The sequence below is a fragment of the Brachycentrus maculatus genome, unplaced genomic scaffold, assembly GCF_059751285.1.
Source record: "Brachycentrus maculatus isolate JH-2025_06_01 unplaced genomic scaffold, ASM5975128v1 h1tg000543l, whole genome shotgun sequence".
Lineage (NCBI taxonomy): Eukaryota > Metazoa > Arthropoda > Insecta > Trichoptera > Brachycentridae > Brachycentrus > Brachycentrus maculatus.
This window is the reverse complement of record NW_028281287.1, coordinates 886,397-958,485: the sequence shown is the minus strand read 5'-3', so window position 1 is coordinate 958,485 and position 72,089 is coordinate 886,397. Positions and strand designations below refer to the sequence as shown.

General features: G+C 30.7%; 1 protein-coding gene across 1 annotated transcript; it reads right to left on the bottom strand.

Moving 5' to 3' along the window:
• Positions 1-29,492: 29,492 nt before the first annotated feature.
• On the bottom strand, positions 29,493-48,446 carry slou (homeodomain transcription factor slouch). Its single transcript, XM_088273082.1, has 3 exons — positions 47,129-48,446; positions 31,519-31,853; positions 29,493-30,735 (listed from the first exon to the last, which is right to left on the bottom strand). The coding sequence occupies exons 1-3, from the start codon at positions 48,144-48,146 to the stop codon at positions 30,481-30,483; spliced, it is 1,608 nt and encodes a 535-aa protein (XP_088129208.1). The 5' UTR covers positions 48,147-48,446; the 3' UTR covers positions 29,493-30,480.
• Between the last annotated feature and the right edge of the window lie 23,643 nt (positions 48,447-72,089).

The following is a 72,089-nucleotide window of genomic DNA, read 5'->3' as shown; positions in this document are numbered from 1 at the left end:
TCTTTTTTCCACTTACATTCCCCTCATAAATTTTTTTACCGTTCTTTCCTCACTCATTCGTTCTACACGTCCAAACCATCTCAACACACCTTTCTTAATTTTATCGATAATGCTTATTTCAGCTTTGCATTCCTTCCTTATTTCACTATTCGCACATCTATCATACATCGTTTTGTCGCACATTCTTCTGAGAGATCGCATTTCGACTGCATTCAGTTTACTTTCATCCTTCTTTTGCCAACTCCATTTATTAAATTATTATTCAAATTTAAGTTTTTTAGGATATCTAAATATTCAACATAATTCATAATTTGGCATGTATGGTACTAGGTGTAATCATTTTACTTTATGAGAGTGAAATGAGTGATTTGCAAGTTCCAAAAAATAATTACTAATAAGACCGCTACGATTTTCTTTCATTCTTATCTTTAAATTTCTCGCGGTTTGCCCTATATATTTTCTACCGCAATCCTAACTTGATATTTCTTACAATACGGAGGCGGACAAATAAAATGTACGTTACATAAATTGAATAAATATATTCACAACATTCTGGGTGTGTTCAAATACTCTTAGTTCGCAAATCTGGATAATCTCCAATTAGGAGTTATTTTTTACGTCTCAATACAGATAAAGAAGAATTTATTTTACATCTATCGTTGAGATGTCAAAAAATTAGGTAAAAATTAACTCCTTATGGGAAATTTTCTAGATTTGTGAACAAGCATTTGGACATATTAAAATAAAACGGGAATGTTACGCGTCGGGTAGTTGCATCTAGTTATAAATAATGTCGTGACGAATCGCTCAGAAAAGATGGGAGTCAGTGTAGCGAAAATGAATAATACGTTATTTTAATTTTCAAATGTTAATGTGTGGCGAATCGGCCCAACTTCCCCTATTAGGAGAGAAAGTGTTCGCATTAGGAACAGTTAGGAATATAATAAAATCCCGGTCGTTAAGGAATAGGGGAGGTCCGGGTCACACTGCGCTGACGGACAATTACGCGTTTTTGTTTGAAATTTATTATTTTGTTTCGTTTGCTATTGTGTGCTCAAATGACAGGCGTGTTAAATGAGGATGTGTGAATGCACAATTGGATTTTTTGGTAGCGTTGTAAAGTTCGAATATATTACGTAATACGAAGAGAGAGAGAATTGTTTTTTACTAGGTGAATATTGTTTGTAATAAAATCTGAAGAAGGCCGAAAGCTTGGCATGGTTAAGTATTTCAAACACTTGAAAATGGTCTCGTAAGGAGTTGGAAGAAAATGAAAAAAATGGAAAAAGCTAAACTGGCAGAACATAATGGAGTTCTGGTGCCAACCCTTACATTAGTAAGGAAGTGAGGAGTTGGCAAAAGAAGGATGAAATTAGACTGAATGTAGTCGAAATGTGTTCGCACATATCAACGGCTACTACGTGAAGTACTCTATCTGCAAATCTGTTACTTTACAGGAGAGAGCTTAGAAGATTTTTTCAACGTATTTTTTTTTATTGATTAACGGTTTTATCTGAAATTCTAAACTAGTATTATATGTACATTGAAAAACGCATTAAAATAATGTATTAAATCGTTTTAAAATTTAATGGCTTGTCAAAATTAAGAAATTGGAGTTTTAGGAGTTCAGTTCATTTCGATCAACTATTTTCATTACAACTCAAGCTAAACTGTTGTTAGAAAAAGGAATTACAACAACTATGAAAAAAACTTTTTTCAGTTCGCCCAATGCGTTTCAATTACATCATCTGCTTACATCCACATTCATTGAGTGTTTATCTCGACTTTGAGAACAAACTCTTAACCACGTTCAAAACAACTTTTCTGATTAATATTTTCTTGTTTAAATATTTTCAAATTAACAAACTGCACACCGTCTAAAATATTTTTCCTTGCAAGCATATTAGGGGGTAGTTTAGTTGGCGAATAATTAGAGGGTAGTTTCGACAATGGGACACGCGCACAATGCAAACACCCTACCAACTTGTATGGAATTAATGCGATACAAATGTATTAATATTATGAATAATAGGGGTCGTAGCATCCCTTAATACAAGTATGGCGGGTGGCCGTGGTTCTATTACGCACAAGTCAATAAAATTGTGTACCAACAACTTCCTATTGTTAAATTTGTATTTCAATTGATTAATTTTTCCCGGATATTATTTAATACATAAAAATATTATACAAAGTTTATTGTTGTGTATATTTAAGGCGAAACATCTATTTTATACTAAAGATAATGTCTAAGAATTCCAGAGATTACGACCTGGCATTTGGCTGGCTTAAGTGATCGTTTTATACACATGTGTAACGTTAACATTATAAACATTTACATTGTATTGATTTTGAAATATGTAGTGTTTATCTACTGATATTATTCAAAAGTATTAAAGTGAAAAAAAAACAATTTTGATCCCCTTGAAAATCGATCTTGAGACCTCCCGCATGGTAACCAAATGTACTAACCACTAAACTATGGAGTCAAACAATATGTTGTAGATTAAAATATTTATTCAATGAGAAATTTATTTTCTTTCTTCGAAACATTTGGAAGAACAGTGGTATAATGAAAATTTGTATATATGTATTTTTATCTATAAATTATATTTTATGAAAAAAAAAAATTTTTCTTCAAAATATAAAAATATGTTCTGACTTTACCTAAAATAACCACTTAACTATGAAATCCGATACATAAGATTAAAATATTTCGTATATCTTAATAAGAAATTTAATTTTTATGCTCTAAACTTATGAAAGGACATTTTTTTGTAAATTTGTATAAATATTTTAATAAATAAATTTAAATTAATAAAAAAAAACTTATGGAAGAACATCAACGGCATTACAAAAATTTGTGTACATTTTTTTTAAACAAATTAATTTATTACGAAAAATATGTGTTAACAAAAACACAAAATATTTTTTTCTAAAAATATATAAATATATTTCATATTTACAAAAAATGTTGGTATTTTTTAATCGAATTTGGGCTGTAATAATTGATAGCTTCCCCTCTTGTCACCCTTATCAGGAGGGATGATTGTATTATAATATCATTCGTATCGAATCACTGACGTGCTGGAATAGAAAGCCCCTTGCACCAAAAGTTTTATTATTAGTTTCGCGGCTTCCGAACTACCCTCTAAAGATCCGTTTACAAAATTATAAGGGTGTTTTCAACAGTAATGTAATATGATTCTAGCAATCAAAGGTATCTTACATGAGTATATGAATAAAATTTATCATAATACTTATTTCAAATAGCTAAACAAAATAATAAAACTAAGTAAAATAATAATAAAAAACAGACACACATATAAAATAAATAATGATAAAAAACATATTTTTTTTTGCATTTCACAATATAAGTACAAGTACAAATAAAATATTAATACAAAAAAGATCCTACAAAGGCCTGTCTGTGGACAAACATTTTATTTAAGGTTACAATAAATGGCTCTGGATAGAATACAATAAAAATCAGAAATATAAATAGATTTAAAGTGTTAATATATACGATCAGGTATGCCAAATACTTGAAAGTGGTCAGGTTAGGAGTCGTAACAATCGGCGGGTATGTATGAAGAGATGCATGAACGTGGAAGAGGCGAAGAATGTTTGCAAAGACAGAGTGGTGTGGCGTTCTATTCTCTCTGCCTACCCCTGCGGGGTATATATATATATATATATATATATATATATATATATATATATATATATATATATATATATATATATATATATGTAAATATATATATATATATATATATATATATATATATATATATATATATATATATATATATATATATATATATATATATATATATATATATATATATATTTATATATATATAGTGTTTGAACTATTTTTATCAAAATGTTCTTGTTTTCACTTTATTTCTTAGACGCATGTAAATTATACTCAGTTACGTATCTTTGTTTTACCTTTTTATATAGAATATCTCAAAACACACCTTTGTTGTATGGTTAATGCGTTTAATCATAATATAGGTTGCGAAATATTCGTATAAAACTCGAGTGCTCGCGGGGAGACAGATATATTATTACAAACAAAAAATCAGAGGAGATTAATTTTCCCTTACTAGCTTATGATTATAATACAAACAAACGAACGAATAACATCAAAGAGGGAAAATACCTACCTTTAACAAAAGGGTCAGTTTTACAATGAGAAGTTTCAAATGTATGTAAAATATGAATAGTTAAAAATTTAATATTTTATGGTCTCAATCTTGTACATAGGTTTGCAGCAGCAAATGACACCTCTTTCGGCATTTCGGTCTATCATGTGTCACTCTCTTCAAATCCTCATACGTTGAACAGCCCATATCCTAGTATAAAGATTTTAAACTATGGAAGTCTGAGAATGGAGTTACCCGTAAAAAAAATAATGTATGCTCGTTTGAATAATTAAATATTGTGAAATGTGCACTAAGTATGGGAAAACTCAGTGAGCGTATATTACCGTAATTTGTAATTTGTTTATTTAAAAAAATCATAAAATTTTTTGGCTGTGTTCAAATCCTGTTCACAAATCTAAGTTCCTCCGCTTTTTTTTTATATATATTGCCATATCAACAAAGGCCCAGAAGAATATGAAGGTCTAAGTATTTACATACCATAGGCTGGTTGAGTGATCTTTCAACACACGTGTAACATTAAACAAAGTAACGTGGTTGTCAATTATGGGTAAAATGATGAATGTTACACGTATGTAAAGTGATCACTCAACTTATCTTTAAAATATTATTTTTCGACATCTCATCAAGGATGAAGAAGATTATGGAAGTCTGAGTCATAGGCTAGATTATGTGATCACTTTACACACATGTAACATTCACCAATTCTAGCCATTATTGACAACTACACAATTGGAAGTTCTATATACTTATATGAAACAATTTAAAAACATTGTTCTTGAATCACTAGAACTTGAATACTAGAGACATCTATTGGTGAGATGAAAAGAAGCTTTTCATCAAGTAAAAACTCTCATATTAGTATGTTAGGTCCGAATCCTGGATTATAATCACACACATGAGAAACGCCAGAAAATAACAATTATATTTTTAATTATTTTAGCTTATAATTTGACCAATTAATTTATTAACAAGATTTTGAGTGTGTCCAAATACTTGTTCATAAATGTTAATTATCATAAATTAAAATTAAATGTCTATTATTGGAGATAATCCAGATTTGTGAACAAGTATTTGGACACACACAAAATGTTATCTTTGAAATGTTTTTTCCTGTCACAAGTAAAAAACATCTGATTTATGTGATACATAAAAACAACTTTGTCAAAATTTCAAAACAACGGATCCATACTAGAGAGATATAAGATTTTTTTTTAATTATGTATCTTTATATTTTTTAAATTCTAGCCCCATCTGCACCTAAGTGGACATTTTATTTCGACGCTAATAAAAACAAAATAATTTGAAAATCAAGCGTTATTTATCGATTCCAACAATAAACCATATTCTTCCATATTTTCTTGATCTATGTTGAGATGTCAAAGTGAAAAAAAATATATAAATAAACTACAATCAACAAACTGGGCAGCGCTCAGAATGGCAAGGGTAGATTTCAGGGGTTGGTGACGCCACCAAGATCCTATCTCCCAATTTCCACTCGAGACGTTATCTCGTCCAACAATGGTGGGAGCGGAAGGGTGGCCGCCGCCGAAGGGAGGAGGTAGCTGTCAAAATAGGGGATGATTTGATATCATAATTGGTGCGGTTATCTGCCCAAAAGGCAGGAAAAAGCCGCAAAAATGACTGAAATTTGTTCGAGCTACAGACCTCAAGGGTGCGAATTGATTAAATTTGTTTTTTTGCCGTATATAATTGATGTATATATTTTCTAAAATTTTAGATAGAGACCTTCGGAAAATCAAAGAGGCGTCGGAACACCTCAAAAAAGATTATCCAATGACATAGTTGCTGTGGAAGGTATAAACTGTCTGTAAACAGCAACATTCATTCATTCAAACCCTTATCCGCATCCCAATGGTGCATAGGGCTCTGCATCATACAAACGCAATGTTATCTTGATCGTTAACACATGAAGAAAAGGTGATCAGCCTTCCGTTTCAAGTACCAGTCCAGGGTAATATGGAATAAATATTAGAGAGAAAAAATGACTTATATTTATTTGATTTAGTGAAGAATGGCATTAGTAGAAAAAAGATGAACGTAAAATTATTGCAGTTGAAATGTGATATATTAGACGAGTGTGCGACGAAAGTGATGTATGATACATGTTCGAATAGTATATCATATAAGGAGGCAATGCAAGGCTGAGATAAGCATAATCGATAAAATTAAGAATGATGTGTTGAGATGCTTTGGGTATGTGAATCGAATGAGTGAGGAAAGAATAGTAAAAAAAATTTACTAAGCGAATGTAGTTGGAAACTGGAGTGGAGAAAAACCGAAAAAAACTCGAAATTTTAAAGTTTTGCAAAAATTTTAATGTAATCGGGTCATGAGTTGGATGAGGAAATGCATAAATATGGGGCGAAGATTGTTACGGCATTCTATTCTCTGTGCTTATGAAAGGGTCTTTACATTTTATCATGCATAATTATCTGCATATAACATAATTATAAAATACAATATTGTGTCATTAATTGATTCGGCAGTCACTTTTTGTTAAAATCTATCTATTTTTAATTAATGTTTTACTTAGTAAATACCACTATTTCTTCAAATCTACTGTGACTCGTGTTGCATCGAAACACGTGTCACAGTAGATTTTAATAAATAGTGGAAATTACTAAGTAAAACATTAATTAAAAATACAATATTGTGCTCTGACTTAGTTTTCCAGTACCGAGGTCACATTTTACAACACTTCTTTACAAAACTATACAAAAGAAAATTATTTATGACAAACAATCAAATACGACATGCTAGAATGATGCTTATAATGTCAGTCGCTTATTAGTTTCCGCTTTATTTTACAATATTTTCCATAAACCTGAAAATACCATATGTTTTTTAAAGACAAAAAAAACATTGACTGTAAAAAACATTAAAACGTATAAAGGTCAACCCCCTCGGGCCCACTTGCCTCCGCGCAGGGTAGCATCCAATTTAAATCTGTCACATGACCGAGCGGGCCTTTTGTATCGGCTAATGCCCGATCCGCCCCTTGCAAGACGGTTAGGGTGGTACGATCGGCGGCCGTTATAACGAGCCGTACTATGATATGACAATTATTATTATACTCGTAACTGCAGATCGAAAATATGTCTGTTTTTATTGTGTGTTGTATTTCAGTTTTCAGGATTCTTTGAATTCTGAGAGAGTAAACGATAGTTGGATAGGGATGGGCATTCCAGTTTTTTTTAATATAGACCAAAGAAAGCTCTTTTTAAATTGCTCAACCACTTTAACTAGACGCTTTTACAAAAAATATGTTTATTTTGAAAAAATATTCTGGTAATTTTTTTATCGAGATAAATATAAATTAATACAGGGTGTCCCATAGTCCAACGTATTCCTTTTAAGGGTGTTAGGCCAGCTTATGGCTCACCAATTAAAGAAAATATGACCTCAGTAAAAGTACCTTAGTTTTCAGTCAGATCAGTTTTTTGAGTGCCACATCTTCAAATTTTCATATTTTAGGATTCTAATTTGTGCTTCACAATAAAACATAAAAATTATTTAATTTTACATAAACATTTTTCACTTTACTAAACCAGAGCAATTGTTTACATCGTTATTCATAATACTGTAAATCGCATTAATTGAATACGTGTATAATACATAAAAATAAAAATATATTTATAGTAAAAATAAATAAATATATATATATATATATATATATATATATATATATATATATATATATATATATATATATATATATATATATATATATATATATATATATATATATATATATATATATATATATAAATATATATATATATATATTTATATATATATATATATATATATATATATATATATATATATATATATATATATATATATATATATATATATATATATATATATATATATATATATATATATATATATATATATATATATATATATATATATATATATATATATATATATATATATATATATATATATATATATATATATATATATATATATATATATATATACATAAATATATATGTATATATATATATATATATATGTATATATATATATATATATATATATATATATATATATATATATATATATATATATATATATATATATATATATATATATATATATATATACGACTTGTTTTGGAAGCTTCCTTCTTCAGGTCACATAAATAAACATAAATAATTATCTGTTCTTTAAATAAGAAGAATGGTAAGTTAGGGGGAGGGGGAATAAGTCAAAGGGGTGAAGTTTAATAATAAATGTTAAGCAAAGGTGAAGAATTTTGTAATAATATATTTTTTATTAAATTATTATTAGACTTTAAGTTTTTTTTGGATATCTAAATTTTGAAAGTAATTCATAATTTGGCCTTCGTGTGGTACCTAGTATCTAGTACCTAGTACTTACATACTTTTCTTCATCCGTGTTGAGAAGTCAAAAACATATGAATATGATATAATATTTTGCAAAACTGGTTTTTCCACAAGACTAATGAACATTTATAAACCAATAATCAATTTGCTATTAAGGGATAGCGCTGTATCAATCAATCAACCGATATACTTCTACTTATTTAGATACAGACACAGCATTACGACTGATTTTTTTTATTGCTAGCACCATAAAAAAATGTATGTCCTTTAGTGTTCGAGAAAAAAATCCAATAGTGTAAAGCTGCCTCCCTATTTGCTGATTGTTACAGGGGGTGTTATAATGGGGCTACCCTTCTTTGAGGGGGTGGGTGTGGTGCTCGGAGACCCAACTGTGAGTGTCGATGCGTGAAATAGATTTAGCGTCCTAGGATTCCGTGACTGAAAATAGTCAACGCGTTTTAAAAATTCGGAACGGAATCAAAGTAAGGGTTAAATTTTTTCATTTCACAAGCATGCACAATGAATGAAAACGAAAATATTGTAAAAGAAAAAAAATGTAAAAGAAAATATTGTGTCGGGTTGTGGTCCCGTGGTTAGTGTCGCAGACTCTTCAGTCAGAACTTCTCGGTTCGAACCCACACTACCACGATTCGATACCTATTTCTTTGATACCGCTTAGGCTCACAGAAATAGTTTGAAATTTAAGTATTTTTTTAAATAATAAAAATACAAATATTTCTCTTTCAAAACAAAAACTTTTTTTTTTTAAATAATGTTGAAATAATATATTGTTTAAAATCTATTATGAGGACTAGTTTCGGAGCTGTGTTTCCATCTTTAGGACTAAATACAAACCGAAGATGGAAGCATAGCTTCCAAAACTAGTCGTCATAATAAAATAAACTCATGTGGTAAAAAAACAAGTGTTTTCCTTTTACAATTTTATCATGTCTTACAACAAAGTGAATGCCGGAACAAAAAATAAAATGAAAATAAAATATTCCAATCTTCTTCTTTTTATAACTTTATGGTTAACGTAATGGTTAGCGTATTAAACTGAAGGTCCCGGGTTCCATTCCCAAGAAGGTCAAGGAATATATGTGATTTTTCAGTTTAATATTTATTTGATATCAACCTGGACTGGTACCTGAAGCGCAAGGCTTATCACCTTTCCTTCGTGTAATTCACGATCAAGAAGATCACTGCTTCTGTACGATGGTTTGATCTATGCACTATTGAGTGCCTATAACGTTAAGAAGAAGAAGAAGTTTTCTACTCAGTGTTGAGTTAGTTTTTATTTACCCTTTTTTCATCTGAAACAATAGTACTTTTGCTAGTGGGGTAGTTTTGTTAGTAATGTTTGCTTGATAAGTGAGTTATTTAACTATTATTAATACACCTTTACAAAATAAATCTCTCTCTCTAACTCTATGTTCTTTTTTAAGTTGGTAGGTACTTAGTTTTAAAAATTGCCTAGTAATAATAAAAGACATGGTTTATGAACAACCACGGAGAATCGACTAAAACAAAAATTTAAACTCTTAAATTATAAACTTTTAATAAAAAAATATAAACTTTTAATTAAAAAAATATAAACTATCTCTTAACAACAATAAAATTTGATCTCTCTAAATAAATTACATGTATGATTCTAAGCAGGTAGTAAGTTTTCAAATATCACATAATAATTTTGAAAATCATGGTTTTTGAACTACCGCAGAGAACTGATTTATAAATAAAAAAAATTAAACTTATTCTCCCTCTAAATCTTTGTATGATTCTAAGTAGGTACTAAGTTATTTTTTTATAATATAAAAATTTCATGATGTAGAGCATCAATTCACGATGCATTGACTACAAGGGCCACTGCTCGTAATGGAGTAAGCCGTTCTGTGCGTCAATGGGCACCCTTCCCCGACAAGATTGCCTTATATTTTTACGCTAATATTTTAATTGCTTGCTTAGCAATTCTAATTCTACTCCCGGCGACTGTCACATAATTATTGGAGAATCGTCCTGCATGAAAATTTCACCAATTATCTCCAAACCGTGACATTCAATTAATTCTGATCTAGAAAATGCGAAGATAGACTTTCAAGGGTTGAAGGGTTGTTTTTGGTCAAATCATTTAAAAAATATATTTTATATGATTTGGTATGGTAATTTAACGCTCTTCTTATCATTCACGGTTCATTTTGTGTAATACCACATAAAATAAGTGATATTACACAAAGTGAACGATGAATGATAAGGAGAGTGTCATATGTATATAGATTTTTTTAAATGTTAGTTTCTAAATCTTGAATCTACTCAAGTCACTCAGAGAATGTTTTGAAATATTGACACATAGTTACATTTAAACAAGCGTGTGTTTTAATATATTGTATCCACATAAATCATTAAATTAATTCACATCATTTTGAGTGTGTCCAAATACTTGATCATAAATCTGTTTTGAGAATGATTTGTAAACAAGTGTTTGTAATCGTCAAATTATAATCTGTTATAAAAAAATCTAGGTTTGTGATCTGTCGTAGGCTGGTTAAGTGAGATCCGTGAACAACGATTCGGACACACCCAAATTGTTGTGAATAAAAATAACTGGTCAAATTATAAGCTGCATATTTTTTTGAATTAAAAATCTCTTATGTTGAGTTCTAGTATGTAAAACAATCCAGTTAGAATCTTTCGCAATCCAACCATAGATGGCTCTAGTGAACTCACATGTATTTTTTTTATTTAAACCCTTATCCGCACCCCAATGGTGCATAGGGTACTGCGTAATACAAACGCAGTGTTATCTTGATCGTTTACACATGAAGGAAAGGTGATCAGCCCTCCGCTTCAGGTACCAGTCCAGGGTAATATCGAATAAATAGTACAGTGAAAAAAATCACTTATATTTATTTTACCCCCCCTGGGAATCGAACCCGGGACCTCCAGAATATCGTGTCATGAAATTAATGATATTTGTAGGAGTTCCAAAAATTTAGTAGTGGGGTTGTTAATTATGGATAAAATGGTTAATGTAGCAAGTGTGTAAAGTTATCCCTAAACCAGCCTGTAACAGGTCATATGCCCTGTAAATACCCAGATTTCCACATTCTTCTTTATCTGTTGTTGACATGTCAAAAATATAAAATAAAAATTATTTGTTATTGTTAATAATTTAGATTTTATTATCAATGAATTAACCGACTGATTTGAAATTCGCATTTGAAAAATCTCCCAAAGATATTTATCAATTGCTCTGAATTTTGCAAGCAATATCGATAAAGGTGTGGACAGTTTGGGCACGTGAATCGATTGAGTGAAGGAGGAAAAGTAAAAAAAAAATTGTGAGGTAAATTTAATTAATAATAGAAGCAGAAGAAGATCGAGGAATACTTGAACAAACTTTTCGAATTCTTGAAAGTGACAAGGTCAGGAGTCGGAAAAATCGGTGGATATGTAAAAAATAATGAATGAACGTGAAAGAGTTTGTAAAGACAGATAAGTGATCTTCTCTGCCTACTGCTGCGATAATGTGGAGTGATGGTTTGTTTGTTAGATATATATTGATGTCATCCATAGGGTCAAAAAATGTAATGTCTGATAAAATAACATTAATAACATCGCGGTCTTGCTAGTAATTATTTTTCGGAATTTGCAAATCACATGATATATACAAATGACTCATTCTACTCTCATAAATTAAATTTATTGCACCTTGTTCCACATAACGGCCAAATCATGAATTATTTAGAAAATTTAGAAATTCAAAAAAATCTAAATTCTAATAATAATTTATTCATATTTTTTTTCAAAATTCTTCACCATTGCTTTGCATTTTTCCTTTATTTTCAAACTCCGCCCCTTGACTAACCCGCTCCCCCTAACTTTCCCCTCTCCTTATTTATAGAATAATTTTATAATTTATATTTTAGTTATTATACAGACCTGAATGATGGAAGTTTAACATCCGAAACATGTAGTCTTTAATAAAACTCAAGTGGTATAAAAAAAGTGTTTTCTTTAATCATTGTCTGATAAAATAATGTCCTAGAAATACGTTCTTTTGTTCCTTGGAAAAATCACACGTGAAATCTACTGCGAAAATTCAGGCTTGAATAAAATTTAAGGGAACAAATTATCAACATGTACAATGGGATCCATATTTTAATTTATTCAATTGAATGGTCTCGTGATATATTTTCATTGGAAGTAATTTTAAAAAAGATAAATTTGCTCGCTTAGCGAGCGGCATTTCGTATAACGAATAACATGGAAAGTACAAGTCCCGTTTTCACAATTTTTTTGCAAAACGAGTGTCTGCTTAACGAGTAAGATTCTGGAACGCATTATGCTCGTTGTGAGAGGTTCCACTGGATCTATAATTAATTGCAAAAAATAACCATCCATGCAAATAAAATAAACTAAATTTTCGTAACGCTTTGTATTCACAATTTTCTTGAATCTCTCTGCCTTGGAACGCTTTAGACACCATTTATTACGCACCACTTTGCTTGAATCGCTTTTCCACCCCTTGGCAATATATTAATCACCCTGTATAATATCCATTTAAACGCTTCGAATAGGATTGATCAATATTCCGTAAAATCTAATATGGCGTCGATTAAAGCGACTAGTCTCTGCATGGAAATCCATTTTGGAGACGATTACTTAAAAGGCCCCATTGGAGAACCAATTTCACGTCTCGAAATGCTACGTCTCATCTTGAGAAATAATTGGTAATTGAATAGTGCCTTATTTAATATATTTTGTATATTAAAAGCATTGTTAACATTTTGGTATGGTCCAAACATTTGACAATGTCCAGTTTTAAAAATATTCTCATTGTGAATCATTTGTCTTTTTTCTCTCTTTAAAATTTTTATTTTTATACAAATGTTGAACCGTAATAAATTTACAACATTTGAGTGTGTCTAAATACTTATTCACAAATCTGGATTATCTCCAATCATGGAATTATTTTTATATATTTTTTTGACATCTCATCAAAGATGAAGAAGAATATGGAAGTCTGGGCATTTACTGGGCTAACGACCATCATATTACACGTGTGTAAAGTGATCACTTAAACCAGCGCACGAACAAAAAATAATACGTAATAAATTTATTTGAATGACCTGATGATGGAATGATTATTCCGAAACCGGTAGTTACGAATAAGTGTTTATAAAAATGGTATTACATATAGTGAACAATGAATGATAAGGAGAACCTTATCATATTATTGCTATCCCAACTATTTATTTATAATTAATTTTTATTTTAATTTTACTGGGTAAATATCACTATTTCTTGTAATATAATGTGACACGTGTTTCAATGTATTCCGCATCACTTTCAAACACCGTACGTAAATAAAAGTAAGTCCTATTTAATTTTTTTGATATCTCAATAAAGATGAAGAAGAATATGGGAAGAATAAGTCTGGGCATTTACGGGGCTTACAACCGTCGTTGGTTGGTTTAAGTGATCACTTTACACACGTGTAACATTCACCAATTCTACGCATGATTGACAACTACACAACTAAAATTCATGAATCTTTGATCAAATTTGAAACATAGTGTTTGAATTCACTAGATTTTCACTAGAGACACCTACAGTGGGATGGGGGAAGCTTTTTACTAAGCAGAAACTCTTTCATTTGTATGTTAGGTCCAAATCCTGGATTACATTTAAATAAGCACTTATAATGCTAAAAAAATCATTTTCATTTTTTTATATAAGCTTATAATTTGACCAGTTAACTTATTTCAAACATTTTGAGTTTATCTAAATACTTGTTCACTAATCTGAATTATTTCCAATTTGGAATTATTTTTTACATTATTTTTTGACATGGAATATTCATATTCAGATTCTTTTTCATCTTTGTTGAGATGTCAAAAAATAACGTAAAAAATAACTCCTAATTGGAGATGATCCAGATTAGTGAACAAGTATTTAGACGTACTCAAAATGTTGTAAATAAATTATTCTAGGTGAATACCACTTTTTCATAAAATCTGCTGTGACATTTCGATGCACTCAGCATCATTTTCAAACACCGTACGTAAATAAGTATAAGTCCTTTCAAAAGTTTTCCTCCATTGGAATAGATAACCCTGCTTTAAGGGAAATTGCCTCAGCCTAGGACGTCCATTTAAAAAGCTTTTAAAAATTTCTTCGGGTAATCTTAACTGAAATGCTGTAAATAATAATATGTGAGAGAGTGAAAACTTTTTAAAGGAAACAAATACCAAGGAATAAATAATGCTTGCTTGAAAGGCTTTACAGAAATATTTACAGATTAATACTATATTTCAAATCTCCGTGAATAAATTTAATGACATGTTTTTGCTTAGCGCTTAAAAAAATAATTACTATGTCATAGCTTCTGTTGGATAAGGGTTTATATTTAGGGGACAGTTTCTTAACTCTAGTTATTTAAAGTCTTATTTCTTGTTGGTTTTAGTCCTTAAATTCAGTATTAACGTTCGATTTTTTTTAAATGAATTGTTGTTTTTAATTTATTTGAAAAAACACTTGTTTTTATACCACTTGAGTATTATATTATTTTGACTAGTTTCAAAAGCTGTAGATTATTCCATCTACGGGTTTAAATATAAACTCAATCGATCTCAATCAATTTTTTTTATTGTTTCGGTATTTACTTTGTGGTAAGATATGTTGAAATTATTTTAAAAAAACACTTGTTTTTAAACCACTTGAGTTTATTTACGACAGCTAGTTTATATTTAGACGGGAAGATGGAAGCTTAGCTTCCAAAACTAATTGTCTTAAATAATCTCAAATGGTAAAAAAACAAGTCTTTTCTTTGATAATCTGATCTCAATTAAGTTTATATTGAAACCCGTAAACGAAAGCATCCGAAACTCCTCTTCTTACCTTTATCCGCACTCAATGGTGCATAAGGCACTGAATCGTATTGATGACGCAGTGTTATGTTGATCTTTACTCACATGAAAGCAAGGTGATAAAGGTGAGTGTTTTATTTTTAATTTAATCATATTTTACTTCAAGGTGAATGCCAATACAATAAATAACATATTGTAAAATGGTTTTAATAGAAAATCGGCTAAAAAGTTAAATAAAAACTACTACCTGTGTGTTGTAATTTTGTATTTTGTCAACCTAATCTAACCTAACTAGAAAAAAAATATAAAACCCTTAGAATGCAAGAAAAAATATATGGAATTAATACCAACCCATGACTAAATGAATTGTTTGAGAGAAAAAATACGATTTATGATATAAACGAATTGAAAAACTGACCCCTTGTTTCAGATGAAAATTTAATCCCTTGAAATGTAATATTTTGATCCTTTTTGATGGAATATTACTTTTAATTTACCGAAACATAAAAGATTTAAAATATTACAAAAAATGGTATACGAGTTATGTGTTCTCCCACGCCAGTTCTACATACTAAATTTGTGTTTTATATTTCTTACGTTAAGTAATTCAAGCTATCCATTGCATTTTATTTTCGTACTTAAATCTCAATTTATTATTATGGAAAAAAATATTCACCATATTTTAACTATGTCCAAATTTTTGTTCTTATATTCTGAATTCACTCAACTAAGCAGTTATTTTCATATATATTTTTATTGATACCTCAACATAGATGAAGAAAAATATTTTAGTTTAGGCATTTACAGGGCTCAAATAAATCATTGTTGACTGGTTCTAGTGAAATTTTTATACAATGTGCAACGTTCACCATTCTACCCGTGACTTATAACCACACTACTGAAATTTCAGTCGTTGTATTTATATTTCAATTAAAAAATATCAATTGCATTTTACATCATCGCTTACATATATGATTAAAATTAGAATGTTTTTATTTATTGGCAGAAACCTTCGTAAAATGTTTGTAAGGTTTTCTCCCGATTTGTTTTACATGCCTGAAAATATTATTTTTGATTCTCATCTTACTATTTTTTTAATGCGGTGTCAATTGAAGATCGAATACAGCTTCCGGAATATAACATGCGTGGTTGTCAATCACGAGAAGGATGGTAAGACAATGTATAATATTATCACTTTAACCAGTCAATGACTGGTCCATAGACCTTTGTTGAGATATTTATAAAATAAATCATGACCTCAAATTTTGATTAATTATATCCATTTTATCAAAAGATGATATGATTTTTTAAATGTTAAACCTTTTAAAACTATTTTGGTGTAGTATTTTATTTTATATAGTTATTCAATTAAATAAATAAAACAATGATTGAATAAAACACTTGTTTTTTACCACTTGAGTTTTATTATAGACTACATGTTTCAGAAGTTAAACTTCCATCATTCAGGTCTGTATAATAACTAATAATTCTATAATTCTATAATAAAACTCAAGTGGTAAAAAACGAAGTGTTTTCTTTAATTATTGTAACATGTCTTACCACAAAGTTAATGCCGAAACAATAAATAAAATAAATAAATATTGGAGTTCAAAAAAACATTGTTTGTAATTGAATTTTTATGTTTGGTTTATTTTCGAATTCACGAATTTATTTTAGAAGTCTTAAAATAAAGCATATTTTGACATCATATCAACAGTTTTTTTTCAGTAATAATTTATGTATAATTTCTCAGAAAAATATTTAAATCGTGTCATGAATTTTGATCAAAAAGCTTCATCGCCGCATAATGATTAGTTAAGCAAATAAAAATTACATTTAGGAAAATTATTAAAGTGAAAACGCCATCAATATGTCATAAGAACGAAAGCCCCATTTGCCTGAAACAAATATTTCAGTGGCCCATTTGAACTTCTGAAACCTTGATGTTTTGAAATGAGAAATAGTTAAGTTAATTGAACGATGTTATAGAGTTGTAATTCTTTCAGGAGAGCTGAATTGATTTCTCCGCAGGAACAAATGGTTTGCTATACGCTTTGGAAGGTAGCCAAAAGAATGTCTAGTATGCCAAATTTATTGCTAGGAATCTCTTAGACGTTTTTTTTTTATTTAAAAACGCATTTTTGTCGTGAATAAAAATAATAAAAATAAAATAATAGTTATCGCTTACAATTTACAGGATTATTTGAATATTTTATTTTAGATAAATATTTTCGTGCTTAATACATTCTAAATCATTTTAATTTCATCCAAAATATAACACTCTCCTTATCTACAACATTTTGAGTGTGTCCAAATACTTGTTCACAAAATCTGGATTATCTCCAATCACAACAGTTATTCTCATATTATTTTTTAACAAAAAAAATATAATAAATAATATTTTTTTAGTAAAAAGCTTCTTTACATCTCACCAATTGATGTCTTTAGTGAAGTTCTAGTGATTCAAGAACAAGGTTTCTAAATTGGTTCATGTATATAGAACTTCCAAGAATTTGAGTAGTGTGGTTGTCAATAATGGGTAGAATTGGTGAATCTTACACGTGTGTAAAGTGATCACTTAAACCAGCCTATGACGGTCGTCAGCCCCGTAAATGCCCAGACTTCCATATTCTTCTTCATCTTTGATGAGATGTTAAAAAATAATACTCTCCTTATCGTTTATCGATCATAATGTAAAATATAGACCGAGTGTCAGAAATGAATACTCAAAGGAGGATATTTGGTAAGGGTCTACTACGAGATAGAATAAGGAACACCAGGATAAGAGAAATATGCGAGATAGAAGATGTCTTTAGATGGGGAAGGCAACGAAGAAGCCAATGTTATGCGCATGTGTAGAGAATGGAACTATCCAGACTCCCCCTAATTGCATTGCACGGCCAACTCTAAGGTAGACGACTCCCAGGCAGACCATCAAAGAGGTTGATTGACAGCTGAAAGTTTGGACCCAGGAGGCTAATTTCTCTTAAAAACAGGCCGCAAGACCCGAAGAAGCCACTGAAAAAAAGAAGAGGAAAAATAATTTTAAAATATCATTTAATCGTACAATCAAATAAACTTTATACACACGTTATAATCATATGAATATATCATCATTCGCAAATCCTTTGATCTGTCCGTCATCCTTCGTAATAACAGTTTTTCATGTGTGTAATTTACGTACCATAAATTATATTTTAAATTACATTAGAATATGATTTTGCTCAGTTCGTAAATATATTCACGAAGTCAAATGATCTGTTAAATTACATTTTCTCTGTAAATCAATTGGTCATTTTGCTTTTTTATTACCAGAAATATTTCAGTCCGATGAAACGGGTTTATGAATAAAAATATGTTTTTATTTTAATTATTATTTACTTGCTATACCCGGTATTATTGTAGCTAAGTCTGTTCTAATGGTAAAGATAGAAAATATAAACTTGAGAGTCCAACAAAGTATTAAATCGCTATTTAAAGCGGCGGCTAACAAAGTTATAATTGCTTTTCATCCTCATCCGCACCCCAATGATGCATATGGCACTGCATTATATAAACTCAGTGTTATCTTGACCCGTTAACACATGAAAAAAAGGTGATCAGCTCTCCGCTTCAGGTATTCAAAATGTTGTGATTTTGAATGGTGCGTTCATCCAATTATTTCAGGAAGCTGAACTTTTGGAGCTATGAGAAATCTATTGCCAACTGTGTCTAAAATATGTTTTCGTGCGCCAATATTTATTTGCTAAAAATATTAATAAATCTAGCCAAAAAATGAATAATTTACTAGAAATTCGTTTTTGCAAATCCAGACTCGCGCAAAGACACTCATTTTTCATAGCTCCAAAACTGTTTAGTTCATTCCACAAAGACTATTTGTTAGATATGAACTATCTCAGTTTGTTTCGATTAAAAATTTCCGCTAAATTATTTATTAAAAAACAACAGATCTAACTTCTTTCTTCTTTTTAACGTATAACTCATATAGTACATGTTAAAATCAAATATTTGTACTTTATATTAGCACTTTAAACCTAATTTTATTTCTGATAATCTCTACTGTATTCTTCCCAGAATCCTTTATTTATAACCTAAAATATAATGTTTACCCACACACAGGCGATGTCTTTGTGGGATCTTTTTTTGTTGTAATATTATATATATTTTGTACTTGTAATTATAATATGTTGCGAATTAAAAACCAATTTAAAATGAATAAAAAAATAATGATAATTAGTAAAAATTAATTTAAAAATGGAGAGATTTTACCACAAAGTGACTGGCGAGTCAATTAAAATGTTAGAATCTGATATATTGTAGTCATACAGGAGAAAGTGACCAAGTAATTTTTTTTACAAAAACGTGATCATTGACTATTTGATATCTTACTAGCTTAATATTGCCCTGAAAAAATCCCAAAGGATTTTAAACTTGGAAGTATAATATATTGACTTGTTAAAAATGACTAACTGCATTAATGTTTATTTTCTTGCCTAGCAAAAGTGATTTGAATGGCCCTCCTGAACATTTTACGTGTTTGTCAGTTGGTCACTTTCTCTTGTGCGACTACGATATTCCTGAACGAGTCCCTAATAACTGGTCGGGAGTTCTGGAGTATAAAAAACTCGGAAATAATTATATTGTCAACGCCTACCGACCGGATCAAGTCTCGGCTCTCGGCTGGCGACATCTGTCGGCTCTTTGTACGCTACGATGCATGGGTGTCGAGGAGGCAAATACAAGCTGTGCTTTGAAAAAAGCCGCAACTTTGTCGCACTTAATTTCTTTCGACACTCGAGTTAAAAATATCATTAGTGGATCATTTTAAATCAAGGTATTAAAGTCGCAGAGCAGAGAAATTCATTTCGTATGAGATAAACTTCCACGATAGATTACACAGGGAAAATTTCAATATTTAAAATAAAACACTTGCTTAAAACATTTTTTTAACATTTTTAATTGATACTTGATTTTCTTGGTAAATAGCACTAAAATCTTCTTAAAATCTATTGTACACATGTTTCGATCCATCCGCATTATTTACAAACAACATTATTTACAACATTTCAGGTGTGTCCAAATTCTTGTTCCATTTTTAGTTTGTTTAAGTAAACACAACTTGTTTCGAGAAATAAAAATGAGCGTGTAAAAAATACAAACTGTATTTTCATTTATTCATGAGAACATGCGTAGTTTGCAAATCTAGTCGTGTTTTAAAAGTGATCATATAAAAGTTTATTCCAAAACAATAAACAAAACAGGAATAATGCTAGGGCGAGATGAATAAATATAATAAAATAAAACCCTTATTCGCACCCAATGGTGCATAGGGCACTGCGTCATATAAACGCAGTGTTATTTTGATCGTTTTCACATGAAGGAAAGGTGATCAGCCCTCCGCTTCAGATACCAGTCCAGGGTAATATTAAATAAATATTACAGTGAAAAAATCACTTAACTTTATTTTACCCCCCTTGGGAATCGAACCCGGGACCTCCAGAGCGGTAGACCAGACCTACGGAGGCGGACAAGTTTGCAAAACTAGTCGTGTTTTAATAATGGTGTTATAAAAGTTAATGCTAAATCAATAAATTTCACAAGAGTAACGCAAGGCTGAAATTTATATTATAAACTTATTCATATTTAAACATACAATCTTCGTTGTTTTACTTTTTAAATGTGTTAAATTTACGTTCGCCAAATTACATATTTAGTCATTTTCTCATTATCAATTTGCTCTACATATTCATACCATCTTAAAGCACTTTTAAACTATCCATATTTACAGCCTTATATTCCTTTCTAATATCTTCATTTTAAATTTTGTCATGCAACGATTTTGTCCTAAATGATTGGGTAGTATGACACATGTGACAGACCACTGAAATATCGTTATTATTAGATTGTATGATTAAATTACTTCTTTAAAAGATATCTTGGTTCATTTCACTGGCACTTTGATCTTATAATATCATGGAAATGTTGCATACAATCTAGCGACAATTATGTTAAATGGTCCTTCTAATTGTTTGAACAATAGTAGCATCTTTGTAGAGGAGTAATTTCCAACAAACCTGCTTTACAATCGAATAAGTATAAGTGTTCATGAATCATTAACACTTTTATTCTTTTTATAAAAAATGTTTGTATATAACCACAAACCGAATTTTTTTGTCTACCGGTTTTAAGACGTTCCCGTCTCTTTGTCAGGACAATCACCACACAAGCATGCAAATAATACTACACATCAATATCATAGCACTATGATATTGATGTGTAGTATTATTTGATTGAACACACCCTTGATTTTGGTCGCCCCAAAGACCTATTTGAACCATTTTCCAACTAATAAACCAACCATCACGTTGCTTTCCCATGGAGGTAGGTAGAGAGTAAAGAACGCCACACCAATCTGTCTTTAAAAACAATCTTCGTCTCGTCCACGTTCATGCATCTCTTCATATATACCCGCCGATTATTCCGACTTCTGGCTGGATCACTTTCAAGTATTTGAAATTGATGACTTTTAATGTTTTCTGCGATTTTCCTCTGCTTCTATTGTCAACTCCATTCGCCTCATAAACTTGTTTCATTATTATTTCGTTACTGAATTGATTCACATGCCCAAACCATTGGGAATTTTCGTCTTGGCCCTCCGTTCTTGACTAGTAAGCTTTCTTGGCCAACAAATATAGGCCATCTGGCAAAAAAGGTATTATATTAATCTTAGAAAAAAAAAGCAATGTATTCATTTTAAAACAAAAAAAATAAACCCTTAACCGCACTCCAACAGTGCATAGCGCTCTGCATCATATAAAAGCAGTGTTATTTTGATCGTTAACACATGAACTAAAGGTATCAGCCATGTGCTTCAGAAACCAGTCAAGGGTAATATTGAATAAATACAACAGTGAAAAATCACTTATATTTATTTTATTAATCCCTGTAAATCCCCCAAAATTTAAGAAATAAAATTTAATTAAAAAAATATCTTCAACCTCTCCAACCACATGAGCGCAGTTTCTTTTTTTGGAGAGGCACTCTGAAACTAAAATCACAAAAGTTTACAAAATGTATAAATGTATAGAAATTGTATTTATCTGTATTTAAAAATATGACTTAATGAAATAAATTGTAATTGTAATTGTAAATTGAAATAGTTGAAAAGTAACTTTATGAATTAAAAAAAATATATATTATATGGCAATATCTTGAATATTGCAAGAGCGATTGTGAAACAGGGTCGTGTATTATAAAACACAGTATCCAACGCTTCAAACATTTTCACGGTAAATTTCCGGGCTTCAATGCCGCTCTTACTAAAGATGTGAGCGGCATAGGCGCTCGATTAATTATTTACAATCAAGACTAGTTTTGTAAGAAAGAGTGGAGCATCATACCGCTTAGTACTTCAATGAAAATATCAAAGTATTTTGATGTAATGAAATTATGGTACATTACTAAGGAATTCCCATGTGTAAAAAAGTTTATTTTTTCTTCCTTTAGTCCTAAGTCTTTAGTCTGGGTGTATCCAAATAATTGTTCACAAATCTGTTTTACTGGCGTTTCTCATGTATGTTATTAGAATCCAGGATTCGGACATCACATACTAATAAAAGAGTACACATACACATCCTGGTAAAAATTAAAACTAACGAACAAATATATATTTAGGGTGTTTATATACATATAACGTGGTAATATTTTTCTTTGTAAATTGGGTGTAAATAATATGTAAAGTGGGTGTATAATAATAAAATAAACAATGTGTTGCTTTGTAATTAAAGTTTATAATTAAAGTTTATTCTTAATTTATCTTTATAACATTTTTCTATCTATCTATCTGATTCTGACAGTTGAGAATATTATATTTGTTCTATCGGATCTCTTTTGTTTTATTCTATGCGACGCATGCGACATCTGGTGGTAGAACTGTTTTATGTAGGTACTATTTGTAAGTACTTAATAAAATGTATAGGTAGGTACCTAGGTATTTTATTACATATATATATATATATATGTATATATATATATATATATATATATATATATATATATATATATATATATATATATATATATATATATATATATATATATATATATATATATATATATATATTATATATATATATATATATATATATATAGGTTAATATAGGTTAATAAATATAGGGAAGGGAGAAGGTTAATAGGAAACATGGATAATAATGGAGACGTATTTTGAAACAGTATATTATTAATTAACGTTTTATCTGAATTTAACATTTTTATTTATTACTAAATTTTCTAAATTATTCATGACTTGACCTTTATTTGTAACAGAGTGTAATAATTTAAGTGTTTAAGAGTCAAATGAGTGGTTAGTCTCCATGATATGATTAGCAAAAATAATCACTTGTAGTCCCGGCGATGTTCTCTTATTCTAATATTTAGACTTCTCGCAGTTTGGCCAGTATATTAAAAGACAACGTTTGATTCTATTTGCGGATTGGATGAATTTCATCTCAGTGAGTTATGTCCGCTTGGTCCAGTGGTAGCGAATATGACTCGGTTGATGAGTGCAAGAGTTAAGTTCCCGTAATATTGTAAAGTCCACGCCTCAAGTATTTGCCCAACGATGCGATGCACTGTTTGGTATTTTCATCAAGCTGGCTATTTCAGTTTGCAATGATTTATTCAGTTTTTCAGCGAGGGACTCTGCTGAAATTGAAACTGATGTAATTTTAGATTTTAGTGCAACACATATAACACTCTCCTTATCATTCATTGTTCAATTTGTGTAATACCACTTTTATAAACACTTTTTCGTGACTATCGGTGTCGGGATAATCATTCTACCATCAGGTCATTAAAATTAAAATAAAATTAATTAATTACGATTTGACATTTCGCTCACTCCATTCAAGAAGTCATATATTTAAAAAAAAAACTAGATTTTTCAGGAAATTGTTTTTAAAGTTTAAGAATATAATAAAATGTATTAAAAATAAACATCAAGCCACTTATTGAACTTTTTACTGTGCAACACATCTTTTGAGGTAAAACCTGAATGTTTTTTCTCCATTTGAAAAATATTTATTAAATTTAAAAAAAAAAATTGAACAATACCTTTTCTTCAAAATGCAAAAACAACACTTTCTGCCCTGTAGCGGGTAAATATTAAGTTAAAAACATGCCGCTTTAGCTGGCATATGGTACATTTTCTGGGCATTCCGAAAACATGCACAACTGAAAATGGATTATTTTTTATATATGACGTTATTGAAAGGAGTGAGCGATTTGTTGAAAAATAAAATTTAAGAGATTATTATTTTTGTTTTATACTAATGTCAAAAAGGGATAATTTTATTTTTATTTTATTTTCATGACCTGATGATGGAATGATTATTCCGAAACCGGTAGTGACGAATAAGTGTGTACAAAAGTGATATTACACAAAGTGAACAATGAATCATAAAGAGTGTGTTTTATTACCATACCACAAAGTTAACCATGCTCTTACTATACAAAATATAGATATTTTCGTTGGAAAAATAATGTTCCCATGGAAAATTGAATATCCTTACCCCCCATGAAGTTGGGAACTTCCAGAATTAGCCCAAAAGCCTCCTTACATCCCGGCTTCTCTATTTTCCCATAATTAAAGGATCGAATGAGGCAGCCAATGAGCAAATCGGACATCGGCTATTGTCACAGACCTACTTCCTATTTGTCGGCTCGCTCTTTCTACCCAATCAATCAGTACAATTGATCTCATCAATTTGTTCTGCTTAGATGCTTCCACGAGATGAATGGAGCCGCCGAGGTCTCACAAAATCACTGCGATAATTCATTTAGTGTTTTTTAAGCATCAAAGACATATAAAATGGTGGGTAATAATCAAATCAAGATATAAAAGCATTACGCGATAGTTTTTATAAGAATAACGGTTGCAAAAATAACTAATTCTCCGTCTTACTCATCATTACTGAAGGTTGTGACCAGTGCACAGTGTGTAATATGACCGATCTGGTTTTACTTTAATACTGATAAGATTATTATTGGCATAAAATAAATGATTTAATGAAAAATTGAAATTATATTTGGTAACAAGTTAGTCCATACAGTAAGTAGGCTTTAGTTTCGTGCAGTGAAAGTTAGGAAAAAGTGCCGAGGAAAGCCGAGAAAATAATATGAAAAACTCCTTTGAATTTGTTGCAATAAAAAATAAAACACATTTATTTCAATAAAAAAAATGTATATGCTACATATAACCAAACAAAGCATATTGCTAAAATATTATCATTAAAGTTATATAAACGGCTATTTAAAAAAACATTGCTTTTTATATGCTGTCGAATTCACTGTCTTCAATATACGTATTTTCTCGTGGATTTTTGAGTAAATTTAGAATCCCACCACTGCAGTGGTGGGATTCAACCGGTTCGCACAGGTTCGCAAAAACCGGTGCCTAAAATTTTTAAAGTTCGCCGAACCGGTCCTTGACCCTTTGTTGTCACACAATATTCCAATTGAGATCATGTATCGGAGCACGCCCGGTTTACTTGGTCCACCATGTTGTAAAAATATTTGAACCTCAAATATTAGAAAGATGAAAAAATAGTGGAAAAGTTCAGAATAGTTATTGCACTTAGTAAAAAGAATATCGTGAATGATAATATAGGTACGCTTCAAAAAATGTACAAGTAAACAATGTTTTCCTTTCTATGACTTGCCGGTCTCCCACAGGGCCAAAAAAAGATAGAAACATTTAATGCGTAAAAAAAGTGCGATAGAAAATCACTGCATCATTGTTACATTACTTTTAATTGACTTTAAAATCAGTACCTTTTATTATAATTGGAGCATTTTCAGTTGGTATGTGAATGTTCTGTTTATGTGCAGAATAAAAAACAAATAAATGAATAAATGTAAAAACAATTTTTATAGGGGGGGTTGGGGTAATACCTAAAGGGCGAACCGGTTCTTGAACATTTTAAATCCCTTCACTGGTTGTGACCCTTGGCGAAGCAATGACTCTTCTCTAGTTATTCCTTGACTGTCCAAACATGCACAACTCCAAGTGTGGAGGTCCTCACCAAATAGTTACATTTCCAATATTGCACAAAAATCCTTTCAATGAAAATCTGTTCTGTTTACTGTGTTCTATTGAAATCTGAATTAAAGTTGCGATAAAACGTGACCAATCCTGTGATAAACCAATATGAAATCATTAAGTCGCACCAAAACGTAACCATTTGACAAGCTAGAATACTTGATTACTTAAAATCATTTAAAATTAAAATGTAACGTTTTGGTGAGGACCTCCACAAGTGGAAATATTTTATGCCAAATGTAAGATGACCCAAAACAGAAATATACTACAGAGAATCTGTATCACCTTTTTTAGTTGGTTTTAAACTCTTACAACTGTGGATTTTTGTCTGAGTGTTTAAATCTACGGTTTTATATTAAATTTCAATTTTTTGATTTACCAGCCATTTTATAGTAGCATCTTCTTGTCCCTCTTACTCCTCATTACAGAGGGCTGTGACCCTTGTGGAAGCAATGACTCTTCTCCAGTTACCCTTTGACTTCGCTGCACGCAGTGCTTCAACCACCGAGGTACCTGCTGCTGCCTTAACTTGATCGATCAATCGTGTGAGGATTTTCCTCTTCCTCTTTTCCCCTCCAGGCTACCAATCACAACGAGTCGTTTCAGGATATCCTCATTGCCACGCGCAACGTGTCCAAAGAACTGAAGAATCTGTCGTGTACAGACACTGGCCAGAGTCAAGCCATCCAAGTACAATTCCTGACCCATTTCTACCCATTTTCGATCTTCCACATAACACTAATTTTTGAAACTTGTATATATAACAATATATAATAGTCTTGAATTAAGTTTAATATTGGTTGTTGTTTGAGAACGGCAATAATATGTAGTATAGATTTTTCAAAATTAAGCTTCTCTTTTATTAACGTCTTCTCTGTTATTTTTGCCATTATACATATACTTTTATATTTTTTTTTACAGGAGTTATTGGTGATATTTTCAAAATCATTTTTACTATCAAATTTTGGAACAGTTGAGATTTTACATCAAAAAAATGGTTTGTTGATTAGACGTTAATTAAACGATTATTTAGACTCTGCCACATGACTTGGCCACTTTCAAGTATTTGACATACCTGATCGTGCCAAATTTTCCTCGGTCTTCCTCTCCTCTTTTTTTCAACTACATTTGCTTCATAAATTTGTTTTACTGTTCTTTCTTAACTCATTCGTTCCACATATCCAAACCATCTCGAAGTAGGGTTTTTGAATGGTATTACACAAAGTGAACGATGAATTATAATGAGGGTATTAGGTTAGGTTTGGTTTTATAAAAAATAAATAAAAACCATGATTTACAAATTGTTTTTCATTTCATTAATTTATTAATTGTTTAATTTCTTTACATTTAATTATAAATTTACAGGTACGTACGTATAAACAGGAAGCTGCACCTAATTCGCTAACACAGTTCACATCGAGAAGGTTTTATTCACCCTAAAAGAAATAATAATAGTAATAAAACTGAAAAAATCTTCTACTCAATGTTTCAGTATATTTTCTTAGTGAAACCCCATATTATGAACACTCAAGTTGTGAACACAAATCCAAATAAAATGTGTTTTCTTAGGATTATCAGTTACTTAATTTGTATTTGATGGTATTAAAAATCTTATTTTTTGCTTGTGCTCTTATACGAGTGTTTTATTTTTATACTGTATTCAAATCACTTTGGAATTAAATTTAATTAAATTTTCAAAATTCAATACAAAAAAACTGGAAAATAACGTATCGCTCACTCCTTTCACCAACGTCATATATCAAAAATCATCAATTTTCAGTTGTGCATGTTTTCGAAATGCCCAGAAAATGTACTATATCCCAGCAAAATATTTACCCGTTACAGGGCAGAAAGTGTTGTTTTTGCATTTCGAACAAAAGGTTATGCTTGATTATTTTTTTCAAATATACTAAATATTTTTTAAATCGAGAAAACACATTCAGGTTTTACCTAAAAGATCTGTTGCACAGTAAAAAGTTCAATAAGTGGCTTGATATTTATTTTTAATACATTTTATTATATTTTTAAACTTTAAAAACGGTCTCCTGAAAAATTAAGTTTTTTAATATATGACGTTGTTGAAAGGAGTAAGCAATATCATAAGGCATATATTATATAAAAAACAGAAAAATTCATTTATTATTTAATGATATATATAACTATATAGACACATATATTTAATTTGTCGAATAAAATTAAATTGTTGTACTTAACTGATTTAAATACAATTCCACCAAGACCACCTTTGAGTTTATTTATATAACCACGACTAGTTTCGAAAACTACTGACTTTATAATTTTTTTACTTAAAAGTGGTATTATAGAATTGTTTAATTTTTATAATTTTATCAGTTACGTATTTCACTAACAGTATGCTCAAGCAATAAATAATATTTTAAACTGAAATTGAGAGTATGCTGGGGTTCATAGTAAATGAAATGTAAAAAAAAAATATGTATAAATTAAAAATAATATGTAAAGAGAACAAACACTCTACGTAGCTATAATATGTAAAAAAAACTTATTTAAACAATTTTTCATATGATTTATCACAAATTATATTTACAGGGAGTGTCTAATTTATTATACAAATATTTTGGACATAATAAAAGGAAAAACATTTAATAATTTTATTTTATATGTACATTTCAAGTAGCCAATTTTAATTTCACATATAAATAATGCATTTTGGTAAAATTTATATTTACAATTAATAATTATCATGTACAATCAGAAGTATCGATTATTCAAATCAATTTCTAAACAAGTAAAGAAACAGTGGTATTTACTAAGTAAAAAACTTAATTAAAAATAAAGGAAATAAAGCGAGTATTTCATGGAAAATTGATCATTTGGATTTGAAATTGAAATAAAATCAATATAATTAAAAAATATGTAGGTATGTATTTTTTTTTAAATAAACGTTTATAAAACAGTCAATATGGGTAACTTAGGACAAATTTTATATAAGGTCTTTATTTATTTATTTTTTTTTCATTTTAATGTAACAAATTTTAACGACAAAACAACCCTTTAAATATGAGTAACGTTTAACTTCGCTGTAGATTTTGTAATAAAAGATGTAAAATATATATTTTGAGCAGTGAATTTCATTTATTTCGTCGAATTTCCTATGCCAAACAAAACTTATCCATTTTATCCAATATTACCCGGATTGATTGCATCCAATAATAAATATAAAGCATATATTTTCAAATATATTTTTTGTTTGTATATTTAAGGTTTGAATATTTTTGCATTTTGTCTTTTTTTAGAATATTTAAAGAATAATTCATGGTGAATTATATTTACAATCCAAATATGACTTAACAAAACAAAAGCCACTAATATTTACAGGAATTTTTTAAAACTTAAATATTTATATATGTATTTTACACATTTGGGAATAAGTTTATTTTTAAATATTGCACTTTCAAAAAAAGAAAACGTAAAACTATACACAAAACTTTAAATTAAATGTTTTTTATACACGTATATAAAATAATGATGATGATGTTGAACGTTCTGTGCATTGAACACGACTCCCGTGTCCATACAAATATTGCAGCCACGTGTTGAACACGGGAGTCGTGTAGAATAAAGATAAGTATTCGCAGTCGGTTAAATGTGTTTTAAAAACATGAAGGATTACGCTCGTATATAATGTTTAAATAAAAAGTAGAATTGGATTTTGAACAGAGTTATGGGTTTTAAAAATTCGATAATTTGAGTTTGTGTATGATATTATTCTATACCAAGTGAACGTGTTACTATGCCAGTGTATGACAGGTCTTAAGCCCTGTGAATACCCAGACTTGAATACATTTTTTATATAAAAGATTTACTTGGTAAATACCAATTTATCTTAAAATCCCAGCATGTGGTCCAGGACGTAGTATTGTTATTCATCTACGCTGAGATGTGGTGACATTGTCTAAGCTTCATCGGTGATGTGGCGCGGATCACGCGCTGTGCGAGTGGCCCAGCGCGTGGTGGTGGTGGCCGGCGAGGTGGTGGAAGTACGAGGGCGGGTAGGCCCCGCCGGCGCCGCCGAAGCCGTAGTGGGCCGCGTGCGGTGCGTACAGCAGCGCGCCCCCGAAGGGCGGCCCGCCCGGGAAGGCGCCCGAGGGCGGCGGCGGCACCGTGGGGCTGTTCACGTCCATGCCTGGGTTCTGTTTCTTCCATTTCGTGCGGCGGTTTTGGAACCAGATCTTCACCTAGTGACAGTGGAAATGTATTTATTTAGACTGGTACAATAGAAATATATTTATGTAGACTGGTACAATAGAAACGTATTTATTTAAACTGATACAATATAAATTTCTTTATTTAGACTGGTACAATAGTAATGTATTTATTTAGATTGGTACAATAGAAATATATTTATGTAGACTGGTACAATAGAAATGTATTTATTTCGACTGATACAGTATAAATGTCTATATTTAGACTGGTACAATAGAAATATATTTATTTAGACTGGTACAGTTAAATGAATTAATTCAGATTGATACAGTAGAAATGTTTTTATTTAGATTAATACACTAAAAAAATTGGATGGATACAATAGAATTGTATTTATTTATATCTACAAGTATATGTAGATACAATACAAACGTATTTATTTATTTATAGATTTGGTGTTTAATTTGTAGAATTCCATTTTAATTTTTATTTGTTGTTTTTCATATTTTATTTATAAATTAGAACTGTATTCATTTAGGTTGAGACAAGAGAAGTCTATTTAATGTTATTGATATAAAAAAAATTGGATTTAGATTGTTACAATAAAAATTATTTATTTGGAACTAGACTCTAAATTTTCAAATTAGCTTCACGTGCGGCGTTTGAAAATTATGCGGAATGAATCTAAACACTTGTGACAACAGATTTTAAGAAATAGTGGTATTTATCAAGTAAAACTTAAGCTAAAAATAGATGAATATTACCACACAGTGACTGCGAATCAATAAATGAAAATAAATAAATAAATAAAATACCTGCGTCTCTGTTAAGCTCAAGCTTAGCGCCAGATTAAGCCTCTCGCACACGCTCAGGTATCTGGTCGTCTTGAACTTGTTCTCGAGCGACACGAGCTGCTCGTACGTGAAGGCCGTCCTCGCTCTCCTGGGCTTGGCCCCGCCGCCCCCGCCGCCCTTGCCGCCCTCGCGGCTGCCGCCCTTGCTGCTGCGCCGACCCCCGGACGCGCCGGAGGGGCTCTTGGGGTCACCGTTGTCCTCGAGGTCAGACTGGGTCAACGTGTCGTCGTCTAAGTTGTCATCGTTGTCATCTGCGTCGTTGTCGTCGTTATCGGAATGCTGGGCGTTGTCTTTTCCTGTCAAAAATTAGAATATTTCAGGACTTGTAATATATCAAGTAATATTAATTTCTATAGTGTTTTTGTTGCCACTTTATAACTTATTGAATTTGATATTTGAAATATTATACAAAATACAGATGCATATATTTGTTTATCAAATTCTTAAAAATTCTGTATGTTTAAATTATCATTTGAATGTAGAATATTTTACGTATATATATATATATATATATATATATATATATATATATATATATATATATATATATATATATATATATATATATATATATATATATATATATATATATATATATATATATATATATATATATATATATATATATATATATATATATATATATATATATATATATATATATATATATATGTTAATAATATAATATAAAGAACTTCTAAGAATTTAAATACTTTGGTTTTCAATCATGGGTAGAATTGGTGAATGTTACACGTGTATACAGTAAAAAAGTACGGAGCTAAAGTGGGGCTGGGCAGTTCATGTTGCACGTATGTCTAACGATAGATGGACGAAGAAGATGCTTGACTGGAGGCCTAAAACAGGACGCAGAAGCGTGGGTAGGCCCCAGACAAGATGGTCTGATGATATTGGAAATGTAGCGGGCCTGCACTGGATGAGAGTCGCATCCGACCGAAAACTATGGAAGTCCAAGAGGGAGGCCTTTGTTCAATACTGGACACAGGAAGAAGGCTTAAGTAAGAAAGTAAAACTTCGATAACGGATCAAAAATCCGATCTATCAAAAAAATTATTTAAATGAATTAAAAATCGTCCTGCTAATATTGTAAACTAATAATATGTTTTATAAAAACTGCTTGAAGAAGACAGACGAGTTTAGAGATGTGGTAGCACCGAAGCTCAGTTTTGCGATTGCCTGCGAGCTGATCTTCTCACATCAACGTAAAGTGATCACTTAAACCAGCATATAACAGATAGAAAACCCTGTGAAACCCAGACTTCTATATTCTTCTTCATTTATCGTGCTTTATCAATATTTAATTTTTAATTTAAAATGTGTATTTTTAAACCAGTCTATCTTAAGGATAAATTAAATAAATCTATGAGGATTAAATTTAAGCTCGGATATCTTATAAGGTATAGTAAAAGCCTTCTTGAAACCTGATTTTTCTGTTCGATTGATCATTTTATTAGCTCAGAGAGTTTTATTCTACTTTCATAACGCCAACAAAGCTTTTAAACGAAAAGGTCATAGCTTTAAGCTCCCGGCAAAACTTTTCACTCTGCACTGTGATCAATGCGTAAAAAGCTCGAAAGGCAAATTTAGATTATTTAATTGACTTTATGTGTTTGCACGAGTATTCGAAATCATTAGGTACTGCCTGTTCGAGCGAGCGAAAATAAGCTTTTGTTTTAAAATATCCATTAAGCTTTTATTGTTTTTGTGTTATTAAAATTAAATAATATTTGTTTAATGGGAATATTTTTACTTTTAAAAAAAATATTCACTTTAAACCACCATACACTTTTTGAATATTATGAAAAACGCTTTGATATATGTATCATATTATTTGTTTTTTAATCACATTGAATTTAGAATCAGTACAATATAGTTGTTTGTATGATTGTATGAATACGTATTTTTATTTTTAATCAACTGATACCGGTTACGCATTGCTGTTGCTCAATCTGGTTAAAAGGAAAAGATAGAAAAAAAAAAACACACATAATTTATATTTACATAATTCTGTGTAGTATTGTTTTTTTACGGTAGTTAGTTTATTTGTTACTTTTACTAACCAGCATTCCGTTGCTAAATCTTGTTTAATTAAAATTAAAGAAAATAAAATGCACACATTTCTCATGTATTAAATTTCACAATGTTTGTGAAACAATGAAGATTGAATCAACCCACAAAAAAAAATTGATAAAAAAAAAGAACCTCAATTTTTTACTTTGTCAATCATGGGTTACATCGTGAATGTTACACCAGCCGTCGACAAGTTGTAACCTCTGTAAGTAATCAGACTTCCATATTCTTTATCTTTGTTAAAATCAATCAATATATATTGAACATCTTTTCCAGAGACATCAATAAAAATAATTCCCTAGTGGACTAACAAACCCGAATTTGTGAACAAAGATTTGGAAAGTAATATTTTGATATCGATACATATCTACCCTTAGATTTCAATACGTAAGTACTTCGTTTCCTTCTCATCCGGCGCTGTTAATTAATTTACATCCCCCCTGGCTTTTCTGTAATTTCCCAGTATACTTGCTCTGTTGGTTTGAAGGCTTTCACGGCACCCTAGGAGGCTTTGTGTACGATCATCGCATCCATGTTACTGTGTTAATTCACTTCTGGATCCATGGTAACCGCAAACAGGGTGGTTCTCGGTACTAAGGGTTCCCGCTAGAGGGTGAAATGGTTCAGGTAATATTATATGCACGCGGGAATTGATTTCAGGTGTAATATATACTGTGATTTTCGATTATTTCAGGATTTCTAATATCGTCAAAACTAATAACGAAATATGAACGAAACGTCATTTCATCGTCAATAATCGTCAATTTTCAGATGTGCATGTTTTCAGAATGCCCAGGAAATGTACTATATCCCAGCAAAAGTGACATACTTTCAACTTAATAAATATTTACCCGCTACATGGCAGAAAGTGTTGTTTTTGCATTTTGATGAAAATGTATAGTATATATATAAATTTTTAAATACACTTAATATTTTACAAATGGAGAAAAAAAAATAGGTTTTACCTAAAAAGATCTGTTGCACGGTAAAAAGTTCAATACGTGGCTTGATATTTATTTTGAATACATTTTATTTTATTTTTTAAGTTAAAAAACGATCTCCTGAAAAACAAGGTTTTTAATAAATGACGTTGTTGAAAGGAGTGAGCGATATGTCAAGTAATATTAATTTTGACTGTGTTTTTTGCTTGTTGTTGTATGTAGAACTCTTCAAATTAGTAATAAGAATTTTTTCTTCTTCATCTTTGATGAGACGTCAAAAAATAGTATGAAAATAACTCCTGTAATTGAAGATAATCCAAATTTTGAACAAGTATTTCGACACAATCAAAATATTGTAAATAACAAATATTATTCAGTGCATACATTTGTTTATTAAATTCTTAAAATTATTAGAAAATTTTAAAAAATGCTGTTTGTACAAATACCCTTCTAAATCTTGAATATTTAACAATTATCTCGTCAGATATTTTATCTTTTATTTATCAGATACTAGATTATTCACCCCACAGATAATAACAAAATTTTATACTGAATGACAAATAAATGATAACACCGTCAGGAAAAATACCACATACGAGTATATTTATAAAAATTACAAATTACAAACGAAGGAGGTACATCAACAGTGCAATATACTCATACATCTCTCAAAAATTAAAGCATGATAAATAATTCGGGAAGAATCTTACAAAAATTTCATAATTGTCTCTGTAAAATAGAAAAAATTACTCAACTCATCCATAGATGTTACCGAGAATTTACATCGCTTACTCCTTTCAAGAACGTAATAAATAAAAAAACTTGATTTTTCAGGAGAACGTTTTTAAAGTTTAAAAATATAACACAATGTATTAAAAATAAATACCAAGCCACTGATTGATCTTTTTACTATGCAACAGATCTTTTTAGGTAAAACCTGAGGGTTTTTTCTCCATTTGTAACCAAAAATATTTAGTTTATTTAAAATAATAATTAAACAATACCTTTTCTTCAAAATACAAAAATAATACTTTCTGCCCTGTAGCGGGTAAATATTAAGTTAAAAATATGCCTCTTTTGCTGGGATATAGTACATTTTTTAGGCATTCCGAAAACATGCACAACTGAAAATTGACGATTTTTGATTTATGACGTTCTTGAAAGGAGTGAGCGACATGTGAAAGAATGTGAAAATATCAACGATATGTACAACTTCCGAAATTAGAATAGAGTTGTCAATCATGGGTAGACTGATGAATGCTTCACGTTTATAAAATGATCACTTAAACCAACCTATGACATGTCGTAAACCCTATGCATACCCAAACTACCATATTATTCAACATCGATGTTAAGATGTCAGTAAAATTGTTTCAATAATATCCTGTTTTCGAGTTAATATAAATTGAGTATACATCCAATGCTGACAATTCGTGGGCAATTTTCGTCTGAACTTAGGGACGTGAACCTGACTTGGAAGGATGTAAAGGAGCTGGCAGACGCAAAAAGACCTTAGAGACAATTTGCGGAAGGCAAGGTTCCATTCAAATAATGGTTTTTTTTGCTATAAAGGAGGTTTTTAGCATTTGACAAAATGTGGAAGAAGCTTACAATCAGCAGTGAAGAGACGGCTGACAAAGAGAAGAGAAGAAGACTTCATATGCTGTACATAGGGGATGAATATGCATTAAGTAAATAAAATAAAATATAAATGTAATTGCACAGTAAAATCGGGATACAATTTTATATTACAATGATTAAAGAAAACACTTGTTTTTTTACCACTTGAGTTTTATTATAGACTACCTGTTTCAGAAGTTAAACTTCCATCATTCAGGTCTGTATAATAACTAAAATATAAAATATAAAATTGTTCTATAAATAAGGAGAGGGGAAAGTAAAGGGAAAGGGTTAGTCAAGGGGCGGAGTTTGAAAACAAAGGAAAAATGGAAAGCAATGGTGAAGAATTTTTAAACAATATATTATTTAATAAATTATTATTAGAATTTAGGTTTTTTTTCCATTTTTCCTTTAAGAACAATTTTATATTTTATATTTTAGTTATTATACAGACCTGAATGATGGAAGTTTAACTTCTGAAACATGTAGTCTATAATAAAACTCAAGTGGTAAAAAACAAGTGTTTTCTTTAATCATTGTAACATGTCTTACCACAAAGTTAATGCCGAAACAATAAATAAAATACAATTTTATATTGTTTACATTTTCAATAAATTTCGCAACTTGGCTGCTAAAAATTCGCGAAAAATTGTTTTGCAAGAGCAGATCTGTCAGGAATCCTAGATGCTTCTGATTAGATCTGGGCATTCGGTGGGACAGCTTTCAATATATTAGTAAAATAAATTGTTATTTAAAATTAAATTATAATTTTAATTTAAGATAAGTACAGTCAAGTTTCCACCTCCGTAGTATAATGGTTAGCGCGTTTAATTACCGTACCTACTGAAGACATCGATAAACGTATTTTGGATGAATTTTTCGCACCAATATATAATATGTTAAATATTTTCCTGGACTGGTACCTAAAACGCATGATTGATCGCCTTGCCTTCGTGTAAATAACGATAAAGATAAATAATGTAAGTATTGTCTATACGATGCAGTGCCCTATGCACCATTGGGTAACGATAAGAGTAAGAGACAAAAAACGCACAAGTAATATTGATAAAATTTTCTGTGTGAATCACCATATTTAATATGGACTTTTCACAAAATAAATACTATCAAATCAATAAAGAAATTCTTGATTGATTTGTGTAACCATCGGCTATAATTATTTTTCTACCCCGCCGGACAAATCGCTAACTCGTGACGGTGTAACTATCCGATTAGTGAAAACACCCCTCGTTATGTGTAGTTAGATGAAATTGATACTGAAGGGTGGAACTTCAACCCTGTGATTTGCAGAATCCAATATTTTCTATGGTGGGTTTTTTCGCTAATATTTAAATTATTTTTTCATTGAAACATTTATTTTTTAACTTTGTGTAGACATATAAATACATATTTATACATTCATTTAAAAATTCACAAACATAATTATCTTATTTTTACCCACCAAGCCACCTTATGTTTTAATGAAGTTATTTTTGTTGTCAGTGAAGTTATTTTTCGTCCGCCTCCGTGTGTAATGGTCAGCACGCTCGGCTACCGTTTTGAAGATCCCGAGTTCAATTCCCAGGGGGGTAAAATAAATATAAGTGATTTTTACACTGTAATATTTATTCAATATTATCCTGGACTGGTACCCGAAGCGGAGGGCTGATCACCTTTCCTTCATGAACATTTATATTGTATACTTGAGAAACGCATGAAATATCATTTTTTATTTTATGTTAGATTATAATTTGACCAGTTAATTTATATACATTATTTTGAGTGTGTCAAATGCTTGTTCACAAATTTGAACTATCTGCAATTAAGAAATATTTTTAAATAATTTAAACTACTAGAGATCATCCAGATACATGAAAATGTATTTGGACATACTCAAAACATTGTAAATTAAGTAACTAGTGAAATTATAAGTGTAGGCAAATGATAATAATCCATATTTATGAACATGTATTTGGACACACTCAAAATATTATAAAAGTTCATAATTTATCTCTCTCTAACCCTTATCCGCACCCCAATGGTGCATAGGGCACTGCATCATATAAACGCAGTGTTATCATGATCGTAAGCACAAGAAGGAAAGGTGATCAGCCCTGCGTTTCAGGTACCAGTCCAGGGTAAAATTGAATAAATATTATAGTTTTTTTTAAAATTTAAATGGAAATATATATTTTTTTACTGAATTATTAAGGTAGACACTTATATTTTGCAGAAATCGTATTTTTCGGACCTTTTTTAACAACTACAGATTAATTATCTCTTTTAGGGTTTATACGTTTGAGAAGGGGAGGTCGGGCGTTGCGGGCATGTGAGGACGAATTAATTGAAAACGAGGGGAGATTGGGGTGAATCGGCCTAGGGCAAAGCGTAAAAACGTTATTGCGGCTGTTGTAGCGGGGAAAAAAGGAAGGAAGAGAAAGAATTGTGGGAAATCCGACGGTGGGATGTGACGCGAGTATGTGCGGCGTCGGCGTCGGGGCTCTGCCGACGTCGGAACTTTAAATAAATCTATTTTGGTTGCGTCAGGATATACTGGAATTGAACACTTGCATTAATAATCACTAATAAGAATGCTAATCCTACAATTATACAACGATCGATGTATTTTATTTATGTACTTGTAAAACGTAATAATTGTACATTTGTAATTGTATTGTTTTGATTTATGTTAATAAAAGCTTATTTAAAATGAATTTCTTCTGCCAGTTATCCCTACTCATTGATCTTAAAAGGTACGAATATAAATTCATGTGGTGTTACGGGTTTTTTTTTATTAATTTTTGTAAAATGAATTAGACGTTTTATTGTATTTTATAATAAATGAATTTGCAATATTATTTACATATTATTTTAACAATAGATATCTCATCAAAGATGAAGAAGATTATGGAAGTCTGGGCATTTACGGGGCCGGTTTGAGTGATCACTTTACATACGAGTAATATTCACCAATCTTACCCATTATTGACTACCACACTACTCTAATTCTTAGAAATATATATGAAACAATTTTAAAACATTATTCTTGGATCACTAGAACTTTACTAGAGACATCTATTGGTGAGATATTTTAGACTTCCATATTCCATTTCCACATCTCATCTTTGATGAGATGTCAAAAAATAATATGAAAATAACTACTGTAATTGGAAATAATCAAGATTTTGTGAACAAGTATTTGGACGCACTCAAAATGTTAATATTTACATATATTCAAATGTAGTAGGTACTCATGATCATGCGTTTGAAATACTTGAAAGTGGTCAGGTCAAGAATCTGAATGATTAGCAGATCCATATACAATGCATTATCCTGCGCATTTTTGAGTTCGGCTAAAAATTTGACTAAGATTTTTTAAGTTTGTTTTAATGGTTTGGGCATGTGAGAAGAACGAGTGAGGGAAGAAAAGTAAAACAAATCTATGAGCCGAATGTAGTTGGAAAAAGAAGAACAGGAAAACTGGGCTATATCAAGATTTTCAAATACTTGAAAGCGTTCAGGTCAAAAGTCAAATAATTGGCGGTTATGTATGAGGCGAAATGTGTAAGAGGCGAATATTGTTTTCATAACAATAAAGATGGTTAAAATCTCCCAAATGGAGTCAACCCAGAATTTGTGATCTAAATTTAAGAGTCATGTTTCTTTATTTTCTGTCTGCCTACTCATACGGGGAAACAGCGTAATTGTAAGTTAGTTTAATTGTGTAGATATTAATGTATGATTGCAAAATAACAGTTATCAGAGAATATATAAAAGTTCATTTGTGAATTGGTTTAGATTTATCAACTGGCGAACACAAAAAAATATAATTAAAATGTAACTTTGTTTTAAAATCACTATAAATATTTTATTCAAACTTAATTATCTCTACCGGTTTCGAAGCTAACCGCTTCTTTATCAAGACTGATTAATACTATTGATGATCTTCATAAAGAAGCGGCTAGCTTCGAAACCTGTAGACATTATAATTAAGTTTTAATAAAATATTTCAAGTTATTTTAAAACAAAGTTACATTTTAATTATTAAATGGAAAATCACAATGTTAGTGCTTCAAACATAAATTATCCAAAAAAAAATTTAATATATTTTGAAAATTGAAGGCATTGTTAAATTTGTGGTATGGTTTTATTACACTTCTCTTATCATCTTTGTTTGCTATATGTAATACCATTTAAAAAGCGGTATTATACAATAATACCTCTTTTTAGGTGGTATTACATAAATTGAACGATGAATGATAAACAATAAATATTTTTTTTATTTTTTTTTTATTTATTGTTTCTGCATTTACTTTGTGGTAAGACATGTTACAATGATTAAGGAAACAATTGTTTTTATGCCACTTGAGTTTATACATGACTACTATTCATTAATAAGTTATTATTCAGACCTGACGATGGAAGTTTAGTTTCCGAAACTAGAAGTCATTAATAAACTCAGTTGGTATAAAAACGAGTGTTTGCTTAATCAATACTCATGTGTATGTACAAAGTGTTTTTTTGTAAATTCTTACTACATAGTACACAAGCTAATACAAGCTTCTAATTAAAGCGTTTTATTTTTCTGAACCTCCTGAAAAACTCTACTGAAGAATGCTACTGAAAAATAAGGGGATGAGTGTTTATGTATAAACTCAAGTTACTCTTTTAGTATCTTTGTACATAAGGTTGCCTTCCCCTACAGGATAATGGGAAAATCTAATTCGAAAAAGGGTGAAATAAGATTTTATTCACGTGTAAGTGGAGGCGTTTGACCGTGGCACCCCCTGCCTCCTGGAACGGGAATAAGCTTGTTTTTAGACGAAACAGCCCTTAAAGGTAATAAAGAATCAGAAACTACCCTTAACACAGAGGTGTATTAAGAAAAATATCTTAAAATTTATATCCTGTTTAAAATAAAAAGAATTAGATATTTATTAGTGCATTCTACTCTTTTTTATGTTAGAAAATTTTACTGAAATTGAGGAAAATTTACGGATCTAGCTGACTAACTGAACTAACTAACTAGCATACTTATTTCCTTAACTGCCTACGCTGTCACTTAACGAAAATTTGATGATGGTTTTACAAACTTGTATTTATTTAAATTGGGAGTGACTAAGACATTGAAAGCTATTAAAAGTAAATTCAAAGTTAAATTGGGATAAAATTTAGATTAACATTTTCTTTAATTTTATCCGCCTCCGTAGTGTAATGGTCATCACACTTGGCTACCCTTTTGGAGGTCCTGAGCTCGATTTCCAGGGGGGTCAAACAAATAAAAGTGATTTTTTCACTGTAATATTTATTCAATATTACCCTGGACTGGTACCTGAAGCGGAGGGCTGATCACCTTTCCTTCATGTGTTGACAATCAAGATAACACTGCATCTATATGATACAGTGCCTTATGCACCATTAGGGTGCGGATAAGGGTTTGAATGAATGAATAATTTTAGCAACTTGGTCCATAAAACAAACAAAAAAATATATATTTACAGATGTTTTTAAAAATAAGATTGTAAAAAAAAATTATATTCTGTATACCTTAAGTTTTGACACTAGGTCCTTAGGATCTCTGTTCCGATGAATAAACAATTACCAATCGATGTGTTATGACTCACGCCTTTATTGTTAATTTACCTTTATTAAATAAGTCATGTATTTATTTATTTATTTTTACAAATTATTGTAAAAATATAAAAATATTTTAATTTAAGATTTGAACGTTTTCACGATAAACAATCAAATAAATCAAATTAAAACGTATGCAAAATGTTCACATAAACTCGCCAATGACATGTCGTAAGCCCTGTAAATACTCAAATTACTATAATATTCCTTAGTATTCTCTCCTAACTCATCTTTTTCTAAATACCAATAAACAATTAACTCATAAGTTGACTAATTCCTGAATTTGTTCACACATACAATATTGTGGATAAAAAAAAACATTTAAAATTTGCGATTTAAGAAAGAAATTTATATAAGTTTGAGGCTGAAGATAAGAATAATTATTTTAACCAACATATCTCTTAAGATATGTGAGGTGAAATAATTAGAAAAAAATAAACTGTTAAAATCGTAAATAATATAATTACAATTTAATATTTATAAAATAATTATATTTTTTACAAATTTGTGAAATATTTTAATACGTTTATGGTTGAAGAAAGGAATGCGTTATCTTAAATATGGTAAATAAAATATATTATTAGTGGAGCAAATCCAAAAAAAGTAACCAAAAATTTGGTGAGTAAAATATTAAGAAAAAAATAAACAATTTAAATACAACATTTTGAGTGTGTCCAAATACTTGTTCACTTGTTACTTGGTCGTAAGCCCCGTAAATGCCCAGACTTCCATATTCTTCTTCATCTTTGATGAGATGTCAAAAAATAATATGAAAATAACTCCTGTAATTGGAGATAATCCAGATTTTGTGAACAAGTATTTGGACACACTCAAAATGTTGTAAATAAATTATCTGGTCAAATTATAAGCTTAATAATAAAAATGAAAATGGTATTTTCTGGCGTTTCTCATGTGTGTGATTATAATCCAGGATTCGGATCTCACATACTAATATAAGAGTTTCTGCTTGATAAAAAAGCTTTTTTACATCTCACCAATAGATGTCTCTAGTGAAGTTCTAGTGATTCACGAACAAGGTTTCTTAATTGGTTCATATATATAGAACTTCCAAGAATTTGAGTTGTGTGGTTGTCAATAATGGGTAGAATTGGTGAATGTTACACGTGTGTAAAGTGATCACTTAAACCAGCCTAAATGACGGTCGTAAGTGCCCAGACTTCCATATTCTTCTTCATCTTTGATGAGATGTCAAAAAATAATATGAAAACAATTTATAATTGTTGAACATATTTTTTTTCGCTAAAAAACATTTAAAGCATTTATAATTTGACATCCAGACACGTAAAGATTGTACAAAATTGTAAAATCGTCTAAATATGAATATATTTATTTAAATATCTAATAAAAGCATCCAGCCCTGGGCAAAGGGTAGTCTGATTTTCCAATTCAGCGCGTGAACGGTCAGCCATCTTACAAGAGAGGGTCATTTTACAGGCACGAGATTTTTCAAGGGGTAGAAATGGACTATAAAGATAAGAGGGCTAAAGATAAACCCCGAGGCACTCCCAAATGCGAAGAAATGGCGATTGAGCTATTTATTAGGCATCAAATGACAAAATCGACGAATCGTTGGGATCTCTGAAATGGATTAAGAGACCATATAATAAAAACAGATTTTCTAACTCGTATTTGTACGCTTATCGAAAACTTGAAATAAAGGAAAGAAGGATGAAAGTAGACTGAATGCAGTCGAAATGCGATCCCTCAGAAGAATGTGCGACAAAACGATGTATGGTAGATGTTCGAATAGTGAAATAAGGAAAGAATGCAAAGCTGAGATAAGCATTATCGATAAAATTAAGAAAGGTGTGTTGAGATGGTTTGGACATGTAGAACGAATGAGTGAGGAAAGAACGGTAAAACAAATTTATGAGGCGAATGTTAGCGGGAAAAGAAGCAGAGGAAGACCGAGAAAAACATGGCACGATCAGGTATGCCAAATACTTGAAAGTGGTCAGGTTAGGAGTCGTAACAATCGGCGGGTATGTATGAGGAGATGCATGAACGTGGAAGAGGCGAGGAATGTTTGCAAAGACAGAATGGCGTGGCGTTCTATTTTCTCTGCCTACCCCTGCGGAGAAGCGGCGTGATGGTTAGTTAGTTTTTTTTAGAGTTGTTTTTACATTTTGTCATCTCAACATAGATGAAGAAGAATATAAAAGTCAGGATTTATGACCCGTTATAGGTTAGTCAACCAGCTTATGAGAGGTAAAAAACTCTGTAATTGCCTAGATTTCCATGTTTCATCTATGTTGTATCAAAGTATTAATATTTTCATAAATTGATTCGGCAGGCACTTTGTGGTAATAATCGAACCATTTTGTATTTCAATTGTACGTGTATACTCGTATATCACATTTTCATACAGGTAATTATGTAGATTTTTTTAAATTTTAATTTTAAAATATTGCAGTGTCAAAATTTTACCTAATCGGAGGGCATTTATGACTAGATATATGGACATAAAAGAAGCTTTGAGTATATGTCAGGAAAGAAGAGATTAACCTTCCATCTTGCCATTTACAGGGTGTTCTCTGCCTACCCTTGCAGAGAACACCCTGTAAATGCTCACACTTCCATATTCTTCTCAATCTATATTGAGATGTCAATTATTTTTTTTTAGTTAGAAGTAACAAAAATATGCCTAATGATCTGTATCATTTAAACCTTGTACATAATAAATAAGCTAGGTAAATGATAAATTCATCTCCCATCTAGAATGAAAAAATTTTAAAAAATTAATTATTTCTTGTTAAAAGGCTGTTTATTTTTATGGTGTATATTTATTAATGCCCCATTTTATTTATCAGCAGATAAGAGTAACTGGAAGATTTGAAGCCATCCCTTATTTTATTACAAGGCCTTGAAGCGTGAAATTGGAAAGAGGGGTGGAAACACTTTTAAATCCGAGCCTCCTTTATTATTATGATATTATAATCGCATACTTATATACAATCGGCACATGTAGGTCTGAATGTTTATGTGCTACTTTGACATTTGTCATCTTAAATTGACGTTTAAAACAAAAATTTTAAAGAAAAAATATTGATATATTTTGCATATCAAAAGCATTTTTAATTTTGTGGTATGGTAATATAAAGCTCTCCTTACCATTCATCTTTCTTTTTGTGCAATACAATTTTTTTAAAAAACACTGCTTCGTGACTACCGGTTTCGAAATAATCATTCCATCATCAGGTCAAATTTCGTTTTAAATGAAATTGTTGTGGTCTGACATGTATACGAAAATAAAATTTTGAAAAAGAGAATGAAGACAAATGAATCAAATTGGGATTTTTTTTAAAAGTGGACTTGTAATTAAATTTAATTGGTTATTAAACTTAATATTTTCATATGGTGTACGGGGTGCGTGGAAGTTTTTGGTAAGGGAAAGGTATTAAGGTAACCATGAGTATTTCAATGTTTTAAAATATAGTACATAAACCCTCATGATGACAAGGTTCTTGTCGAAACCGGTTGGATAAAGTGTACCAATAAGAAGTGGTTAAAACCAAGTTATTTTATTTTATAAAGTTTATAAAATGTACTAAAGTATCTGCGAAAAACAAAGAAAAATGGTTCTTTTTTAATTGCTTCACTTATTTCTATTTTTTAGACTATCTAAACAAATGATGATGGAATGATTATTCCAAAACCAGTAGTCACGAAGTAGTGTTTTTTTAAAGAGGTATTAGACAAATGAATAATAAGGAGAGTGTTAAAAAATATAAGGTTCAATCTTTAAATTAGGCATAGTATTTCATTAATTTTTCTTCTATAACATCCAATGTTGATTTGAATGTTCTGATGATTTTAATTCTAGACTAAAAAATATATTTACAACATGTTTAGTGTGTTCAAATAAGTACTTGGTATTACACAAAGTAAACTATGAATGATAAGGAGAGTGTTATTTGAAAAAAAATTCTCCATACATTAGCTTTCCACCGTCCTATTTAAAGCTTAATGGAATAAGTAATAGCAAACATTATGAAAAATTTTAACAGTAATTTTCCCGCCTCCGTAGTGTATGGTTAGCATATTTAGCTACCATGCTAAAGGCCCCGAGTTCCATTTCCAAGGTATGTAAAAATAAATACAATAAAGTTTTCACTCTAATATTTATTTTAATACTACTCTGTACTTGTATTCGAAGCGCATGAAAAATCACCTTGCCTTCATGTATGTAACGATCAAGACAATATTCTACCGATGCAAGCAGTGCCCTATGCATCTATGGATGTAAATAAAGGTTAGAAGAAGAGGAAACATAGAAATACGGTTATTTTTTTCATAAAAGTTGTGAATTATGGAATTTTCGTGAAAAATCAACGTTTTTTTATCCGATATTTCTTGTTTTCATATTGGCTTTTTTTGTAGATTTTTTTGTTATTTTCATGAATGTTAAAAGTGCATACAATTTTTTTTGTGATAATCGTATATCATCCTGATTATAACCAATATAATATGTTGATGTAAAATCGCAAAGTATGTGGTTAATAAATAAATTGATTTCAATGTTTATACATCCCAAACAAAAGAGCACCACTTGCTTTTGATCTAAATATCAGAAAAAATTAAATATCTACCAGTCATTATTCTGATTCAACTTTTGAATGGTTTTATATAAAGTTACCATCGGTAATGGTTAAAGTATAGTTAAATTAGCTGAAGATAAATAAATCTTAATAATATCGCCGTTTTTTATGGTAAGAATATCATTTAGTTTATATACAAAGAAAAATATCTTGACGACGATGCATTATTTCTACAAAACATATGTAACATATCTAACAGTGGTATAAAATGTTATATTTATTACTGACGTCTTTAAAATTTAAATCTCATTAATATGACAACATGTAAAATATTTTTAAAAAACTGAAACTAATGAATTTTTACATCACTAAAGATTTAATTCTTTTAAATTTCAACCAATCTCCTCGGCTTTTCACATATAACTGATTGCGATTTTTTTCTTTATTTATCCTAGCAAAATAAGTTCTGCTACGATAAATAAATGACGACAGCGTGATTAATTTTAAAATAATGATTTACTCAAAAATGTAGGATCCTTTAAAGGTATTATCATACTCGTAATAAAAAAAAGCTTTTCTTCATTGTCACGCATGGTATCAAATAGATGATCAACGAAATATAACTCGAAATTAAACACGTTAAAATTGTAAACCATAGATCATCATAATCAACCAATTGATTGAAAAATATCGCCTTTTGATAAAGGGTTATGGTATTAGATTGTTGCATACCTGACTCGCTGCCATCTCGTTCAAGAACGTCAAAGTGTGGTCTCCAATACGCCGGAGGCATTCCTCCACCCAGTCTCATTCCGGCTTCTCTCCCGCTCACTAGTACTGGACCAATCTCTCCGTGTCGTCCTGTGAACTTATTAGGATCCAAGATATTTTCTACAGAAAACGCCAGCCTCCTGTTGTGATTCAAGCTAGCCACCGTGGGACTCCTCGGACTTCCTGGCTTAGGGCTGTGAGAATGTCTGCTCAGGTCACTACAGATACTTTCTGGTCCATTCTGTCTGTCTTCTTCTCTCTTTTCTAAGTCATCTTGTTTAAATTTATAGTCCTGATTAGAAGCGAATGGAAAATGGTCGTGTTGAGAATCAAATATACTGATTCCAGCCATTTCTGATTTTGGTAAGAATATTCCTGATTGCGGTACGAAAGGGTAGTGCTTGTTTGATAGTTGTCTTCTTGTTAGATCTACAGGTGATAAGACGTCATCTGTGACTTCGTCTACGTTTAGTTCTTCACTAACATCACTATGTCTGTCAAAATCGTCTCCTGTTTCCGAGTTTTGATCTGTTGTATCCATTTTGGAGTCTGAATCGTACGATTCTCTCAGCTTTTTCGTTCTTTGCAAGTACAATTCTCTGCTGCCCGTCGATGTGATAGTCAAGTCTGTTAACCTTCTTTGACTGGCTAGATTTATTTCTGTGGGGATTGCTATTTTGATTGTTGGCGCTAAAATTGGTAATCTTTTGTCAGGGTTAAATATTTTATCATGGTTTGACAAAGTGTCGGGAGATATTCTTCTAAAGCCTTCGAATTTGATTGTTTCTTCCTGAGGGTCGAGTCTTTGATCTATTCTATTATTATTATCATTTCTCTTGTCTATTTCTTCGTCTTGGTTGAGGGAAGTTGGTTGAGCAAGTTCTCCGAGGAGCTTTGGTGATCCTCTGGGAGATCTTTGCTGATGTTGTTGGGATTCTTGTCTTGTCTCGGCAATTCTCTGCATCATTACCATTGTCATAATTCCGAGAGGAAACCGACTAAAAGATGTAAACTGATTTATGCCAAATCACAGCGACATTGTTTTGACACATTCCAAATTTTTGGCTACTTACTTTCACGATATTGTCTTAATATTGTCACTTTTAAAATCACTTTTTTATAAGAAAATTAAAACACAATAAATGTCCTGGGAAACTTGGTCTTTACGATAGCAAATTTTGAACAGGTGTGATAGTTTAAGAAGATAAAATTCACAGCAAGAAAGTTAATGGACTAACTCCGGAGCAGTCTCTACACGATCGCAATCAGCACACAGTCTGACAACCACTAAGCTCAAACTCTTCGATAACCCTCCAAACGTGAAAACCCCAAAGCATCCACCCCGAAATCTAAACGGCGTAAAAGCCTCCGACCTTGCAGACGAAAATGCAATCTAGGAAATGAGGCATTACGCGCGGACGTCCATTCTCCTCGGCTCTCCGCATATAACTGATTGCGGGGCTCTCTCTAATTCTGCTAGGATAAATAAAGGATGAGAATGTATCCTTCCCCCACCCCTAGTCGAAAATATGGCGGTCTCCCAAGTAAGAATCTCGCCTTTCGAGAGGGAGGGGGAAATTTTCCGAGTCACGTGATGCCGTGAAATGAGATTTCCAGGCTGCCATTGGCTGCAGCCGAAGAGGGGAGTGTCTCCGTAAAAGCTCTCTTTATGTAGTTTTAATGGCGGAGGCGGGGTCACGAAATTGGCGTGCAAGAGGGATAGCGATATGCGCGTTCTCCACGCAGGAAGAGCGTAGGACCCGTGAAGAAGATATGGGATTTTCTTCAGGGAACATTGTGTGGGTAATGAACCGATCTACTTTAAACAATTTAGTTAAACGTATAAGAACATTTAATCGATCGGTTGACGGAGCAGCGCGGCGGGCGGGGAGGTTTGCAGAGGGGGGTAATGGCGTAATTCCGACGACTTAATTTTCTATGTGTGCGTCTTTTTCGCAGAATTAATGGGACGAGAATTATTTATTACATTAAAGAAGAGTTTGGAGGGAATTAATTAAGGAAACTGGAGCTTTTAGTGGAAGTAATATTGAACCGCTCGGGTTGAATAAAGATTTCATTTGCTCGAGTATTATGGCGTTAACAACAGTACTTACGTACATTGGAATTCCATCCGAGCACTCGATTAAATAAATTATTAATAATTTTAGAATTAAAGACACGTACATTGACTGCTTATACTAATAACAAGGTAGTAAATTTTATTCATGTAAAGTTATCTAAATCGTTATTTATTTTCAGTCTTTTGTTTATTATTTATTTTATTAAAATTAAACACCACTTGAATATACCACTTTAATGAGTTTTATTTATATTTATGACTAGTTTCGAAAACGACAGATGTTTTCATCTTCTGGTACAAATTAAAACTAACGAACAAAAATATATTTAGGTGTATATATAGGTTAATAAATATAGGGAGGGGGGTTAAGGAACAAGATTTTTTGTAAAAGGAAACATTGATAATAATGGTGACGTATTTTGAAACAGTATATTACTAATTACTGTTTTATCTGAATTTAAAATTTTCCCCTTTAATAATCATGTCATTCCACAAAGTTAATGCCGAATCAATAAATAATATTTTTTATTTATTTATTTATGGTTCACAAACAATGAAAAATACATTACAAGAAATGGAAATCAGTGCAATACAAACTGTTTGAATGTTTTTCATCAATTAAACGAGAACACAACGATTTTACAGACACAAATAAAGATGCAAATTGAATTAATTTTAAAGAATATAATTTTTTTGTAAAAAAAGAAAAATAACAATTAAAAGTAATGATTTCCAAAAATTTTAAAATTAGAAGTAAAAATTGAGAGTGGAATTAAAGTAGGCTATAAAAGGTACAATTTCAAGATTTTTTTTTTACATCAATTGAATACATTTATTAAAATCACAATTTTGAACATATTTAAAACATTTTTTTGCAGAGACCCACCAAGCCACCTTGTGTGTCATGTCGGTGGAGTTTTTTTAAATACATATTTTATTGTTTTTAACGATTTTAACCTAATATACACAAAAAAAGAGAAAAAATTAAAAATATAAACATTTTACAATTCAAATTGATTTCATCAATCTAAAAAAAAATCATAATTTTTTTCTTCAAAATATTTTCATATTCAAGATATTTTAAAATAAATTCCTTACTACCTATGCCACCGATCACTTCTCTATTCAACACATCATATTGTTGACATCTCAACAAAGATGATGAAAAATATGGACATATTTACATGACTTACGACCTTTCATAGGCTTGTTTAAGTGATCACTTTATTCACTTGTAACTATTACATAAATTTTAACACTACTCAAATTTTTGGGACCTATATATATTGACACATTCTTTGATATGCGATTTCTCGGCAGCATCTATGATTGAATTTTTTAAGTTTTTTTTTAATTATCATAGACCTTCATAAAATGTATGTAATATTCTTTCAGAATTATTTTACATACTAGTAGTCACCTGAATTTTTTTGTAACTTGTAATTTGACATGTTATTTCATTCACAATATTTCAAGGTGAGTTTCTGGAGATATTTTTGCACACTCAAAATATTGTGAATTAAATAAATGGTCTAATTATGAGTTTGGAAAAAAAATCATGTATTTAGCCGTCTCCTAGTTTGTAAAATTAATCGTTAAGAATCTTACAAACATTTCACAGACGTCTGTACTTATTAATTAAAAACCTCTTTAACTTAACCATAGAAGCTGCCCAGAACTCGTATGTGAAAAAATATGTCATTTGAAGAATACATATAAACACACATTTCCGAAATTTGATGAGTGTATTTTTCAACCACGGGTAGTAGGTACCTACTGAAAATAATATTTATTTAATATTACTCTCGACTGATATCTGAAGCGCTGAATTGATCACCTTGCCTTCATGTAACTAACGATCAAAATAACACTGCATCAAAACCGTTAAGTGCCCTGTACACCATTGGATGCGGATAAGGGTTAGAAAATGAAGATGAAGAAAATACGAATCGAAATATAACAAAGTGGGAATTCAACCTTAGATATCTGTTTCATCTACATAATCCGATACATATATTTAAAATTTTAAAATCAAACACTGATTTTTAGGGTCTACTAAGTTATATATTTAAAAAAAAACATGAATTCAAAATTCGTAACAATTGTTTCGCCTTGTTAGTTCATTATCACACTACTGTATTTTGATAATGGGCTTACAAGGCGAAACAATTGACGAGAATTATTTTTTTAAACTTATTTTTTTAAAATAAACTGAGCAACTTTTAAAATAAAATATTTGATTTCAATACTCAATATGTAGTTATGGAGTTGTACAAATTAAACGCCAGATCAATATATGAATTTGAAAGCTTTTCCTAGAACAATAAATAGACACCATCATTAATAATGATAGAATGGTTTGACATTTCTTATATCTATTGAAATCAATGAAATACCTATTAAATTAAAATTTATATTGAAGTTACTTTGTGATTTTCCATTTTATAATTTAAATATAACTTTGTTTTAAAAACATAACTTTATAGTGTTTTTAAAACAATGTTATATTTTAATTAAGTACCAATTCAAATTAAATAAACTCCCAACGATTCTAGCCCGGTCCAGAGAACAACCGCAAGGGGTTCCTTGCAAAACAAATATTCTTAAGGTACCTACATATTCTCCAACCCTTACACTTTACCAAATCACCACTGCACTATTAATAGTATATTGTTTAAAGAAAGAAGGCCTAAATAGCAATTTAATTATCTTTAAACCCAGGTAATATTTGACGTATTTTTTAAACACCGTTTTTGTCTTGAAAAAATAAGTTTTTCTTTGAAATAATTATGTGGTTTTGAAAAATAAGAGTTTTTAAAAGGCTTACAAAAAAATTAAACAAATATTATTTAATACATATTCTAAAACAATAATAATAAAGCCCCTATCCGCACCCCAATGGTGAATAGGGCACTGGGTCGTATAAACGCAGTGTTATCTTGATCGTTTACACATGAAGGAAAGGTGATCAGCCCTCCGCTTCAGGTACCAGTCCATGGTAATATTGAATAAATATAACAGTGAAAAAATCACTTATATTTATTTTACCCCCCCTAGGAATTGAACCCGGGACATCCAGAACGGTAGCCGAGCGTGCTGAACATTACACTACGGAGGCGGACGAAAACAAACAAAACAAAGAAAAAATCAATTTGTATTAAAAAAAACTTAGGGGTGACCTAATGTTCAGCTCTATGCATTGCCGGAAGCTAAATGAATTTTATTATTGCGAGAATGGCCTTAACATCATAATAAGTGTTTTATTTCATAATTGCTTTTTATTTTGTATTTTTTTTTGTAACAGTTGTTATGTGTACCTTACTTATGTTTTACAGGGCTTTCTAACATAATTATACTAAATAAAAATATTTTGAAAATGCCATAACAAAGCGAAACAACTGTCACAACGTTAATTTTTATGTGTTTTTAATAATAAAATACAATTTAGTAGACTCTAAAAATCTGTGTTTGATTTTAATATTTAATGTAAAAATTAAAACGTTATTCTACAAATTAAACGCAAAATATGTAAATGGGATTTTTATTCTATCTAAAAAAATGTGTGACGATTGGTAGGACACAACACACCTATTTTTAAATTTGATTGATAATGCTTATCTCAAAGCTTATGTACTTAATACCTTATAAATAATATGATGTTCATATGTAGGTATGAATTTATTCATATGAACAAATAAGTGCATTCCTAAGTCAAAAGTTAGATCAATTCTTCAATTTCTAAATATGATTTTTGATGAAAATATTGAGCTGTTTAATTAAGCGAAGGACTTTAACTAGTAAATTGGTATGCGTTTAAAGTTAAGTTATAAACACGTAATACACTTCAAAGTTTTGAACTCTACCTTACTTTATCCACGTTTCTACCCTTAAAGCCTTTCGGCACCCCAAAGCATCAATATTTAATCCCTGCAGCATTTTAATTACATGATAATATTGTAAACACAAGGGTGGGACACGGTGGCTACCGATTTTTGTATAGGGATGAAAGTGGATCATTTTGTTTAACTCTCAAATTCGAGAACGGATTTTTTTTTTCATCTCAGTATAGCCCATGATTATTTTTTTATACGAAAGGACATGGAAGTCTGTGCACACCAGGACTCACAACCTGATATTTGACAGTCTTAAATACAAGCGGAAGCTCAACTGGCAGTGCACAACGGAGTCCTGGTTCCAACTCTAATGTATGGAAGTGAAACATGGAGTTGGCAAAAGAAGTATGAAAGTAGACTGAATGCAGTCGAAATGCGATCTCTCAGAAGAATGTGCGACAAAACGATGTATGATAGATGTGCAAATAGTGAAATAAGGAAGGAATTCAAAACTGAGCATTTTATCGATGATGCATAAGCATAAAATTAAGAAAGGTGTTTTGAGATGGTTTGGACATGTAGAACGAACGAGTGAAGAAAGAACGAGGAAAAAGGAGCAGAGGAAGACCGAGAAAAACATGGCACGATCAGGTATGCCAAATACTTGAAAGTGGTCAAGTTAGGAGTCTTAACAATCGGCGGGTATGTATGAGGTGATGCATGAACGTGGAAGAGGCGAAGAATGTTTGCAAAGACAGAGTGGTGTGGTGTTCTATTCTCTCTGCCTACCCCTGCGGGGAAGCGGCGTGATGGTTAGTTAGTTAGTCAGTTAAATACAGTAAACTCCCTTATAACGTTTAGATAGAAACTGCGTTAACAGAAGGAAGTTAGAAGTGGTTTCTGTTTTCAGTTGTATTTTACATTGAAAATAACCGAAATGAGTCATTATGAAACTAAAAAAAACATTAAAAATATTTACCCTATATAACGACAACTGTGATAACTGATAACTCGGTACTTATCTCAACGTTATATTGGGGTTTACTGTAGGTACTCGAGAACATTTTTTTTACTTGTTATATATATACATATATATATATATATATATATATATATATATATATATATATATATATATATATATATATATATATATATATATATATATATATATATATATATATTTAGATATATATATATATATATATATATATATATATATATATATATATATATATATATATATATATATATATATATATATATATATATATATATATATATATATATATATATATACATATATATATAATGCATATTTTATACTGTATAAAAAATGTTTTTCGTGAAATAAAAGTGTTATTTTTCAACAATTATTGTGACACACCCTGTTCCGTTACCATTTTTGCACAAGGGTAGTTAAGTTAACTTCACTCCAGAGTGGTTATCAACCCCACACAGCCGGGGGTGTTTGTATTGTTTATCCGTCTAAGTAGGGTGGATAGGGGGTAGTCATTTTGACAGATCGTATGGAAATTTATATCCTGTTATTTCCGAGGGTGGTTTCAAAGAAGTTATTTAAATAGCCATATACATATGTGCAGATACATATGGTATGTCTGAAGGTTTGTTCATCTCTATACTCAGACTAGAGCAGTGGTTAAGACGTTGTAACTGACGATGTCATATCGTGGGTTCGTTGCATGTTCAGCTGATGATGTTATATGCAATATATTTTTATATATATATATATTTTTTTCACTTCTCAACATATATGAAAAAAAATATGGTTGTCTGAGTATTTACAGGGCTTGTGACCTGTTGCAGGCTGATTAAATTCTAAAAAAATGTAAAAATAACCCCTGAATGGGAAAAACCTAGATTCGTAAACAAGTATTCGGACACATTTTTTTAAAAAATTATATTTGAATACGAAAATTTTTTACTTGTTGTTGACATTTATAAAGTTTAACTAAAGAATTAAAAGTAGGAGGCAGTATTTCAAGGGACCAAGGCTGCATTGGGTACTATATCCTTCCTGTTGCGGCTCTAAAAGTATGTAATGTGGCTTTGATATGTTTTGCTTGTCTCAGCATTGCAAAATTCCTGTGTTAATTATTGAACGTGTATTAAATTTGCCAAATAACATGATTTAAATATTCATATTAAAAATATAAAAAATGAAAACACTTTGAGTTACTTCCGTATTATAAAATTCCTTCATTGGTCTCGTATCAATACAATTAATAGTCGAAAATAACTCAGTGAGCGAAAAACACTCGAATAGAGTCGGGAATTCGAACAAAAATAGTTTGTTAAAGCATATAATCGAATTTACAAGAGTGAGTACCGATTCATCATGGCCTTGTATTATTCTGAATCTGTCGGCGTTTTAAAGAAGTTATTTTTCTCCGGGGGAAATAACACCGTCACGACTCCAATCCAACAATAGCACGGCGGACTCAAAGGGTTTTCCTGTTTGGGGAAAATCTATTATCAACCCTCTCGTGACGTCCGTCAACACGAAAAATCCAAATGTGTCTAATGTTTAATTTCATCATTTGATTTGGCAGTCACTTATATAGTTATATCGAGGGCTTTTTTATATCAAAAAAGGTCCCGAAACTCACTTCATATAAAGCTTTTTACTTTTTAAAAAAATATTCAAAATCATTTAAATATGAATTAATTACGATACCATATTTTATCATTTTGACTTAAGCCTAACTAACTAACTAAGTAATCATCACGCCGCTTCACCGCAGGGGTAGGCAGAGAGAATAGAACGCCACACCACTCTATCTTTGCAAACATTCTTCGCCTCTTCCAAGTTCATGCATCTCCTCATACAAACCCGCCAATTCGGCTGTCCAAACTTAAAACACAGTGAGGGACATTTTTTTGTGGTACGTTTTTTTCTGCATTTTTGGACTAAGTAGAATCTACTTAGTCCAAAAATGCAAAAAAACGTACTCCAAAAAAAATGTCCCTTACTGTGTTTTGAGTTTGGACAGCCGAATTGTTACGACTCCTAACCTGACCACTTTCAAGTATTTGGCATACCTGATCGTGCCATGTTTATTGACGAAATATAAAAATATATATTGTAATTACATAAGCACAAACATTGTTTCGTGTTGATTTTAAAAATTTAAAAAAAAAAACAACAACAAAAAATCCGTGAAAAAAAGTGCGGGTCTACCGCGTTACATGAAAAAAAAATCCTTGGTAATATCTATCTATTTTTAACTATAGTTTTACTTGGTCTTCTTCATCTTACTCCTCATTTACAGAGGGTTGAGACCCTTGTGGAAGCATGACTCTTCTCCAGCTATCCCTTGACTACGCTGCACGTAGCGCTCCAACCACCGAGGTACCTACTGCTGCCTTAACATGATCGGTCCATCGTGTGGGGATCTTCGACTCGTTGGTGCGTCTAGCTGTCCATGGGATTCTTAGCATGCGCCTCCAACACCATATTTGAAAAGCTTCATTTTTTCTCCTTTCTGCTGTTTTTTTTTATGAATAATTGATTTTATTTGGGTTTACTTAGTAAATACCACTGTTTTTTTAAATCTATTGTGACACTTATTGCGATGCATTCCACATCATTTTCATTCTTCCGCATTCCGCTTCATTTATACGGTGTTAAAATTATCCGGAATGCATCGAAACACGTGTCATAATATAATGTTTTATTATATTATATTCCGTCCGCCTCCGTAGTGTAATGGTCAGCACGCTAGTTTAGTTAGTGATTTTTCAGTATAATATTTATTTAATATGACCCTGGACTAGTACCTGAAGCGGAAGGCTGATCACCTTTCCTTCGTGTATTTAACGATCAAGATAACACTGCTTCTATACGATGCAGTGCCCTATGCACCATTGGGTGCGGATATGGGTTGGAAGATGAAGAAGATAGGATATTCTCATTCATGGTTTATTAGTGAGGATTTTTTAGAAGATATTTCTAACAGTATTTTTTGTGTTTTTAAACCGATGGGTCTACAGAGACCGCCTTTAACACTGAAGGGTTAAAACTAATTTGTATTGTTCACATCCGTAACCGCACAATGAATTCGGTGGGTAATTTAGTGTTATTCTCGGTTTGTCAATGCTACTTAGCGGGGAATAGTTATTATAAACGTATAATCCCCTCGAAACATAATAGATATACAATATATTGCAAGTATTCCCTCTTAACGTGCTTATATACAACGAAAATATGTAATTGTGTATGATAATGTATGATAATATACTAAGAATAGTAAATTAATACTTTAAATTCATTAAGAAAACCTTTTTTAAATCCAGATGTCATATTTCATAATAATCTACTGGAAAGAGTATAGATGTACTAGACTTCAAAATAATTTCCTCTTTACATACGTGTATACAATGTATGTAATGACATGATAATTAATAATTCAATGATACCTTTAGCTTCAAAAACGCCTTTTGGAAAATTTAAATGTCATCAAATTTCATAAAAAGAAAAAGGAAAAAAAACGTTAAGAGTATAGATGTAGGTACTAGACTTTAAAATTATTTCCTCTTTACATGCTGTACACAATGACATGAAAATTAATGATTCAATAATACCTAGCTTCAAAAACACCTTTTGGAAAACTCAAATGTCATCCGATTTCATAATAATCTCCTGGAAAGAGTATAGATGTACTAAACTTTAGAAACATTAAATTTTTATATGCTGTATACAATGTGTGTGGTGACATGATAATTAATAATTCAATAATACCTTTAGCTTCAAACACCTTTTGGAAAACTCAAATGTCATCAAATTTAATCAATTACCTAAACATGACATATGCTCACTCCTTTCAACAACGTCACACTTATATTTAGCTTTTCCACTTTATTTTTATTTGACCAGCGACCGGGTTTCGTCGTTACCGACATCATCAGACTGGTGATGTCGGTAACGACGAAACCCGGTCGCTGGTCAAATAAAAATAAAGTGGAAAAGCTAAAAATATTGGTTTTAATCTTATAATATATTATCATACTTATATAAAAAACTTGATTTTTCAGGAGATCGTTTTTAAAGTTTAAAATATAATACAATGTACTAAAATTAAATATCAAGCCACTTATTGAACTTTTTACTGTGCAACAGATCTTTTTAGGTAAAACTTTTAGGTAAAGGTTTTTTCTCCATTTGAAAAATATTTAGTATTTTAAAAAAATAATTAAATAATACCTTTTCTTCAAAATGCAATAACAACACTTTCTGCCCTATAGCGGGTAAATATTAAGTTTAAAAATGCCGCTTTTGCAGGGATATAGTACATTTTTTGGGCATTCCGAAAACATGCACAACTGAAAATTGACGATTTTTGAAATATGACGTTATTGAAAGGAGTGAGCGATGTGTATTTTTCTATGGTTCCTTAAAAACTGTTAAAAGTTAGGCATCGATTGAAGAATATCTTCATTGAACTGCTGTCATAAAGCGGTTACTCTTAGGTACTGCATTCAAAGCGAATCAACCGGTTTTAACAGTAGTCAAAGGTGGAAAATATAAATACATATTCCTATTAATATATAAGAAATATTAAGAAACCATTTGATTGGTCTCGCAGTTCCCGATACATTTTTTATTATTTTTAAATGACAATGATGAATCTATGACCGCGGAACTATGTCGCTCTCCGACTTTTTTGCAGCGTTTTGTTGGTACTCAATTTGTTCGAGATGAAGTTAGTGCTTCCCGTCCTACGCTAACAAGAGGCGATAAATCTTTTCAAAATTCAGGGTTGCCAGTTGTCGCAACTCAAAAGAAAAAAATCATCGTTACCAGACATCAAAATATCTCATAATTAAAAATTTTATTTTGCCTTTATTATACTGAATTGCATTTTTTTAAATCGTTAATTATCGATTTCATTACTTTTCTTTGGGGATTAAGCTTAATTTGTACAAAGGCATGCATCAGATACAAAATAAGATTCTGGCCGTAGTCTTTTTTAACATTACTTTAATTTATTGAATATTTTGTAAAAGCACACATATTCAAGACGAAAAATATGTTGAACATGATTTTAAAAACAAGAAATTTATTACAATTGTTTTATTCCAGCTTGATTAAGTGGTGGGCTCTAGCCATTTTTTTATGTATAAATAAATGTGTTTTATTAAATGCAAAATTATTTCATTTTCCTATTTTCATGAGCCCTGGTGACTTATTTTCCAAAATAGTTGTTTATTGATTTTGTCTTATTTTATTAATTAATTATTCGATTTTGGTTAACAATTTTTAAAGTTCGTTTATATAAAATATACGTATTTGACATGTTTAATAAAAAAAACATTTCCTTGTTAAAATTATACGTATTAAAATACATAAGTACACATTCTTATATATATATATATACAAATACATATTTTTCTAGTAGTCCTACTACCTTATGTGTCTTGTCTCTTGTCGGTGAATTATTTTTACATATTTTTTTTTATTTTATCTTTTTAATATAATAAACAGTATAAAACACACACAGGAAAATAATGAGAAAAGAAAAAATAAAAACATTTCATCCAATTTTCACTATTTTAATTCTTGATCATTGATCGTACTGCCAGATTTAATTACCGCATTACGTTAGGCTTAATCATAATTGGCACATCCCTGTTTCAGTGCGGCACGTAATGTTCTGTTAAATAACATTTCGAGCGATTTGAATAATTACCGCCAGTGACAGATAGATAGGGCTGCCACAAATAACGGACAAATTGTAATCAGCAGCATGTTATTATAGAAACGTTTCTCACTACTAATTAACCGACTGACGAATGAACCGATTGGTATTCCGTCACAGTTTACTTATTAATCTGTTTCTGAACGGATATTCCGTCGAGAATTGTCGAGAGTAATTTTGAAGGATTCTTTCACAAACCTAATTGGACAGTTTAAAATGATAAATGGATGATTTTGCTTTTTAGTTATTTTTAGTTTTACATGTCTACGTTTCTGAAATAATGGACGCACTTGAAATGCGATAATACGAAGTTGGCAGACAAAGCACTTAAGTTTATTTGTATATTAATTGTTAATTGAAACAAAACCAGATATTTTTACTAAAATATTTTCAATATAACTCAGAGCTAAGCTAATTTGAGGCAATATAAAGGAATTGGTAAATGATCAAGAGTTTATTATTTTTTGACATCTCATCAAAAATGAAGAAGAATATGGAAGTCTGGGCATTTACGGGGCTGACGATCGTCATCGGCTGGTTTAAGTGATCACTTTACACACGTGTAACATTCCCAATTCTACCCATTATTGACAACCACACTACTCAAATTCTTGGAAATTCTATATATATGAACCAATTTAGAAACCTTGTTCTTGAATCACTAGAACTTCACTGGAGACATCTATTGGTGAGATGTAAAGAAGCTTTTTACTAAGCAGAAACTCTTATATTAGTATGTGAGGTCCGAATCCTGGATTATAATCATACACATGAGAAACGCCAGAAAATACCATTTTCATTTTTATTATTTAAGCTTATAATTTGACCAGATAATTTATTTACAACATTTTGAGTGTGTCCAAATACTTGTTCACAAAATCTGGATTATCTCCAATTACAGGAGTTATGTTCATATTATTATTTGATGAGATGTCAAAAAATAATATGAAAATAACTCCTGTAATTGGAGATAATCCAGATTTGGTGAACAGGTATTTGGATACACTGAAAATGTTGATCAAGAGTTTAATATAATTTTTTTTTCATTCTTTTTCATTATTTTTGTATGTGTATTAGGTTAAAATAGATAAAAACAATAAAAAATATATGTAAAAAGAACTCCAACAACAAGACCCACAAGGTCTCTGCATTTTTTTTAATTACGTTTTTGGATTTTTACATGAATGTATAAATTTATTTATAAGTAGGTACGTATATAGTTAACAAATAAATGTTTCAATATAAAAAAGTTATGAAACCACAAAAAAGCGTAATATTCTCGTAAATTACAGAATTTAAATATTAAACATTTTGTATAACCGATCTATTACTGTCTCATTGCGATAATACGAAGTTGGCAGACGAAGCGTCAAGTTTATTTATAAATTAATTGTTATTTGAAACAAAACCAGATATTTCTGCGTAAATATTTTCAATATAGCTAAGAAATCACTATGGAGTCAAAATTCCCGTACATTACAGAATTGATAAACAAAACACTTTGTACAACTGACCTGTTACTGTCTTTGGGCTGAGCGCTAAACTTTATTTCTATATTAATTGTTAATTGAAACAAAACTAGATATATTTTTTAAAATAAATGAGAAATATTTCTTTTTTATTATTATTTACACATATATTATATGCTGTCAAGGGTTGGTTTTAGTGATTTATTTTATTTGTTCGGGAATCGTACAGCTTTACATTAAAAAAATATATAAAATAAACAATAGTTACATTAACAGAAATAAACATTACATTACGTTAACAAAAATAGTTACGTTAAAAAAAGCCATTTAAACAATTCCACATTTACGTTATAAATAATAATAATAATAAAACCCTTATTCGCACCCCAATGGTGCATAGGGCACAGCGTCATATAAACGCAGTGTTATCTTGATCGTTTAATCATGAAGGAAAGGTGATCAGCCCTCCGCTTCAGGTACCAGTCCAGGGTGATATTGAATAAATATTACAGTGAAAAAATCACTCATATTTATTTTACCCCCCCTGGGAATCGAACTTGGATCCTCCAGAACGGTAGCCGAGCGTGTTGACCATTACACTACGGAGGCGGACAAAATGTTTTTGTTATAAAACTATTAAAAAACATTCAGAGATTTAAAAAAAGGGTATGGTATAAAATAATAGATTTCGCAGGAAGTAGAAATATTTGTGATTTTTTTTAATCTTTACACATATATTATATACTGTCAAAGGTTGGTTTATGTGATCCCTTTATACACGTGTAACATTTACTCTTCTACCCATGATTGACAACCACATCACTCAAAAAATTACCCTACCTATTGTTGATTTAAGCAAGCTTTATATTAAACAGAGACCTTTAAATTTTTTTTAATAAATGCAAGATCAGTATTTTTATGAAATAACGTTGTGATTTAGATAAAAGCAAGTCCTTCCAAAATTAGATGGTTCTAATTTTCAACCCAATTTTCTCAAAAGTGCTTTTACAATAAAATTTATTTTAAGCCATATTGTTTGTTACAATTATTGTAGATGTAACTTTTAGGTAACACGTGTCTTCTTGGTTACAGATCAAATAAACGCGTTCGCGTGTAACATACCAAATTATTCAGTGGTAATGTCCCAATTTAGGACTAAATGCACCATATAATTTTATTTTATTGCGTCATTATTTTTGTGAGCTTTCTGGAATTTCAGGAACGATTGCTCGATTCACAATACGAAGAAAGATTATTATTAATAATTTCGTGGTATAAAATGATATTGTATATTCAAAACTATACTATAAATGATATTAAGAAAAATCCCTTTCCATAATTTTCTTTTCCCCAATTTAATAATTTAGAGAAACCCTTGACGTATTTGATGACGTTTTTCTTTAATATTATTTTTATCTCTTGTTATTATTTACATATCATAATCCTAATCTATATAAGCGCCCTTGATGTAGTATTTTACGAAAATGGCGCTATATAAATCATCCAAGATTATAATAATTATTATTAACGCTATAATCTACGAACGATGGGAAGGATGGAAGGTTTTCTAGGGATGGAATGATTGATAAAGACGCAGAAAAGATAGTGAATGCTGGGAACAGAGTAAATGAATGGTGCATTAAAATCAGTTTTAGCAATTAAAAATCTATCAAAGAAAGCTAAACTGCCAGTACACGACGGAGTTCTGGTGCCAACCCTTACATATGGAAGCGAAGCATAGAGTTGGCAATAGAAGGATGAAAGCAGACTGAATGCAGTTGAAATGCGATCCCTCAGACAAATGAGTGGCAAAACGATGTTTGATAGATGTTCGAACGATAAATTAAGGAAAGAATGCAAGGCTGAGATAAGCATTATCGATAAAATTAAGAAAGGTGTGTTGAGATGGTTTGGACATGTGGAACGTATGAGTGAGGAAAGAACGGTAAAACAAATGTATGAAGCGAATGTAGTTGGCAAAAGAAGCAGAGGAAGACCGAGGAAAACTTGGCACAATCAGGTATGTCAAATACTCGAAAGCGGCCGGGTCTGGAGTCGTAATAATCGTCGAGTATGTATGAGGAGATGCATGAATGTAGAAGAGGCGAAGATTGTTTGCAAAGACAGAGTGGTGTGGCGTTCGCTTCTGTCTGTCTACCCCTGCGGAGAAGTGGCGTGATGGTTAGTTAGTTAGTTAGTATAATCTACGAAGACAAATACATATGTTTGTATGCATTTGCATTCTAACAAACTAAGAAAATGGATTTGGGTTGGCATTACAAACAAAATAAATGATACAATATCATTTAAGTGCCTTGAACATGAGCCGGTATTAAAATTCGTGGTTGTAAAAGTCACCCTGGTTTAGGGACATCTCAGTAAATTAAGTTGAAAAAGAAATATCGTGTTTTGAAAACATGTTTGTTTTTTCTGGGCTAATAAGCATTCCATGCGTGAACAGCGAAAAGCCGCGCCAATATAGACCTACCGCCCACCTCTTTAAAGAACGGTACACACATAACATACCTATACGATCGACCCGACTGACAGATGCTTGGCTCAGAGATATAATGAATGGTAGTTTGTCTTTTGAAATTGGAGGGATCTGAAACAGGGTTGCCAAAAGTTTTATTTTATTTTATTTTCAAAAAAAAATTTTGAAAAATAAAATTGACAATAAAAACAACAGTGTACAACGAAGTCTTATTGCCAACCCTATTGAATGTAAGTGAAGCATGGAGTTAGGAAAAGAAGGATGAAAGTAGACTGAATGCAGTTAAAATGCGATCTCTTAATCCGGAAAAATGAAGAATGATAAATGTTTGAATGATGAAATAAGGAAATAATGCAAAGCTGAGATAAGCATTATCGATAAAATTAAGATAGTTGTGTTGAGATGGTTTTAACATGTAGAACGAATGAGTGTGAAAATAATGGTAAAACAAAGTTATGAGGCGAATGTAGTTTAAAAAGTTATGGAAAAACAATCCTTTCATTTGCATTTAAGTATTACTCGCACCAAAAATGTCTAGAAAATGAATTAAAACTGTGTAAAATTCTTTTATAACCATATTAAATAAATAAAAAACAGAAAAAATATATATTATATAAGAAGGAACCTCCCAGCGAAATAAAATTTAAAAAAAACATATATAGAACATCAAGATCAAATACCAGAAAGAAACGTCAATAAAAATCACTCAACAAAATCAAAAACTTTAGCCAAAATTTTCCCTCATGAATTTACGTGAAATTAAAGTAACTTTAAACATAAAGTAAATCCATTCACGAGTAGGTAGGTATATGCTATAAATCATATAAAATTGAAGAGCTTTTATCGGGTAGATAACGTAGGGGGGAAGATACAAAATAGATCGTTGAATTCGGCCATGACATCCATGATTGTACGACTCATGATGGACAAATACTAACAAATATCCTACTAATAAACAAATACATTTTGACATCTCAACAAGAATATAGAAGTCTAACAGGGCTTAAAGCCTGTCATAGGCTGGTTAAAATAAAACTGTAAAAGAACGTTGGTGAATAATTTGTGAATAAGTATTTGGACACACTAAAAACGTTGTGAACAAATAAATAATTTTATTTGTATTATGTATATACGCACACATCGGTAATGTCGGTAGGAACACTTTTAATGTACTAATTCCTTTTGTTTAAAAAAAAAGTTTTATATTATGTCCTGGAGTTTTAATAAAATTTTATGTCTTTGAGCATCCCTGAATTCCGCAAAGCAATGAAGAGAAGTGAGTTAGAAGGAACAAATGTGTCAAACAAAACAGACCTAAAAGAGATTAAGGTTCAGCGGTAGAGAACTGTGTACGCATGTAATCATAATGAAATTTAAATTTAACTTTTCTTTTTTATTATTTCAGATTTAAGTTTTTTCACTTTTACAGTTTATGTTATTGTAATAATTTCTATTTTGATTTTGCATTAATAAAAAAAAAATAACAATTAATTTGGATAATTTATATAGCGTCATTTTCGTAAAATACTAACATTGAATTGGGGAAAAGCCGATTGTGGAAATGATTTAGCAAACAAATACTTTAAAGTTTAATAGATCTATATTATCCACTGACACTTTGTGATGGAATTGCATTTTAATATATTATTAGATTCAAACCAATATTTTTAGCTTTTCCACTTTATTTTTATTTGACGTTACCGACATCATCAGACTGGTTTGACCAGTCTGATGATGTCGGTAACGACGAAATCCGGTCGCTGGTCAAATAAAAATAAAGTGGAAAAGCTAAAAATATTGGTTTTTATCTAATAATATACGTTAAAGTTTTTTTTTCTAAAGATCATCTCACTCTCACTATTTCTAACTACTGATACTGGTGGAAAAGCATTCCATGCCATCGTCTCGCAACGGCAAAGTCACTAGCTGGTTAGGTCATTTTGCACATAGAAGTCGCTGTAGCCGATCGAAGCGTGAGACGTCTATCAACCAATCTGTCTGAAATACACATCTGTTTTAGATACTCTAAATTAACTTTGTGGAAAACACGATGATTTGAATATAAAAATAAAACACGTGTTTAAGAACACTTTTGAGTTTATTAATGTAAACACGGCTTGTTTTGAGAAGAACGACGTTCTCATCATCACAAACATGCACCTTTGTATTACACAAGTTTGTTTGTATTTCAAAATAAGTCTTTCACTTTTATACCGGGTCGTGTCGGGTTAAGGTCCCGTGAATAAGGACGCAGATTTTTAAGTCACAATTTCTGGGTTCAAACATACTCTACCATAATTTGATACCTATTTTTAATAATGAGCTGCTTAGGCTCACAAAAACAGTATAAAATTTCAGTTTTTTTTGTAAATGATAAAAACACCACATTTTTATTAACAACCAACTAGTTTCGGCAACAACCTATTGCCCTCTTCAGGGTTTGATTTATGACTAAACACTGAAATGAGTTGTTGCCGAAACTAGTTGGTTGTTAATAAAAATGTGAGCGGATCAAAAAACAAAGTCTTTTTATTTCTTAAAATAATATTTCAATTTGATCCACAAAGTTAATGCTTTCAATATTCAAAACACCAATATATGTTTCCAATCACTCAACATCTCATTGATAGGATAGTGTTTTAGTATTAATCAGCCTTGAAAAAGAAGCAGTTTGCTTTAAAACCGGTAGACATTATAATTAAGTAAAAATAAAATATTTATAGTGATTTTAAAACAAAGTTGTAAATATTTTAATTATAAAATGGAGAATCACAAAGTTATTGCTACAAATATAAATTATACCAATATATGTCTTTAAAAATATACAGTTTATACATATAATAACTCAATTCTAAGGATCTGATTCTATTAAAAAAAAAATTCTGTGCAGTTTGAATGATATATTTGAAGAGCAACTTTGTTCAATTATAGCAATGAATACATTTTAAATTTGTGAAAACTCGATTACATATTAGCAAAATGTTCGCGACCCCATCGCGCTGTCACATTACAAGGTAGTATTTCAGTGCTTTATCTACCCTAGACGAAATCTGTGCACGGGAAGGACCAAGAACTAAGGACGAAGGACCCTTCTGAAGCAACATTCCAAAATTAATTACTTCATTTGTAGGGTCGCCGGTCGCCAAGGCTACTGTATTCTCACTCTGCTCCTAGAGTTCCGACCAGATATCTTTCTTACCATCCTGTAGGTACTAGTGTGACAACACGGTGGCCAGAAATAAAGTATACTTTTTTTCTTCTTTTTCAAACCCTTAAACGCACCGAATGGTGCATAGGACAATATATATGTAAATCAAACACCCACAGATTTGATTTTAAATACCTACATATAGTACCAACTTTCAGTATTGTGACAGTCGGTAAAGCAGATCGCGCAAATCTACCACCAGATGTCGCACTGGGAAAAACAAGAGAATCAGATAGATAGAAAAATATTGTGAACTATCATATTATAAGTAATTTATAAAATATTTATTAAGAATAAACTTTTACTGTCGTTTTTTTTAATTACAAAGCAACACATTGTTTATTTTATTATTGCACACCCACTAATTTACAAAGAAGAATATTACCACGTAAAATATATATATATATATATATATATATATATATATATATATATATATATATATATATATATATATATATATATATATATATATATATAGATATATATATATATATTTATATATATAGTATACTTTCACTAATTAAATACTATTTTTTTAATGTTATAAAATATCCCTGTAAGCATTTACAATGTTTCTAAAAACTAACATTAGTTTTATTTATTTATTTATTTTTCATCGTACACATACACGAATTAAAATAATGTGCCCTTACAGAGTTTTCACGTGCCAAAGGGATATTTTCCCATACGTGTATATAATTTTGACGTCTCAATATAGATGAAAATAAATAAGTCTGTAAAATATAACACACACCTCATTTGGTTAAAATAACTTTTATTACTATTTAATCAAGTTGTACAAAAATTTATAAAATCAATTATAGACCCCTTGAGTTTTGTGTCATGCAGTAATTGGATCGAAAAATCTTCATCTGCAGTCATCTATAGGGGTGGCATTTTGAGACATCAATCTCTCAAACAGGGAATGATTTGTTAACATGGTTTCTTAACAGATTTTTTGTGTGCGCATTAACACATATATGTAACAGACCTATTTGTTCAATGTCTTAATTAATTTTCAAAACTAGCTGTACCTGGCCATCCAGAGCTGTGACTCAGTCTGGTTCAATGAAAAATAAAGAAAATGGGATGCGCAATTTGCTAATATTTTCCATTTTAAAATGCATGAGAGTCAATGAAAATTTTAAAATTGTATAAAACAAAAACGCAATGGAAAGTATTGAAAGTGATAAGTGATATCTTATGTCAATAAGCACTGGCCAGGAGTCGGAATGTACAATAATGATGGATGATGAAATGAAAAAGCAGAAGCATTTTATATTTCATATTTATTTATTTCATAGATACATAAATTTTTTTACTAATTATATGTAAAACGGCTCTTTAAGTATGGCCTGTGTTGAGTCGAAATACTTACATGTCAATACATTTTTTCTTTTATTATTATTATTTGTTTTATTTTTTAATTATTAGATTATATACATTACATACAATAGATACAATAACAATTTACAGTATTAAGGTTTTACAATAAAATAATTACACCTGGACTTTAATTCATTCACTTTCTACCTTGTCCCTTCCAGCGAGAAGCAACCATAGACGGACACTGTTCTTAAAGACATGATCACTACTGGAATTCTTACTGGCATGAATGTGAAAGAGGTGAAAAATGCTTGTAATGACACAGGTATAGCTTTCTATTTTCTCTGTTTACCCTTGCGTGGAAACTAATATATGTATTGTTAAGTACAAGTTCGAAACACAGAAATACATCAAACGAAACTTAACACGTACCTCTTTTGGTCAATAGAACTTTTATTATTATGCAATAAATTTATACAACCTGCTTTTGTGCGGTGTAATCGTTTGTAGGTTATTTAGTTAGTTTTGAATCATTATTTTATATCGGAAATCGGCAAGGGGTGTATTATGTAAACTATCGATATCGATAAGGAATGTGTCAAAATAATAAAGTAAAGTATACATGATATTTACAGGTATTTAGATCTGTTCGACAAAAACGATATATAATATATTCACTCTGGATCAGACCTTCGTATCATTCTCCATAGATCATTAATCTAAATCAACAAGTTGCAAGTCACCCCCAGGGTACTGATGGAAGTCAATGAAGGATCAACACATCACATTGTGTTTTTTTTTTCCACATACAAAATACAGGTTTTTTACATCACATTCTTACATACCTTAAGATAATTTAAACTAATTTTACATAAAAGAGAGATTTTTTACAAACTTGATTTTTAAATACATAACCGAAAAATGCATGCTGTTCAAAATTAAGTTCTAGAAGAATAAAATATAAAAAATAAGACTACTTTTTAAGTTTATTAATGTAAACATGTCTAGTTTTGAGACCTACAGATGTTCTCATCAACATTTGAATATACAAAATCATAATATTCCAAATAATTTTGTATTTTCACTTATTGATGAGAACATGCATAGTTCTCGAAATTACATTGATAAACTCAAAAAAGAGATTTTATAAAAGTGCTTAATGTTTATATTTATGTTGTTTTTCCAATTTTTTTTTAAATAAAAGAATATTTTTAGGAGATCTATTTAATACAAACATACAAGAACTTTATAACATTCAATATTTTTCCAATTATAAAACATCCAATATCTTCTGCTAAATGCTAAAATTAATAAATTTTAGTTTTTAGTTCATAAAAGATCAAGAAATTTTGATCACAACAGTCAGGAGAATTCGTTGCTTAAATATTTTTTTAAAAAAATATTGCAACCATTACTAACAATTTAGTAAATCTTAGCAAACTTTTTTTCAGTTCTTTGTTTATAAGTTACATTGCATTTTATTAAAAACATATCGCGCACTCCTTTCAAGAACGTCATAAATCAATAAACTTGATTTTTCAGGAGAACGTTTTTAAAGTTTAAAAATATACTACAATGTATTAAAAATAAATATCAAGCCACTTATTGAACTTTTTACTGTGCAACAGATCTTTTTAGGTAAAACCTGAAGGTTTATTCTCCATTTGAAAAATATTAAGTATATTTGAAAAAATAATTAAACAATACCATTTCTTCAAAATGCAAAAACAAAACTTTCTGCCCTGTAGCGGGTAAATATTAAGTTAAAAATATGCCGCTTTTACTGGGATATAGTACATTTTCTGGGCATTCCAAAAATATGCACAACTGAATATTGACGATTTTTGATTTATGACGTTCTTGAAAGGAGTGAGCGATATGGTAACTATCATCATTTGATCAACCTGTATAAAAATAGCATAACTTTCAAATTCCTTTCAATATTGAATCCTACTTTATATATCAACACAAAATACACCATACTTAAGGCTGTCAATACCAAATTAAATTTAGTACCTACCTAATAAAATAATACCAAAATAGTTTTAAAATAATCACGTTGATCTTCGAGACCAGATTAAGCCCTTATAATTACTATGGAGTAACTATTCGTCAGTTGTTACTTTCTTTATCTCGAATGACTTTAAACTTCAATTATAATAACAATGCAACAGTCATTACTGATTTAACCTTGTGGGTCTGTGTTTGTTTACTTAACCCTTGATTGACAGGTGTGAAATTAGATTAAACGGGTTTTCTCGCTTAAGGATACCTTTTTTACTACACCACCCCAACCTGACTCTATATAGGGTTGATTAATCGATATTGCTCGATATAACCCTAGAATAGGAGAAAGATTTTTTTTAACTTATCTCAATATAAGTTTGATAAAAAATTTTAATGATGTTTTAAAACGTCTCATAGTGTGTAAAATAATTCGGGAAGCATCTTATGCACATTTCAGGTCTCTGCTAAAATAAAATAAAAACAGAGAAGCATGTGAAAGAAGATTTCAATTAACCCTAGATAACTAAACATTCGTCCACACGACTACGCCATTCTCCTTTTAAGGATTTATGCCCAGTGCATTTACTTCCCTGCACCCCGAACTCACCAGGCTTTGTTTACGGAATAGTGAATTATTGTAAAATGTCTCTTACATTCATTCTTATAAACCAAACTTAAGTATCATGTAACCAGTTACTATTTTTAATAAAAACTTTTGATAATTTTCATGTTTTTAATTGCGTAGTCCGCCTGACGAATGTTTAGTTACTTTGTTACATCTACAAATATAGTTAAGTTATCTAGGGTTAAAACATAAATACATCTTCCGAAATTTGGGTAATGTGTCAATCATGGGTAAAATGCTGAATGTTATACATGTATAACTACGTATGTTATGCATGTGTAACTATCACGCCGCTTCCCCGCAGGGGTAGGCAGAGAGAATAGAACGTCACACCACTCTGTCCTTGCAAACATTCCTTGCCTCTTCCACGTTCATGCATCTCCACATACATACCCGGCGATTGTTTCAACTCCTAACCTTACCACTTTCAAGTATTTGGCATACTTGATCGTGCCAAGGTTTTCTCGGTCTTACTCTGCAAAAAAAATTTAATTCATTTTAAAAACATCAAAAAAATACAGTACCAATGTTTCGATTTGTGTTTTTAAAGTAATTTGATTTTACGAATGATTTTTTAATGGTAAAATTCGATAGACTGACGCAGTACCCTCCCGAAATGTTCGTGTCACAAAATTATATAACGAAAACCACACCAATCGAGGGTTAATGAATATCTTAAGAAGGTGTCAGAGTTGATTGTGTCCATTATAACATATTAAACTATTGTAGAGTTGCATACCTTCACGGAGTAGGGATTTGAACCCATCTTACAAGGAATACATCGGAATGCTATTATCTTAAGCTAAAAGTGATTTTATCCGCCTCCGTAGTGTAATGGTCAGTACGCTCGGCTACCGTTCTAAAGGTCCCGGGTTCGATTCCCAAGAGGGGTAAAATAAATAAAAGTGAATTTTCATTGTAATATTTATTCAATATTGCCCTGGACTGGTACCTGAAGCGGAGGGCTGATCACCTTTCCTTCATGTGTAAACGATCAAGATAACACTGCGTTTTGATGACGCAGTGCCCTATGCACCATTGGGGTGCGGATAGGGGTTTTGTGTTGTTTTGTTAAAAGTGATACCATTTCCCTTTTCTTCCTTCCGATCTTTCTGCATACCAAATACGTTATCGTATTGATACATTGGAAGTTCCCAA

Excerpts from the sequence above, each read along its gene's own strand:
- slou (XM_088273082.1), bottom strand. The coding sequence starts at position 48,146 with ATGACAATGGTAATGATGCAGAGAATTGCCGAGACAAGACAAGAATCC. Across the intron at positions 31,854-47,128 it reads ACGAGATGGCAGCGAGTCAG|GAAAAGACAACGCCCAGCAT; the intron begins GTATGCAACAAT and ends AATTTTTGACAG. Across the intron at positions 30,736-31,518 it reads TGAGCTTAACAGAGACGCAG|GTGAAGATCTGGTTCCAAAA; the intron begins GTATTTTATTTA and ends CACTGTCACTAG.